This window comes from Lissotriton helveticus, chromosome 4_1 (assembly GCF_964261635.1).
Source record: "Lissotriton helveticus chromosome 4_1, aLisHel1.1, whole genome shotgun sequence".
NCBI classification, from domain to species: domain Eukaryota; kingdom Metazoa; phylum Chordata; class Amphibia; order Caudata; family Salamandridae; genus Lissotriton; species Lissotriton helveticus.
Genome location: NC_136063.1, coordinates 2,012,480,827 through 2,012,552,915, shown reverse-complemented (window position 1 = coordinate 2,012,552,915; position 72,089 = coordinate 2,012,480,827). Strand labels below are relative to the sequence as shown.

At 46.6% G+C, this 72,089-nt stretch overlaps 1 protein-coding gene across 2 annotated transcripts; it reads left to right on the top strand.

Annotated features, from left to right (window-relative positions):
• Positions 1-25,029: 25,029 nt before the first annotated feature.
• On the top strand, positions 25,030-61,502 carry LOC144829464 (protein EOLA1-like). 2 transcript variants are annotated; one of them, XM_078688637.1, is made up of 3 exons: positions 25,030-25,440; positions 48,116-48,399; positions 60,905-61,502. In XM_078688637.1, exons 2-3 carry the CDS (start codon positions 48,147-48,149, stop codon positions 61,120-61,122), a joined length of 471 nt encoding a protein of 156 aa, XP_078544763.1. In that variant the 5' UTR covers positions 25,030-25,440; positions 48,116-48,146; the 3' UTR covers positions 61,123-61,502. The 2 variants fall into 2 exon arrangements, with proteins under 2 accessions (XP_078544763.1, XP_078544762.1); XM_078688636.1 differs by having other exon boundaries at positions 48,113-48,399.
• The last annotated feature ends 10,587 nt before the right edge of the window (positions 61,503-72,089 follow it).

Here is a 72,089-nt window from a genome sequence, read left to right as displayed (position 1 = left end):
GCATCAGTGTAGAAGCCACACACATGTGAAGAAGATAAACAGCTGTTGCTATGGTGACTGTTCACAGGCGAAACTGCGATGTATGTCACCATTGCTATGGTGACTGTTCAGAGGCGAAACAGGGATAAATTCGCAGATGCGTGTACCGGTATACCGTTGCTATAGTAACTGTATACAAGCCTCCCAAAATGGCTACACGCAACTTGATGACGCTTCCTAGACGCGGCTGTGCGCATCAGCATGTTGAGCAACTCACCTGTTGCTATGGTGACCTTTCACAGGCCTCTAGCCTCCCAAGATGGCTGGACGTAACGTGATGACATGATAGGAGTGGCATCAGGCATCCGAGCTGGTGAAACGCAGCAGCACTCGTGGATGAGTGCGTCAGTGTAAGCTCGAGAGGGTGCGTCTGCACACATCATGGAGCTTGGAAAATAAATTGGGACTCTTTAGCTGTCCAGGGATCTCCCAAAATTTGCCACAAGAGAGAACCACCACCCCCACCGCCATTGTTCTTATGGGCGCGAGGCAGAGTCTACAGTAAATGGTGTTTTCTTCTTACTAGTCGCTGTTCATGCTGATGAGTGAAGTTCGAGGTGGCAGACCAAACGAGGAAAACTTTGAAGGCGGGAAAGGTGCAGCAGATGGTTGCTGAGAGCTTGCTTTTGAAGATACTGGTCATAAGTTGTTATGTAGGCTCCAGTTATTTTTCTGTAGTATGTTCAAGACTTTTGGAGTCTCTTGTAGTCTAGTGCGCAGTGTATGTAAATCGTCGTCAAAATGTAGAAGTAGTTCCCTCAAGAAACAGCGTAGAGAAGTAGTTCAGGAAGAAAAAGGGATTTATTCAGTACATAGGAATACAGAGACCAATCCAGCTGCAGGCTGAGGCTAACTGACAAAACTACTAGTTCTAAACCCAGTGCCTGGCAACCTTCCCCACATTCCAAAACATGGAGGTTGTGGATGACATGAAGGTTCAGAACGACACACCAACACCCTCAATTTTTTAGGGTGTAAATAGCACCTCGAAATACTTCATACAAGTTGACCCCCTGAATCTCTACCAATGATGTTGAGATACTTCTTGTTAATCTCTCCTGAATTCCCTCCGGAATTGGATTTAGTTAAAGAATAAGCCATAGTACTAGTAGATAGAATTCTATTACAGGACCGGAGGCTCCGTATTATGCTTCTCTTTCTATTTATTGCCACTCACAGCAGCCAACCAAACGTTTTTGTATTCAAAATAAACTACACATCTCATGATGCTTTAGTCACATATCACTTCCTGTAAGACCCTATAAGAGCCACCATAACTTGTCCTTGAGGCTCAATATTTGCTGCTCACGCAGGAAGTTAAGTGCATTCACCAATATTGTTATATTTCTATGTGTTTTTGAATGCACTATTAATCAGGCATGCGCTGCTAAGGTAAACATGTAATAGCTCTGCTTGCACTTTGTATTTATGCTTGCTTTGCCTGTTTTATTCATATGCATTGTTCATGTTAATTTGTGTTACGTCTCCCACGGTGATCGGGAGCTTTGTTGGGGTTGTAGCCACACAGGCTTTCAATACCGGACTCCAGCTTGGAGCCGGAGGGTTGCGCTGCCTTCGGCAGCCTTGTGCAGGTTTTGGCATTTTAAACAAGCCCGCTACGGCGGGAAAAGCACCTCTTTGTTGTGGCCCGCTCGGCTTAGTGTAATTCGCCTCCCGCTTAGAGTCTGGGTACCGCGCTGCCGACGACAGTGAGAGTTCTTGAATTTAAGTGCGAAGAGTCACCCCTCATCAGCCCAAGTGCTCAGAGCCACCCCCCCCCCCCCCTAGTTTCTCTAGTTCTACCTGCATAGCCCAATTGGGCTACTTCCTAGTAGGATTTGGGCAATGCATGTCGTAACGACCCTCATTAGGCTAAAAAGGTTTAATTCTTACCTTGATCTCCCTCGAGCACCTTCTGTTACTCCTGGCTGGCAGCAAAAGTGATTTTTTGGCCCTGGAGTGTGCACAGCTCCAATTACTTCTGCTCTTTTGGCTCTCTTACGCCCTATGGGCTTCAAGAACATTTATACAGCTGATGCTGAGGAGCTAGGTACCTTTTTTCTTAATTGTGCTGTGGGTTGGCTCCCCCTTTACTCCTCTTGACCTCACCTTCATGGTTAAATATACTTACAAGTTCTGCCCCACAGTGGAGGATTGGGTCACTTATGAAGAGGATGATAACCTTTATGAAAAGGAAGTGGCTACCTGTTAGATCTGGGGGTCTCTGGTTGGCTAAGGTTTGCGCCAAAGCCAGGCAGAAACCACCACTCTAGTCAGGGCAAGGGAGTTACACGCCAAAGATAACCCCTGCTCACCCCCTTGTTTGCTTGGCATGAGCAGTCAGGCTTATCCCGGAGGCAATGTGTAAAGCATTGGCGTATGCACACAGCAACAACATCCCAGGCACACTACAAAAGGAACTCCACACAAGGTTATATAAAAAATAGCCTTTGTATTCTCATAACACATTAGAATGGTAAACAAATAACATACACTGTGCCAATTGGCACTGGGCAATATTTACAAGGGATTATGTACACCAGACAGGGCCACATGGACCACTGTCAGAACCTTCACAAAGCAAACTTAGTAAAAGTTAATCAGATCATAAACGTACAACCAGTAACCACTGGAATTCACTGTACTCAACATCAGCCTGTAACATAAACTACATTATGCACAGCCCCACATCAGGGGGGAATTACATTCTGCGCTAACCTCACAAGCATAAACACACTATGCAATCTCTTACAAGTCTAAACACATTAACCCCTACCTCCTAAGTATAACTCACATTAGGGGCATACCTCACACAGTGAAACATAATCTCACTAGCATAAACACATGATATGCAAAAACAACCTCATAATCATAAACCATATTTAGAGGTATCAAACAGGTTGCGTAAAACATACTAAATGCATTACATTTCCTAGCACCACATCGCATGAGCACATCAATCACATTAGGGCCTTGCGCCCTATAAATCTACCAGTCCCCTTGGCTAACTGGCCATCTCCAAAGGGGCTCAAATTCCCTGTGTCCAGAATGTCAGGGCGAGCTGCCTAGGCAGCGACAGTCAGGGGTGCCCCATCTGCGCAAACCTAAACGTTGCAACTGCCCACTACTTGCTGGGCAGCTGGGAATCTTCAATGAAGGGCCTAAACATAGCAGCTGGCAATAAGTGCTACGCAGCTGTGCAGGCAGAGGTAGGGCGAAGGAGTGCGTCTCACTCCTGAGTTAAAAAAACATGTCCCCTAACAATGCAAAGACCTAAACGGTGCAGCTGCCTACTACTTGCTGGGCAGCTTGGAATAGTCAAAATGCGGCATGGGCTCTCAGTAGCCCTTAGGACAAAATGGGCCACACGTTGGAGCCCTTTAGGCTCTGAACTAAACAGGGTGGAGCCAGCACGGGCTCTAAATTACATATGTCCCAAGCCCCTCATGGGGACTTTAAAAATAAGGGGAGAAGCGTGGGAGCCACTCAGGCTCTGTAAATAAGTAATGTACTCCTGGGAGCCATCTAGGCTCTGAAAATAATGGGACAAAACTGGGGAAGAGGACATGGGCCCCTCTGGACCCTTTAAACAGTGTAATCCACTTTGGAGCGGCCCGCTGCAAGACGGGCCGCTCTGACTGCAAGCATACCACTGTGCCTTGATCAGGCACCATCCATCGTCTGCACGGAGCCCCCCCTCTTACCGGGACTCCGTAGCGGGACTTGGCCTCCGGGGTTCCCCTTGCTCATGGGAGCCCCGCCACAAAACACTGGGTGCCAGGTAGTGCGCATCTTCACCCGGTCCCCCGTTTCAGGACTGGGACTTGGGACATAGAGCCTGCGAGGCTCCGGCTTGCGTCATCGGCCCCGCCCACAATCAGGCGGCGGGCCAGACTTCGGCTCCCAGTGCTCCTCCTGGGCTGCGGTGGTGCGACGCGGGACTCAATGAGGGGTAGGCTCCCTCTGTTATCAAAAGTCATCAAAAGTAGGCAGCGGGTTGCGCACCCGCAATAATTTAAATAAAAATGCGGGCAAAGTCGTGGGGTGGGCACCCACGCATTAAAACATAAAAACAAGGCCAAAGTCGCTGGGGGGGGCACCCGCGCACCACCCAACAACTACAGTAAGCGGCAATCTGGCGGGATGGGCACCCGCTCCACTGAAAGGCAAATAAGCAGGTTGGCACCCACAAGGCTGCCATCACGGGGGAGCCCCTATGCTGGGGATTCCCCCTCCAGCAGCGCGGTGCAGCCCCGGGGCAGCGAAGCTCCAGTGCCCCAGGGAAATTCAGACAGCGCACTCCTGGTGGTTAGAAAGAGCCAGGTGCTCTTAAAGCAAAGCCAGCCCTCCTAGGGCTAAAAGGAATCAAGGTCAAGGCTCTAGGGCAAAGAAATGGAGCAGACAGCTCCCTACAAAGGAAAGTCCTCCAGGGCCAGGGCAGAAGGGTCCCAGGAAGAAGTCTTCCAAGCATCCAGGGGCAGGGCAGGGCTCAGGGAGGCAAGCCTTCCCCTCAGCCCCAGCAGCAGCATGCCCCTGGTAGATTCAAGTAGCAAACAAGAACATTTTCATGGGGTCACAGCCCCTCTTTTTATACAGCTAAATCCTTTGTCTCAAAGGTGCAGGCAAGGGGAAAACCAGATACAACTGGTTCTGGAGCACTTTGTTTTGCTCAGCTCTCTATTCACAGTCAGGCCAGGGACATCAGACGCCCCACAGGAGGTGGAACCAGCATTGTGGAGGGAAGGCACAGCCCTATTCAGGTCCCAGTTGCAACTCCTCCCTCCCATCTACATGCAGATCTTCCTATTCACCACCGGGCAGACTCATCCTGGCTCCTGGAGCCAAGCACACCAGCCAGCCCCTGTCACTCACAAGCCAGACAGGCAATTCACATCTCACAGCACGCAGAAATGCCAACTTCTAAAAGTGGCACTTCTCCACTAGACACAATAAATCTGCGCACACCACTGTGCAGCATTTATTCTCACGGGTTCGCACATACCAAACTCGCCCCTGCACTCCCCATATATCAGGAACTTCCATGGACACACATATGCCCCATGCATTCCTATGGGAGGGCAGGCCACTCTCAGCACACACACACTCAGAGTGCGCACGCACTTTGCACTGGGCCAAAGTGCTAAAGTGAGCAGAGGCCTAAAATCACTACTACTATGCCAGAGGATGAAGGCAAAAAGTTTAGGGGTGAACCTGCCAACAGGGCCAAGTCCAACACTGCCCCTTCCCTGGAAGATAACATTGTTGAGGGCCTAGATGCCTCCGTCCAGGAATCAGTATACAAGGCCCTCGAAAAAGCAGTCCCAGGGACTGTGCAGCAGGCACTAGCTACTGCAGTGAAACTAATCACGAAACAATTGGAACAATTTGCCAAACATCATGGTTTTCCTTCTCCCACTGAGCCAGCTAAAGACATCTCGGCTCCTAAACCCCGAGCTAAGCCTTGGCCTCATTCTACTGCTCTGTCTTCCCTACGTAACCAGGACGGTAAGTCCAAGCGTCCAGACACAGACACGGACACTGATACCACGGGAACCTCCCCAGACGAGGCCCCTCCCAAAAAACGGTCCAAGAAGTCCAAAAACATAGAGCAGGACCTCTCTCAAACCATTTCTACCCCCTTCACCTTCAACCCGAGCGATATAGTTAATCCCAGATTGTCTGACTGGGCGCCTGCCCCCGAAGTTGCGGCTTACCTGCATGACAACATTCGCAGGAGTTTTGATAAAGAGGTACGGAATAGTCTCTGCTCAGAGTGTCCTAGGCCCGATATCCCTGACAAAGTGGCGGACACCCGGGACATAGATTCCAGTTTACTAACCTCCCTGAAGAAATTCGCGAAGGACCCTAAAAAGGGTATTGACCGTGCCTGACGAGGTTGTCAAGACAAACTTTTGGATGTCGCAGGACCCCTCACAAAGATCTTAGAGATGGTTTTGGAGGCACAAGAGTCCAGTACTGCAGTTGACCCCCATGTCCTGGCGGGGTGGAACGGAAGAGCTATTTCCCTGTAAGGGAACGCGAACAGCGCCATTTCCACAGAACAACGCAAATCGCTTCTTATGCTCATGGATTCCAATCTCACAGAATTGGCTGCAGCAGAACCAGGGCCCTTAGAAGATGGTAATGTCTTCGGGGAACGCTTCGTTATGGATATGGCTAAATATGTGGGCACGCTCACAACCCTCGATAAGGCACAGTCTGGCATAAAGAGTAAGTATGGGTGAATTTTGTGAATCAGCGGTTTGCAAATTCGCGCGAAATCGCAATAAATTCCGTGAATTTGCGGATTTTCCCGCAAAATCGCGAATTTTTTTGCGATTTGCACCATACTTAACTGGAGTACTTTCTACTGGCTAATCAGTAAGTGCCACCTCTTGGGTAAATCTGTATCGTGCTTTTCCTACACTACAGCTGCGTAAAGGCCCAGAGGAGTTGTCTCCAGTGACCCCGTGTGTCTGTAACTTTGCCACCGCGCCCATAGGCGCCGAGGTCCCTCGAGTGAGCTGTCCATCACAGTGGGGGAAAGGGCGGGAAGAGGTGCATAGCCTAGTGTGTGTGGGCTGGGGCCGGGATTCTGTGCGAGTTCACATGCCTCAAGTTTATAAAGGGTCACAGGCCGATCAGCACAGCAAATGAGGAGAAAGCAGTAAGTGGTACCTGTTTAGGTAAATGTATTGTGCTTTTCCTGCACTACAGCAGCGTAAAGGCCCGGAAGAGTTGTCTTCAGTGACCCCGTGTGTCTGTAACTTTGCCACTGAGCCCATAGGCGCCGAGGTCCCTTGAGTGAGCTGTCCATCATAGTGGGGGAAAGGGCGGGAAGAGGTTGCATAGCCTAGTGTGTGTGGGCTGGGGCTGGGCTTCTGTGCAAGTTCACATGCCTCAAGTTTATAAAGGGTCAGAGGCCGATCAGCGCAGCAAATGAGGAGAAAGCAATAAGTGCTACCTCGTTGGGTAACCATTGTGCTTTTCCTACACTACAGCAGCGTAAAGGCCCGGAAGAGTTGTCTTCAGTGACCCCGTGTGTCTGTAACTTTGCCACCGCGCCCATAGGTGCCGAGGTCCCTAGAGTGAGCTGTCCATCACAGTGGGAGAAAGGGCGGGAAGAGGTTGCATAGCCTAGTTTGTATGGGCTGGGGCCGGGCTTCTGTGCGAGTTCACATGGCTCAAGTTTATAAAGGGTCAGAGGCCGATCAGCGCAGCAAATGAGGATAAAGCAGTAAGTGCTACCTCGTTGTGTACATGTATTGTGCTTTTCCTTCACTACAGCAGCGTAAAGGCCCGGAAGAGTTGTCTTCAGTGACCCCATGTGTCTGTAACTTTGCCACCGTGCCCATAGGCGCCGTGGTCCCTCGAGTGAGCTGTCCATCACAGCGGTAAACAACCGTTACAACGCAATTTTTACAACGGACTACTTTTACAACGCAACTTTTACAACGCATGATCCATTACAACGAAGTACCATTACAAAGCATTTTTTTACATCGCATATACCTTTACAACGCATGCCATTACAACGTAAGTATTGGTAAGTATATAATTATAGTAAAAATGTTATAGGTTTGGGTTTTTGGGTAAAGGGGTATTTTTAGGGTTCAGGGCAAGGTTTGGGGTTTTGGGTAAAAGGGTATTTTTAGGGTTTAGGGCTAGGTTTGGGTTTTTGGGTAAAGGGGTATTTTTAGGGTTCAGGGCTAGGTTTGGGTTTTTGGGTAAAGGGGTATTTTTAGGTTTCAGGGCTAGGTTTGGGTTTTTGGGTAAAGGGGTATTTTTAGGGTTCAGGGCTAGGTTTGGGTTTTTGGGTAAAGGGGTATTTTTAGGGTTCAGGGCTAGGTTTGGGTTTTTGGGTAAAGGGGTATTTTTAGGGTTCAGTGGTAGGTTTGGGTTTAAAAAAAATTAAATTAAATTAAATTAAAATGAAATGAAATTAAATTATATTAAATTTAATAACTTACATTTTTAAAAATATTATATACTTACCAATACTTACGTTGTAATGGTATGCGTTGTAAAGGTATGCGTGCTAAAAGTATGCGTGGTAACGTCATACATCCATCACAGTGGGGGAAAGGGTGGGAAGAGGTTGCATAGCCTAGTGTGTGTGGGCTGGGGCCGGGCTTCTGTGCGAGTTCACATGCCTCAAGTTTATAAAGGGTCAGAGGCCGATCAGCGCAGCAGATGAGGAGAAAGCAGCCTCCTGGTCACTGGAAATACAGGGGGATAGCGCTCGAGAAACTCGTGCATGCCTAGACCTCCATCATGGATTAAAGCTAATTGTAGACGGTAGATCTGGGGAGAAAGCACACCTGCCTAGCATCAACTGTGCTCACTAGATTCTTGGGCTGATTATAATGCGTGACTGAATTTGAGCTTCAACTCGGGTACCTGCTTTTTTTTATCTGTAAGTGCTTCCTGCTGAGGTTTAATTGTTGGGACAGGCGCCTTGTTGCCTAATTGTAACTATTCTCTGACCCTGCTTCGAGGGTCAGAGCAGGGTCAGAGAATAGTTGCAAGTAGGCAATGAGGCACCGCTCAGGAAGCACTTACAGGGTTACAGAAGGTGCCCAAGTTAAAGTTAATTTCTTTGTAACCATTTTACAAAGAAATTAGCTTCAATTTGGGCACCTGCTTTAACCCTGTAAGTTCTTCCTGAGCAAAATTCGTCCCGCTCGCGGATTCACGGATTTTGCCGCGATTTCCCACGATTCGTGAAATCGTGGAAAATCCGCAAATTCCGCGAGTGGAACGAATTTTCCGCCCATACTTAATAAAAAGGGTATTTCAGGCAGGCCTTTTTAACAGGGCCGGACGAGGCAGAGGACGCTCGTTTGGCCGTCAGTTCTCTCAAGGTCCTCAACGATGGAGATTTCGGCCATGACCGCAGTGAGTGGGACTCCACTTGTGGGGGTACCTTCTACTACACCAGAAAGAGCTTCAACCGGAGGCGTTTCCACAGAGGGAACTACTGTGGAGGTTTCCAAGCCCCTGAGTCAACAGGTAAGAGCCCCAAACATTTTCCTGTTACCCTTAGGGGGTTGTACTCAATTTTTCTATCACAGTTGGGTTCAACTCTCGCAGGATGCTTGGATATTGCAAACAATTCAGGGTTTTCAGTTAGATTTCTATCAGACCCCTTATCAGAACAGACTGCCCAGACAGCTTTCTTTTTCCCAACTCGAGTGCGATTTTATAGATTCCGAACTCAAAGAATTGCTGCAGAAATGCGCAATAGCATATTGCAATGAGGGCCCTCGTGGTTTCTGCAGCAATATTTTCTTGGTACAGAAGAAAGGCGGAGGTTACAGGTTGGTAATGAATTTAAAGGAATTCAATCAATTCATGATCTACAAACACTTCAAGAAGGAGCTATGCTCTCTGTTATCCAAACGTATGGTCTCTCTGAGAGTGATTGCCAGAATAGTGGGTCTTCTGGCATCTTCCATACAGGCGATATTTTCAGGGCCTCTTCACTATCAAGACATTCAAAGGTTAAAGATTTATTATCTTCAGAAGGGTCTCTCTTACACAGACTTAGTCCCTCTTTCCAAAGAGATACGGGAGGAGATTTAGTGGTGGCTTAGCCACGTGGATGTGTGGAACGGCAGAGCTATTTTTGGCTCCCAGCCGGGGGCCGTCATAGAGTTAAACGCTAGCCGCTGGGGCTTGGGAGTTCGTTGCGGAAATATTTCTACAGGAGGTTGTTGGTCCCTACGTGAACTAGACCTCCATATCAATTGTCTAGAACTTCTGTTGGGGTCATTTGCAATCCAGACTCTGTCACCCAAACAGCTCTCGTGTTGCGTCTTGCGGATGGACAACATCTCAGCAGTTCGTTACATCAACAAGCTGGGAGGCACGAGGTCCTCAATCCTAGTAGAGATAGCAAAGGACTTCTGGCATTACTGCCTGAGTCAGCAAATCTCGGTCATAGCCGAGTATGTTCCGGGACAATCAAACATAGTGGTGGACTGGAATTCACGACATCTCAAAGTTTACAGTGACTGGCAACTCTAGCCCTGGTTAGTCAAGTGGCTACAGGCAATATGGGGGAGTTGCGAGATCGACCTGTTTGCGTCCCGATTGAATCGTCAAATGACCACATTTTTCAGCTGGAGACCGGATCCATTGGCTCTGGTGATGGATGCCTTTTCCCAGGATTGGTCCCTGAACCACGCTTCCCCCCCCTTCATTCTGATTCCCAGAGTATTCACACAGATAATTCGCCAGAAGGCGGAGGTGATCCTAGTGACTCCTCTGTGGAAGTCGCAGCCTTGGTTCCCAATATTATTGGAGGCGAGCTGCGACTCCCCCAGAATGATTCCGTGATCCTCAACAATGCTCCAGGACCATCATGGAGAGATGCACCCAATGGTACTATCGGGGCAGTTGTCCCTGATGGCCTGGAGACTTTCCGGCAATGTTGGCAAATGCCAGGATTTTCGGAGGAAGCTTCAGCTTTCATCAACCAGACCTGGGCCCCCTCAACCAAGAAAAGATATTTTTCAGCCTGGAAGAGTTGGGTTTGTTGGGGCGTGGAACAGCACGTGGAACCTGTGGGGGCGGACTTACCCTATGTTATAAATTTCTGGTCTAAAAAGACTTCTGAGGGTCTAGCATACCATTCTATAAACAATTTTCATTCGGCCATTTCAGCTGGTCATTCCCAGACTGAGGGCAAACCAGTAGGAACGCATCCAGTAGTATGCAAATATTGAAGGGTATTAGGGTAGCAAATCCTCCCAAGCCGAAGTATTCCTCTTTGTGGGATGTCTCTCTAGTTCTTTCAAAATTCAATAAATGGCCGCATAACAATATGTTAACAAGGAAACAACTCTCAACCAAATTAGCCATGCTGTTATGTCTCTCTGCATACAGGCGTTCTTCTGATATGAAAGCTTTAGACCTTACAGGTAGAGTATTTACTCCTGAAGGTGTTTCCTTTAATATTACTGCCAGGATTAAAACAATGTCACATAGTGTGAAATATCATGCTTTTCTTGGTAACAATAACATCTGTGTAGTTCAATGTCTGAAAGGTTACGAAGAATGTACCAGGCCAATTCGGCCTGATGGTGCTGTGCAGTTACTAATTGCTTTGCAAAAACCTTATAAACCTGTTACTGCGGCTACTATAGCTAGATGGTTAAAATCTGTTATGCAAGAGGCAGGTATTGATACCCAAGTGTTTGGGGCGTACTCTGTTCGGGGCGCCATGGCCTCTAAAACATTTATGTTAGGTTCTACTATTCAGGATATTATGCATTCTGCTGATTGTTCTTCTGAGTCAACCTTGAAACAGTTTTATTATACACCGGTGGGTGATATTACCTCTGTTGTGTTTGATCAGCGTTAAACTAGCATAATACGAAGCCTCCAGTCCTGTAATAGAATAAAAAATTAGCTAGCATTCGCGCCAAGAATTTTCTCTATTAAGGACACAGAGGCGAGGATTATCCCACCCGGTTGGATTTCAGTATTGTAATGCTTACCCACCTGTATGTATTGGATTTTCTGTTTAAGCAGAAGTTTCATGTTTTGTTGTATTTCTTTCTTTCCAGGCTCCGAGAAGAAGATGGAGTAGGAGTACTTCTGGCTAAAGAAGACATTCCCGTTTGGTTCTTGTTTCTTCCATGTTGGAGGATGTTGGACTTTGGCCCTTAGGGCAGGTTCACCCCTAGACTTTTTGCTTGAAATGGTGACCTGGTAATGGTGATTTTTGGGTTTCTGCGCACTTTCACTGTGTCCCAGTGGAAAGTGCGTGCGCACTCTGAGTGCATGAGCTGAGCTAGACCTGCCCGCCCATAGGAATGCATGGGGAATGTATGTGTCCCTGGTAGTTCCTGATGCGTGGGGTGTACAGGCTTGAGTCTGGTATGTGTGAACTTGTGAGAGTGAATGCTGCGAGATGGTGTATGCAGCATGTATGTGTCTAGTAGGGAAGCGTCATTTCTAGACATGGCTGTACGTGTGCTGTGAGGGTGCTGGCGTGTGATTGGCTGGAGCTGGCTGGCATGCCAGGCTCCAGGAAGTCTGGATGGGTCTGCCCGGTGGTGAGTGGGAGATTAGCATGAGTCATGTGTGGGAGGAGTGTACCTGTGTCCTGGATGGGCTGGGTTTTCCCCACACAATGCTGGCTCCGCCCCCCTGTGGTGTGTCTAATGACCCAAGCCCTGCCAGTGAATAGACAGGGTGGTTGAGGTAAACAGAGTACTCAAGAACCAGCTGCGACTGGTTCCGCCCCCACTCTGCACCCTTGAACAAAGGAATGCACTGTATAAAAAATGGGGCTGTGTCCCCACAGAGGTTGTTCTCTTCCAGGATCCTGAGGGGGCTGTTGCTGCTGCTGCTGGGCCAGAGGACCGCCACTTGGGCTGTCTCCCTGCCTGGAGACCCAGTGAGCTGGCTCTGGGCCCAGCCTTGCCCCCCTGCCTGCCTACAAGGACTTTGGGGCCTGGACTTTGCCTCTAGCGCTTGGAAGCGCTTCCTTGTGGCCCTTAGCGCTTGAGAGTGCTTTCTCTTACCCCTGAAGCGTTGGAAGTGCTTCATTTGCGGCCCTAGCGCTTAGAAGTGCTTTATTTATCGGCTAAGCGCTGGGAGCGCTGTCATTGCCCTTCCGCGGCTGCCCACGCCGCTTTTGCTGATTTTAGAGTCCCCTGGCAGGTGCCCACCCTGCCCGGGACATTGCCGCTGTTTCGGATTTATAATTTACCTCGAGGGAGGCCACCCCTCGGTAAATTCATCCCCCGCCTGCAGTGCCTGAGCCGGGCCGCCGCGCTGCCCGCGACGACCCGGAAGTGGTTGTCCGGCCGGCCAATCCGTGCGCGGCCGACCGGAAGTCCCGCCCCCCCTCAGCCGAGAGGACAGAGGAAGCCGGGAGCCGACCCCGGGATCCAGTGCAGGAAGAGAGAGAAGCCGGCGTCTTCTCTTGTCCCCCCCGGGCTCCCAAAGCGAGGGAGAGCCCAGGAGAGAGAGGGCAGAAGCCTGGCAGAGAGGAGCTGACGCCTCGAGGAGCCGCCGCCTCCCCTGACAGCCGGTGAGTGCAGGCGCCCCCGGGGTCACTTCTCCACCCCAGCGAGGCTCGAGGGCCAGTTTGATTTCCGAGTCCCCGGAGGGGGGACTCCAGCATCTGGGGCCACATTCGTGTAGAGCCTTCGAGGGTACCCTCGTGTAGAGCCTGCAAGGCTCCTGGCGGCATCTTTGTTTATGCAAGTCCACGAGGGACTTACACAAGCCGCCCCTTTTGTTTGTCCAGAGCCACGGAGGCTCTGGGGCATTTCTTTGGTCATGAGCCCTGAGAGGCTCGGGGGCATTTGCAAAGTTGAGTCCCCCGTGAGGGGCTCCACCAAGGCAGCATTTCGTGTTTAGAGCCCAGTGAGGCTCTGGAGGGCCACATTTATTTCTTAGGGCCCGGAGAGAGGCTCCAGGTGCCAAAGTGGTTGTGAAGGGCCCAGAGAGGCTCTTGAGCCCCCACTGTTGTTCTTGAGCCCTGGCAGGCTCAAACATTGTTGCACCAGTTGCCCAGCACTTTGTGGGCAACTGCTACGTTTAGGCCCCCTCTGACTTTGGACACAGGGCGTCCTAGCCCCAGAGAGGCCAGTTGGCCTAGGGACAGTCACAGGTGGTGACTTACGTGAGTTTGGCGCAACTGTACTTTTTCTGCACCTCTGAATGTGTTTTTATGCGTCATGTGCCTTACACCTCTGAATGTATTGTGATGCATCATGTGTTTTCCTCCCTTACACCTCTGAATGAATGTAATGCATTGCATCATGTGTTATGTGCTTCCACCCCCACAGGTATTGTGATGTGTAGGTGGTTGTTTTCTCCCTAGTACAGGTGGTGCTAGTGAGGTCCTGTTACCAGTAGTTACTGGTTGTGTGCTATTTTGCGCTAAAGTAAATTTATATTCTATGTACTAAGTGCTGTTTCTGAAAGTGTTACTTCTGATTCCTGACAGTGGTCCAGGTGGCCCTGTCTTGTAAATATCCCCTGTAAATTCTGCCCGTGCCTCTGGCACATTGTAAAGTGTGTGTTTTATCTAATGTGTTTTGGTGTAATACAAAGGCTATTTTTATATAACCTTGTGTGGAGTTTCCTTTGTGGTGGGCCTGGATGTTGTTGCTGGGGTGCATGCGCAAATACTTAACTTACATCGCCTCCAAGTTTAGCCTTGCTGCTCGCGCCACGTTACCTAGAGGGTGAGTAGGGGTTATCTTGGCGTGTAACTCCCTTGCCCTGACTTGGGTGTGGTGGTCTCTGACTGACTTTGGCGAAAGCCCTGGCCAGCCAGGGATCCCATTTCCAACATTGGCGGCAAGCGGTGAGGATAAGGATTTGTGTTTGCCTTGTACCTTAGTAGCGGCTGGCTGCACCACAAAACTCTGCATTTTAGATGACCACATTTTAGGGGATTGTTTTTTTGAAGTTTCATATTTTCTTCTCCTAAAGGTATCATTGTGCAATTGTGTCAGTGCATTTGTCCCCCACCCTGCGCCCAGAGTCAGGTACCTGTGTCACTTGTGGTCAGGTTGAGGAATCAGGGGTGGTAGAAACTGCCTTACCAGTCCGAGGGGAGGGTTGTGTGTGGATGAATGGTGTGTGGCACTAGGCAAGTGAGTGTGAGTTCTCTGGGGTAGAGAGCTTGCTGAATACCTTTGTGAATTGTGTACTCCTGTGTTAGCTCAGACCCCTAGGTTCCCTGTGTGATCTCTTCTGTAGAACGTCCGCCAGAATGGAGCCTGCTTTTGATTTCTGTGATCTGTTTAGGTACAGTATGGGAGAGTTGGTAAGGTTCTGTGAAGAGAGAGACATAGGGGTGGATGAGTCAGATACTCAGTCCGAACTTAGGAGCAGCCTGATCCTGTGGCAAAAGGGTCAGTGGGATCTTGAGCGCAAGGGCCCGGGCTTCACCCCAGGAGGGTGGTGGGTCTGTGGGGAGCCCTGAAGATTCAGAAGAGGAGGAAGAAAATGATAGCACAGGGACGCCAGCTGATAGTGAGGACCCCATAGATAGGGAGTCCCTTGCTGGGTCCAGCGTAGGAGGCAGCGCCTCATCCCTTTACCTGTCCCCAGAGGAGCTGGAAGATAGGAGGAGAGAAAGGGAGCACCAGCTGGCTTTAGAAAAGCTCAAGTTGGAGCATGCCCAGGCTATGGCACAGCTGGGCATTAGAAAGCAACAGCTGTAGACCGAGAGGGTCTTAGCGCAGGACAGGATAGAGGAGGCTGAGAGGGCCGCCACCAGAGGCAAAGTAGCTCTGATGGGTAGACTATCCCCTGCGTGCAGTGTTGAGTGTCTGGATTCCCCAGGGAGGGTTGAGTCCAGTGGTGGCAGCTATCCAGATTTCAGTGTAGGAAATCCCAGTCCCAGTTCCCCCAGTCTGGTACCTGTTTCCCCAGAGGAGGAGTTAAGGGTGAAGTTCAGGGACAGTAGGAAACTGTCTCACCAGTCTTGGGAGGAATTTGAGGATGAATGTTGTGATACACTGTGGGCTTGGGTGCAAGTTCACACGAAAGATGATTTTGACGTCTTGTTTGATCTGATTGTCAAAGAGCATCTGCTCAGTTGTTGTTCACCGGGGTTGCGCACGCACCTGTTGGGGTGTGGATTGTCTAGCGCATGTGAGCTTGCAGATGAAGCAGACTGCTGGGAAAGGGCCAGAGGTTTTCTAGAGTCATTGGTGAGTGACTCCAAAAGTAGTGGTTCAGGGATCTTCCAGTCCAGCGTGGTGGAAGAGGCTCAGTGTGGCCCAGCTAGGTCCCAGGATAGCGAGGAGGGTGTAGGGGCTCACTGCCTGGCTCAGTGGAGCAGGAGTGAGGGGGAGACCGAGGTTTTCCAGACGCCCGAAGCCCTGCCTCAGGACTTGGATGGTTTCTTGAGGGAACACCAGGTTGGGGACCTAGGCTGTCCTGTTAGTCCATTTGAGGAGGATCTCCTAGTGAGTAGAGGACCTGGAGCGTCTGTAACCAGCGCTCCTGTGGTTCTAGAGGCTGGCAGTACCGCTCCGGTAGGGAGGGTACAGGAGTCCAGCGTGAGGAGTGATTGGGGGATGAGTTTCCCAGTGGATGCACCGGTGGACCAGGGACTAGCCAGTTGGGCTAGATCTTCTTGGGGGGACCCAGGTGGCGCCACTTCTGGTCTGGGGGATCGTCACGCACTGTCAGGTGGACAGAGGGCGGGAGATCTGCGCCAGACAGACAGTCACACGACAGATGTGTCATTTGTTAGCCTCAGGGGGATGGAGTGTAAGTCCCCAAAAGTCCTGGAGTGCCAGGCAATTGTTCCACCAAAGGTTTTAGACCAGAGGTTGGAAGGCCAGGTTCAGGGTCAGCCTGACCTGAAGGGTAGGACGACTGTAACCAGTGTCCTGACCGGTTCTTCTTCCAGAGGAACTTCTCCAGGTGGGAGAGGGCAGACCTCTGGAAGGGGGTGCAGAGGGTGGGAGAGCCCACCTCTGACCCCGGTGCAACCTGAGTGGATAAGCCCTGGGTTGGAATGGCGTTCTAGGTGTACCCCTCGCCGGAGGAGGAGGAACCCTAGGAGAAGAGGTAAGGGAAGGAGAGCCTTCCCCGAGACTCCTGGTCCGCCTGAGGTTGTAGGCCCTAGGCTGGAGTACCAGTGGCAGTCTAGTCCTGTCTGGCAGACAGGAAGAGTGGAGAATGGCTCCTATGGGCCAGGGGTTACTACCCCCCGCTCTGCGAATAGGCATGGACCAGTGGCACCTGGGTGGCCCAGGGCCTGGTCCTGGCCGTGGACAGCTTGGGAGTACCAGTGGGGTAGCCCAGTTGGTCCAGACAGTGTGTTTAGAAGGAATCCCATGGGTTCACCATGGCGTAGAACAGGAGGGTGTCCCTGCAGTTGCGGGCCCGCGTCCGTGTTCTATCGCCCCAAGCAGGGAAGTCGATCACGGTGGTGATTGTTCTACCCTGCGTTTTGGCTGGAAGGGGGTTGTGTTGGACTTTGGCCCTTAGGGCAGGTTCACCCCTAGACTTTTTGCTTGAAATGGTGACCTGGTAATGGTGATTTTTGGGTTTCTGCGCACTTTCACTGTGTCCCAGTGGAAAGTGCGTGCGCACTCTGAGTGCATGTGCTGAGCTAGACCTGCCCGCCCATAGGAATGCATGGGGAATGTATGTGTCCCTGGTAGTTCCTGATGCGTGGGGTGTACAGGCTTGAGTCTGGTATGTGTGAACTCGTGAGAGTGAATGCTGCGAGATGGTGTATGCAGCATGTATGTGTCTAGTAGGGAAGCGTCATTTCTAGACATGGCTGTACGTGTGCTGTGAGGGTGCTGGCGTGTGATTGGCTGGAGCTGGCTGGCATGCCAGGCTCCAGGAAGTCTGGATGGGTCTGCCCGGTGGTGAGTGGGAGATTAGCATGAGTCATGTGTGGGAGGAGTGTACCTGTGTCCTGGATGGGCTGGGTTTTCCCCACACAATGCTGGCTCCGCCCCCCTGTGGTGTGTCTAATGACCCAAGCCCTGCCAGTGAATAGACAGGGTGGTTGAGGTAAACAGAGTACTCAAGAACCAGCTGCGACTGGTTCCGCCCCCACTCTGCACCCTTGAACAAAGGAATGCACTGTATAAAAAATGGGGCTGTGTCCCCACAGAGGTTGTTCTCTTCCAGGATCCTGAGGGGGCTGTTGCTGCTGCTGCTGGGCCAGAGGACCGCCACTTGGGCTGTCTCCCTGCCTGGAGACCCAGTGAGCTGGCTCTGGGCCCAGCCTTGCCCCCCTGCCTGCCTACAAGGACTTTGGGGCCTGGACTTTGCCTCTAGCGCTTGGAAGCACTTCCTTGTGGCCCTTAGCGCTTGAGAGTGCTTTCTCTTACCCCTGAAGCGTTGGAAGCGCTTCATTTGCGGCCCTAGCGCTTAGAAGTGCTTTATTTATCGGCTAAGCGCTGGGAGCGCTGTCATTGCCCTTCCGCGGCTGCCCACGCCGCTTTTGCTGATTTTAGAGTCCCCTGGCAGGTGCCCACCCTGCCCGGGACATTGCCGCTGTTTCGGATTTATAATTTACCTCGAGGGAGGCCACCCCTCGGTAAATTCATCCCCCGCCTGCAGTGCCTGAGCCGGGCCGCCGCGCTGCCCGCGACGACCCGGAAGTGGTTGTCCGGCCGGCCAATCCGCGCGCGGCCGACCGGAAGTCCCGCCCCCCCTCAGCCGAGAGGACAGAGGAAGCCGGGAGCCGACCCCGGGATCCAGTGCAGGAAGAGAGTGAAGCCGGCGTCTTCTCTTGTCCCCCCCGGGCTCCCAAAGCGAGGGAGAGCCCAGGAGAGAGAGGGCAGAAGCCTGGCAGAGAGGAGCTGACGCCTCGAGGAGCCGCCGCCTCCCCTGACAGCCGGTGAGTGCAGGCGCCCCCGGGGTCACTTCTCCACCCCAGCGAGGCTCGAGGGCCAGTTTGATTTCCGAGTCCCCGGAGGGGGGACTCCAGCATCTGGGGCCACATTCGTGTAGAGCCTTCGAGGGTACCCTCGTGTAGAGCCTGCAAGGCTCCTGGCGGCATCTTTGTTTATGCAAGTCCACGAGGGACTTACACAAGCCGCCCCTTTTGTTTGTCCAGAGCCACGGAGGCTCAGGGGCATTTCTTTGGTCATGAGCCCTGAGAGGCTCGGGGGCATTTGCAAAGTTGAGTCCCCCGTGAGGGGCTCCACCAAGGCAGCATTTCGTGTTTAGAGCCCAGTGAGGCTCTGGAGGGCCACATTTATTTCTTAGGGCCCGGAGAGAGGCTCCAGGTGCCAAAGTGGTTGTGAAGGGCCCAGAGAGGCTCGTGAGCCCCCACTGTTGTTCTTGAGCCCTGGCAGGCTCAAACATTGTTGCACCAGTTGCCCAGCACTTTGTGGGCAACTGCTACGTTTAGGCCCCCTCTGACTTTGGACACAGGGCGTCCTAGCCCCAGAGAGGCCAGTTGGCCTAGGGACAGTCACAGGTGGTGACTTACGTGAGTTTGGCGCAACTGTACTTTTTCTGCACCTCTGAATGTGTTTTTATGCGTCATGTGCCTTACACCTCTGAATGTATTGTGATGCATCATGTGTTTTCCTCCCTTACACCTCTGAATGAATGTAATGCATTGCATCATGTGTTATGTGCTTCCACCCCCACAGGTATTGTGATGTGTAGGTGGTTGTTTTCTCCCTAGTACAGGTGGTGCTAGTGAGGTCCTGTTACCAGTAGTTACTGGTTGTGTGCTATTTTGCGCTAAAGTAAATTTATATTCTATGTACTAAGTGCTGTTTCTGAAAGTGTTACTTCTGATTCCTGACAGTGGTCCAGGTGGCCCTGTCTTGTAAATATCCCCTGTAAATTCTGCCCGTGCCTCTGGCACATTGTAAAGTGTGTGTTTTATCTAATGTGTTTTGGTGTAATACAAAGGCTATTTTTATATAACCTTGTGTGGAGTTTCCTTTGTGGTGGGCCTGGATGTTGTTGCTGGGGTGCATGCGCAAATACTTAACTTACATCGCCTCCAAGTTTAGCCTTGCTGCTCGCGCCACGTTACCTAGAGGGTGAGTAGGGGTTATCTTGGCGTGTAACTCCCTTGCCCTGACTTGGGTGTGGTGGTCTCTGACTGACTTTGGCGAAAGCCCTGGCCAGCCAGGGATCCCATTTCCAACAGAGGATGTTTGTTTGGACTTATACATTATTGTTGGATTTATCGTTCGAGCAAAGGAAGAGGCTCAAGGACCACTTATGGTGTCTCTTATAGGGTCATACAGGAAGTGACATGTGACTAAAGCATCATGGGATATGTAATTCACTTTGAATACAAAAACGTTTTGATTGGCTGCTGTGAGTGGCAATAAATAGAAAGAAAAGCATAATCCTCACCTCCGTGTCCTTAATAGAATTGAAAATTCTAGTGAATGCGAGCTAATTTTTTTATTCTCCTGCTAATAGAAACGAGGGATGCCTGATTTCCTTCCAATTGTAACATTTAATATATATATATATATAGGAGCTGATTGATTTAGCGACCGGACGTGACCGGTAGCGGTGATAGGACCTGTGGGCGGTCACCGCAGTGGAACACGATCTGTCGACACGTGGTTTTCCCTGATGATGGTTGCAGGTATGCAGTATAGACGCAACCTAATGGTTTGATGTGAACCTCCCATGAAGTATTGATTTGGAACCCCAGTAACCCTGACGAAGTTTCCCCAATTGCCTTGTGGCAACGAAACATGTTGGCTCTTAACAATTGATCATGGTTTGATGGGAACCATTTTTAATTTGGGAAGCTAGCAGCACTGAATAAAGTTATCCGAAGCTAGTTAGAGTTAGAATTGGGGGTCTATCGTTGGCGCAGTGCAGCACTGGCGACAAGCAGGGACCCTCTCCTCTAAGTCAGGGCAAAGGATTACTCACAGAAATAACCCCTGCTCACCCTCTAGGTAGTGTGGCGCAAGCAGTCTAGGCTAAACTCTGGAGTGCATAAGGTTAAACATTTGCAGTATCACACACAATAATCATCAACCCACCACACAATGACACTAGACTGTATTTTTGAATAAAAATATCTCTTTATATATCTTTAAAGCAGGCTTGTAAATACAGTCTTGCGTAGTTCAAAATGGTTCCAGTTACTCTTTAAATATGCCACAGTTCATGATCAGCTTTTTACAGTCTCTGAAAGGTATTCTTTGGGGCCTTCTGCCCAATTTCCAGAAAGTACAGTGCTCCCTAGCGCTTCTGTGCGCTTCCCAGCGCCTCCGTATGCTGTTGGCGAGTGAATCGGGCCCGGCCTGCCAAAGCTCACGCTTCTCGCGTGAGAAGCGTAAGGCGCGGTCGGGTCTAACTTCAAGGGTGAGTCGCACTGCTGTGTGCGACTCGATGCGGAGGGGGCGCCGGCCACGGGGAGTGCCAGGGTGGGCCTCGGGGGGCCAAGAGCGGTGCGAGCCTCACTGAAGGGGGACGGCTCGTACCGCGGCTCCGATCACATCTGAGAGGCTCCTGGGACAGCAGAGGGTCACAGAGCGGTGCGAGCTGCAGAGACAGGACGGCTCGCACCGCGGCTTGGATTTCAACACTGCGGGGCTCCCGGGGGCTGCACAGGTCAGAGGGCGGTGCGAGCTGAACAGGGCAGGACGCTCGCACCGCGGGGGCAACACAGTACCTTCAAAGAATTGGAGAGGGTCGAGGCGACAATGTCGGAGGTCGGCTCGGTGTCACGGGCCGCGGTGTCTTCCTTCCTGGGCCGGTCAGAGCGGCAGCTCGGCTCGGGCTCGAAGGTTGGCGTTGCGGCGCGGGCCGGGTCAGGGGGACACAGCGCCTCGGGTCCTAGAAAGAGGGAGCGGCACCCCGGGCAGCAGAGTGAGGCACAACAAGCCTTGGCAAGCACAGGGGGTGCTCCTTCTCTCCCCACACCGCTGCTGCACACGAACGGCGGCGGCTGGGGCTCGGGGCAATCTTTCCTTTAGAGCAGGCGGCAAAAGGCAGAGTCCGGTCTTACAGTGCAGTCCGCAGTTAGGCAGGTGACAGGCACGGTGCTTGGGCCAGCGAGGCTGGTCTTTGCGATGTTATCTGGGGCCTGCCAGGAAGCAGATGCGTGGCTCGACGGGACGGGGGTGCCAAGGACCTCTCAGAGGGCGCAGTGACTCTTTCACAGCGCACTCAGCTTTTCCTCAGGAGGGTTACCAGGCAGGATGCCGATCTCACAGCAGCTTCTCTTTCCAGGGGGGGGGTAGCGCCCACTGTTCCTGGGGTGCAGTTCAGGGGGCAAGTTCCACAGCAAGCCCTTGGAGATCTTGGTAAAAGTTTGGCACAAGTTAAAATAAAGCAAAGTCTTTTCAGTCTTTCTCTCCTGCTCTCCTTCGGCAGCAGGGCACCCACCACAGGCCAGTCTCTTGGGGTCAGAGTCAGTACTTCTCCATGCAGCTTCCAGGGTCCTCCTCTTCAGGCAGAGCTTCTTCTTTGCGCAAACAGGATCTAATTTACAAGGAGCAGGGATCCTACTTTTATACACCTGTTTCTTTGTCTTTTCAGGCCAGGGGGGCCTCTGCATAATTCCTTTCAGCCTCTGAGCACTTGTTGGGTGTACTCTGGCTGTTGCTTTCAGTGTGAGGGCAGGCACATCAGACGCTCCACAGGGAGGTGGAGCCAGCATTGTGGAGACAGGGGCAGCCAGGAGTACCTTGATGACAGTGCTTCGCCCTTCCTGGGCCAGGTGCAGGCTGAGTCATCAGTCGCCCCCCAGGGGGGCGGAGCCAGCATTGTGGTGGCAGAGCACAGCCTGATTAAGAGTCCAGGGGCACTCCTACCTCCCACTAAGGTGTAATCCTTGCATTCACCACCTGTCATCCCCCAGCCCTGTCACTCACACATCCCAGACAGTCAGATACACATCCAAGCAGAGGCGGGCTGAAATGGTTAGGCAAGCAAATGCTAACTTTCTAAAAGTAGCATTTGCAAACACAGGATATTAAAATAAACTTTACTAAAAGAAGTATTTTATTATTCTGAGTTCAGGCATACTGAACATTATTTCCTACCATGTTCCCTGAGCCTGCTGGGATTATAGAGTGTAATAATTCCAGCAGCCCATCTGGCCTAAAGAGAACAGGTAGCCTTACAATAGTGAAAAACGAATTTGGCTGTAATTCACTATTAGGACATGCCACACACATCAGCGCATGTCCTACCTTACACTTACAATGCACCCTGCCCTTGGGCCTACCATAGGGGTGACTAATATGAAGTTAAGGGAAGGTTTAGGGGCTGGCAAGTATGTGCACTTTCCCAGCCAGCATGACAGTACCAGACTGCACCCAGGTTCTGCAATGGCAGACCCTAGACACATTTTAAGGCTGCTTCTGTGGGTGGCGCAAGCAGCGCTGCAGGCCCACTAGCAGTATTGGCATTCACAAGCCCTGGCACTCCTGGTGCACTTTACTGGGGACTGACAGTAAATCCAATGAACCAATCAGGTATACCAATCACAGTTATACTTTTCATAGGGAGCACTGCACTGCGACACGGGTTGGCCGTGGCGCAGTGCCCTGAGCGGCGGACACCAGCAAAAACATCTGAGGCACATCAGCAAAAAGTGGAAGGGAAACTCACGCCAAGGTGCCAGGTCTAACAGTTAGCTTTACCAATTTTTAGAGGTGAGGATTATTGGCCAGATGTAGGTAGCCAAATACCGGTCGGTAACGGCCGAATTCGGCCGTTACCGACCGGTATTTGGCTTTTGACATGTAGGGGGAAGGAAACAGGCCAATTCGGTAATTTTACCGAATCGGTAAATATACCGGTCGGTAAATTTACCGACCGGTATTTTTACAGAATCGGTAAAATTGAGATGTAGGTGGGACTCTTCTGAGTCCCACAAGCCCTACAAATTCGGTATTTTACCATCAAATTCAATTTGATGGTAAAATACCGATTCAGGTGTGCATGCACATGTGTGCATGCACACCTGTGCCATATGACAGGCAGACCTGCCCTTAGGGCAGGTATGCCTGCCACATGGCCCCCGAACCTTTTTTGGGGGTGCTAGAGGGTGTCAAAGTGACACCCCCTGCACCCTTGTCAAAATCGGTATTTACCGATTCGGTAAATACCGACTGGTAATGCCCCATTCATTCCTATGGGCTTCAAAGCCCATAGGAATGAATGGAGCATTACCGGTCGGTATTTACCGAATCGGTAAATACAGATATTTACCGATTCGGTAAATGGAACATCTGGATGTTCCTACATACCCCCCCTTCTTATTTACCGATTCTTAATTACCGAATCGGTAAAATTCGGTAATTAAGAATCGGTAAATAAGTTCTACCTACATCTGGCCCTATCTGTCTACATTCTCACGGGTCCAAAGGGTATGCACTGCAATAGCATGTATAAGTAGTGCACTCACATTTAGGCTTCTATATTGGTTTTGATTTCCTGGGTTTGAGATTTTGTTTATAACACACACACACACATTTCTTTTTTCCTCTAAAGTAACCGATGATGATAAGTGAACCTGTTGACGAGTACCAGCCAACGGTCCCCTTGGTGTTGCTACCGTGAGGTGCTTTCTCTCTGTTCCACACTTTTTCATTTGTATTTAGGTGGGTCTATGATGGTATAGTATTTTAATTAAGATACACCACAACACACCGACTTAGATAAGTCTGTGAGGGAGTTATAAGAATTTTAGGTAACCCCTCGAGTGTTGGATATGCAGATTTTGGTGTAACCTTTGATGATCAGGCCTATTGTTGGTTTGTTATTCCTTTCAATTGTAACATTTAAAAAAATATATATATGATATATATATATATATATATATATATATATATATATATATATATATATATATATATATATATATATATATATATATATTCCAGTCTACAAGTTCGCAATCAAGCCCCTGCCACTAATAGCGGCGGGCCTGGGCGGGTTTGCGGGTCCCAAAATATCCACTCGATTGTTTTTGAATTCCAAAGAAAAATAATGTCCAGGCCGCTCTTTGCATTCAAGCGTGTTTTATTTCCAAATACGCTTCCACTCTATATATATCTATATATGTATATATGTATTCGATCGACGACGTCTCTATGACCAACGTGCTTGATGCAAATAAAGGTTATTTAAAAATGTGTTCTGGAGCTGTCTCGATGTTTCCTGACTGATAATTAAATCAAACAGGCAGAAATGTATTTTAAAAAATATTTACAGACTATTTTATATAAAGTCCTTTTTAAGTAAAACGTCCGGGTCTTTACATAATCTTAAAATGTGACAAAATAGCCGGCATTTTCCCTGTGAAATGTGACAACTGTAAAGAAGATTACAAAGAAAAATTCTGACATGGGTGACAAACTCGCGCGAAGTCATGGAAAACTTGAAAGATCTGTAGACGCTTTTAAGAAAAATAAAAAAAATCAACGTATTCTTGCAAAACTCTGGTACTTGTGTTCCATATTACAGAGTCCCCCGTTCAAAACACCGATTGAGAACGCATAGTTTCCTTCCGGGTGTTGGATGCCAACCACAACATGGCCGAAATTCACTTCCTGTTTGCACTACTGCACGTTTTATATACAATTGTTGTGGATCCTCAGAGTTACCTTACTCTGTAACGCCCAACATTCTTCTTCTCTTTAGTCCATTCCCCGAATACGATCTTCACGAATGTCGTGCAGACTAACAGCCATCGCTTGGTTGCTGTAAAAAGATTAATGTATTTACTTCCCAGCGCTTCGTGTATTTACCCAAACACGTTTGTATAGAACAGATACCTGTTGAATATCCGTACACGAAGAGAAGGTGCAATGCTGGTAAAAATTCGTACCCGCTGTCCGTTTAAACTTTCTGCCAGCGGTCTTCAACTTTTCTGACTTTCCTTCCACTGGAAAGAACGAAGGTTTAAAGCAGAGCGGAGGACAGACAAAACAGGTAATGGGTATCATCACATCGTGACCAAGATGGTGAAAATAACAAATCCAGACCTTTATTTTGTTTTGTGGTACTTGTACTCGGGAATTTATCGAAGGAGTGAAGGCGAGGCAAAACTGTAAATACCATAATTTAGAGGATACATAAGAGGCACTTAGTGTAGGGGACCCAGAGCTCTGACGTTTTCCAGGTCTTTGCGCGAAACCTGCGTAGATTTTTTTTGTCTTTGAATCATGGGATTTGTGATGTTGATTTTATGAGGAGATAAAGCAGATCTACAAGCCCCACAATGCATAGTAAAATCTTGGACAGAATGAACTACTCAGCATGGATTTAGGGGTGGGCAAGCAAGGTATTAGGTTTAGCTCTAAGACCATTGCACGAGCCGAGCTCTTAACGTATTTGGGATATATGAGTGCCACAAACGTCATGTAATAATATAGGGATGACTCTACAAAGTTAAAAAAAACGGTATCGTGTATAATGGTTTTACTTAAACAAGAGACTTTTCTGCATAGCGCCATGCAGAGCGTAATTATTTGATGCGGTGCTCTAAAATGTGATTATCAGGAAAAAGAAGCACAGTGAAGTAACTTGTCTAGGATGATACAATTTGGTTAAGGGAGTAGCTGGGACTGAGCTCAGGTTTCTGATTACATAGTGTGCAGTTCTGGAACTGGATGGATATTTCTTCTTTTCACCGTTAAATACCCAAACAACAGTGCTTTAAAATATTGTTTGAATAGTTAAATCAGTTCATTTTGTTTCATAAAAACACATCGCAGTTTAAATCAAGCTTGCACAAGAAGTCTTTCTTTTTTTATTTCAGTAAAATTTTATTGAAAATTATATTTACATGGTACAGAGGATATACAGGATATACATGGGAGATAACTGAGACAAGGAAGAGGGAAGAGGGGCCCCGGGGGGGGGCCGTTAGTGATTTGCCGCCATTTGTCCACTTTGTTCTCACTGCTTCTTCAGTTCTTCAGTTCCTCTTGGCAAACCCCCTTCCTCCTTGCTGAATTGTCCAATTGTCTTTTGTTCCCCCGGTGGCGTGGAGAGAGAGGTATAGAGAAGAAGAGTAGAGAGCATAGATTAGAGAGGCCCGGCTAGTTGGCAGAGTAGGCGATCATAGTGGTCTATTCAGTGGTGTCTTATCTTGTTTGGGGCTTGTTTCCCTGTTGTCTGTCTGGCGTTCAGGGTGGCTTGTGTGAGGACAGGTAGTTGTCCAACGAGAGCCACATTTCGCTTTTCTTCCCTGCGCTCGGTAGATTGTTGGATGTCATGTTGTCGGCCCCCCGCAGGAAAATGACCCAGTTAAACCAGGCTTTGAAGGTGGCTTTCGCTGTGTCTTTCCAGTTTGTTAAAACCGTCTTGACCGCGGCTGTGAGCAGGAGGTCAATCAGGTCTCTGTCCGTTTCGGATCTTATGGAGGGGTCAGTGTATCCCAGTGCTAGATGGTGGAAGTCAAGTGCTAGGGCGGTCCCTGTGACATCGTTTACCAGTATGTTGACCGATTCCCAAAATTTCCTGACCTTGGTGCAGTGGAAAAGGAGGTGTGCTAGGTCCCCTTTCTGATTGTTGCAGTTCCAGCAGGAGTCGTTCTCCCTAATACCCATGGCCGCTAGTCTGGCTGGGGTCCAGTAGGCCTTGTGCAGCAGCCAGAATTTTGTCTGGTCTAGTGTTGTTGTCAATAAAACACACAAAAGAGCAGATCAAGTCTGGAAGAAGTGTGTGCCTACAAAGGTGACAGTGTGCTGCTGCTGGTGAAAAAGTGAAACACGTGGTACCAGACATATAAACTATAGGTGGCAGGGGGCTGAAAAAATTCCCATCAGACCACCCATGTGGTGGAGATTGCGTCATGTGGGAATTAGACAATCATGCCATCCCAAAACCGACCAAATAGTGCCGGTACAGAAATAAATATCTAAGTAATTTCTGGGATCGTTAAGTGCATCCTAAAGTGATGTAAACTAAAAAAGTGCAGTGCTCAATAATTTAAAATTGGCTAACCAGACTCTAAAAATTTATTCAAAATCTGGGTGTCAAAAGTTAAAAACACGCTGGGTAGTTAAGCTACCTTATGGCGCTAGGCAGTGTGGTCGACATGTTTCAGCCTTAAAGGGCATCTAGCCCGGCTTTCTTCAGGACCTATAATAGCAAGTTTGACTACTGCAACTACACATGGAACAACATGGTGAAATTTTTTTTCACACAACAGCATGTACTCAAAAAAGTCACATGTATATCAAAGAGTTTGAATACTTAAATGTCCACTGAAGGGGAAGTAATAAATCTTCTTCCCAGCGTTGTGTGGGTGACGGCCTCACCTCACCCGGCAACCGCTCGGGAGTATGAGGCCCCGCTCTATCCGTCGGTGCCTCGATGTTGTAGGCGAGCGGAAGTGGTAGTGTTGTTGTCACCTTCCTTCTTGATGTGGATGCCCAGAGGTCGGCGTTCTCCTTGTCAGTTAGTTCCCTCCCTGCCACTGTTCCCCAATGAGCGGTCGTTCTGTTATTGAGTTTAGAGGTAGTGGGGCTCAGGGCTTTGTACATGTGTGCTACTTGGTGTCCTGTTATGTTTAGGCTCGTGGCATATTGCAGTATTGAGGGTGTGTGATCAGTTAAGTTTGCCTTGGTAATTGCTACTCTTATCTTCAGGAAGTTATAAAGCTCTGCACTTTCCAACTTGTGTTGTTCCTTGAGTGTGTCGAAGGTAGCTTGGGTCCCCTTATGCTGCAGCTGGCTTACTGTGGTTATGCCGTGTCTGTACCAAGTGGGCATGTCTAGTGTGTTGTTCCTGTATTTTATTTTAGGGTTGTGCCAGAGGGATTCTAGTTGCGTCTGCCTGATGCTGGTGTCTAGTAGCTTATCTATTCTTAGCAGGGCTCGCCTTGTGTTCCTTAGTACTGGGTTTTGTTCTATTGCGGGGTGTTTTGTTGCTGTGAGTAGGGCCATAGGTTCCATCCCTCCTAGAATCCTCTTTTCCAGAGAGAGCCAGGTGTAGTCCTTCTTTGGCGTTAGCCAGTCCAGGCCCTGTTTTGCTATGCACGCTGTTTGGAAGAGCTGAAAGTTAGTTAGGTTAAGGCCTCCTAGTGTCTTGGGCAGTCTGAGCTTTTGAAGGCTGATTCTGGGTTTCTTCCCTCTCCAGAGGAATGTGTTGATTAGCTTGTCTAGTTTTTTGAGGAAGTCTGTTGTATTAGTTAGTGGTAGCATGCTGAGCAGGTAGTTGACCATTGGGGTGACCATCATTTTGATAGTTTCTATCCTCCCCCACCATGTAGTAAATTTTGGAGACCACCCCTCTAGTTTCTCCTTTATTTTGTTTAGTATGGCTTGTTCGTTCTGGTTCAATGTGGTGTGCAGGTCCCTCTCGAAGAGCAGGCCTAAGTATTTGATGGCTTTCCGTTGCCAGGTCAGTCCAGAGGACCCCAGCATCGTCTTGTTTGTGTGGATATTTAGTGGTTTGCACTCCGATTTTTCCCTGTTCAATTTGTATCCTGATGCCTGGGCGTATTGATCTATAGTATCCATTATGGTCGCGATGGATCTTTCTGGGTCCTCTGTTACGATGAGGACGTCGTCAGCATATGCTGCTAATTTGAAGGTCTCTCCCTCTATAGGTATACCTTTTATGTCTGGGTTCGCTCGTATCATGCTCAGAAGGGGCTCTATGGCCAGTAGGAAGAGGGCTGGTGAGAGCGGGCATCCCTGCCTTGTTCCTCGTTCGAGGTTTAAGCGTTCTGACGTGCCTCCGTTCACTACTACGCGCGCTTTGGGTTCATTATATAGGGCCATTACCGTCTTCCTAAAGTTGTGGCCTAAGCCGAATTTTTTCATGCATTCGTCTAGGTACCGCCATGATACCCTGTCGAAAGCCTTTTCGGCGTCTAGGGCGATCATGACCGCCGCGTTGCTGCCTTTTGCTGCGTGGTTGATTATGTGGCAGAGTAGCCTTGTGTTATCGTGTGACATCCTGTTCTTCAGATACCCCACTTGCGCGCAATGTATGAGGGACGGTAGGTATGCGTTGAGTCTGGTTGCTAGTATCTTCGCGTATATCTTACAATCTACATTTATGAGTGAGATTGGCCTGTAATTTTTGGGGTGTTGTGTGTCCTTGCCTTCTTTAGGGATTACTATGATGTTGGCCTCTGCCATCGACTGAGTCATCCGCCCCTTGAGTACACAGCTTGTGAATACCGATGTCATTGTTGGCCCTAATGTGGCGATAAAGTGTTTGTAGAACTTGGCTGTGAAGCCGTCTGGGCCTGGGGCCTTGTTATCCTTTAAGCTTTTGGCTGCCGCTTCTATCTCCTCGCTTGTTATTTCAGTGTCTAGCCTCTCTCTTTGCGTTACCGTCAGCTCTGGTGTCGTGATGCGATCTAGCAGGTCCTTCCCTCCATCTGCACTTAGTGTTTCGTCCTCCTTGTTTAGCTGCGCATAGAAGTCTTTGAAGGTGTCAAGTATCCCTTTATTCGTCGTATGTGATTTGTTTGCCCTGTCTTTTACCGCTGCTATAGTGTGTTGTCTCTGCTTACCTTTGAGGTATGACGCCAGAGCCTTCCCTGCCCTATTGGCTGAGCATAGGTTTATTGCTTTGTATTTGTTGACCCAGGTCCCTGCCCTCTCACTCAGGATCTTGTTCAGTTCGTATTTTTTCTTTGTTAGGGTCGTGAGGGTGTTCCTGTCCTCTAAGTTAGCTATGTGTCCTGATTCTAGTGTCTTGATTTCTTTCTCCAGGTCTGTTATCTTCCTGCCTCTTTCCCTGTTCTGTCTACCTTTGATGCTCATTATCGTTCCTCTCACCGTGGCTCTGAGCGCGTCCCATAGGGTCTCCTTATCTATGTCTGTTTTGTCATTGTTTGAGAGGTAATCCTTTATGGCTAGTTCTATTTCAGTGCTGCTGTTTGTGTTTCCCAGTAGGCCATCATCAAATCTCCATCTCCTCGTTGGCCGTTCGTTGTGTTTCCCTGTCAGTGTTAGGCAGATGTGTGAGTGGTCTGAGATGGCTCTTGGGCCTATTTCCGTATGGTCTATGAGATGCGTGTGCGTGTCTGATATGAGGATGTAGTCAATTCTACTGTAGGAGTTGTGTGGGGTTGAGTAAAAGGTGTACTCTCTCTGGTCTGGGTTTTGCAGTCTCCATGGGTCTCCGAGCCTTAGTTTTGTACATAGGTTCCGCAGTGTGTTGCCCTTCTGTGTGCCCTGGCTGCGTCTCTGTGGGTGCCTGTCTATGGCTGGGTCTAGGACCTGGTTCATGTCTCCGGCCACTATTAGCAGCTCTCCTAATGGCAGTGTCTCCAGTTCCTTGCTAGTCTGCTCCCAGAATGTCTTATCCTCCGTGTTGGGGCCATAGATGTTTGCCACATGTATGGATTCCTCTCCTCTGAGCAGGCTGGTGACTAGTAATCTCCCCTCTGTGTCCCCTTTTGACTTAGCTAGTGTAAGTTTCGACTTTTTGCTTAGTATTGTTATCACCCCATTTTTCTTGTTCTTTGCAGGTGACCCTATTACTTGACCTATCCATCTGGCCTTCAGTCGGTCTATGTCTCCCTCCTCTAGTCTTGTCTCCTGCAGGACATAGATGTCGCTCTTAAGCTTGGCCAGGTGGTCCAGGACCTTCCTTCTCTTTACTGGGTGGTTGAGCCCCTTCACGTTCATAGACACTATCTTGATGTCGGTCGTGAGGTTGTGGTCTGAGTTGTGTGTCATCTTTCGTTTTGCCTGGATTGGCCGTTTGTCTGGTTAGCTTCTGATCGTGTGCCTACCATGGTATCGTGTTTAGTCTTTCTCTGTGCGCTCTCTAGGGATAGGTGATAGATGTGATAAGATAGAAAAAGAGAAAAGAGTAGTATCAGCCCATGTGTGTTATCCTCGCACCCCCCTCCCCCCTCCATGCCCTCCTCCCTGCCCTCCCCCCACCCCCCTTACTTGCATAGTGGGTGTGCGACAACAAAGTTCCTTTGCTCCGCATCTTCCCTGAGGTAGCTTGCTGGTTTCTTATTTCCTTCCGTGCCTCCTAGATCAGTGTTCGTCTGCTCGTCTGTTCTTTGGCCTTTAGCTTCCAGCCTTTAAGTCTCTTTGTCCCTTAAAAGTCAGTGTAACATATTGAGGTAGGCATTGGTTGTTAACATACTGAGGTAGTTGGTGATGTTTAACTTCATTAGCCAGGGATGGTTAGGCCACGTTCTATGGTTGTGTGCCTCTCTCCGGGCTTGCTCTGCATAGTTCTCCTGCAAGAGCTGTGAGGTTTCCTCAGTCTGTTTTACCCTCATTGCTTGGTGACGCACTTCTTTTCGGGGCGCTCTGGCCCTGGCTTTGGTCTCTCGCCTCCATCTCCTCCGTCGGCGGTCCTCTTATGTATCTTCTCAATTCCTCTGGGTCCTCGAAAACAATTGATCTAAAGTTGTCCGTGACTTTAAAGTGAGTCGGGCCAGTGAAGGAGTAGTTTAGGTTCCTTTTTCGCAGAGCTTCTCTCATGGCTAGGAAGCCTTTCCTTGCCTCTACTGTAGTTTTCGAGTAGTCCTGTGTGAGTACAATCTTGCTGCTTGCCCATGTGAGGTTCTGATTCTTCCTGGCGAAGGCGAAGATCGCGTCGGTTTGGACGACAAAGAAGATGGTCGTCTAGGTCCGTAGCTCCGCAAAACCTGAGGGAACAAAGGCGATTAAACCAACCAAAACTCGAGGTATAAACCTGGAAAAAGGAACCAACGAACTATGAAGATGAGGGCTGCAAGATAGTAGAAGCCAGAGACTCCAAACAGGCTTCAACAACTAAGCCCAGCTCCGAAGGAGACTACAAGGCGAGAGGAAGGCAAGATGGCGACTGGTCAGAGATAGAACCAGCCAAGCGGAGGGGTCACTATCAACGAAGCGGCAAGCCAGGAGTCGCGCTTGCAACCTGTGCTTAAGTTCGCAGAGAGCGAGGAAGAAAGGGGAGAGGAGAGAAGAAGTTAAAGAGCGTGGCGACGGGGGAAGAACGGGGGGCGGAAAAGAGAAGACAACGATCGAAAAGAGAACGTAACCAGACGCACCTAACGAGTACGTCCCAGCATTGTGTGGCGGCAGCCCGGTAAGCCCGGTGAGACCGGAAGTACCGGGGGCGGTAACGAGTGCAGGGACGGAAGCGGAGGAGCGGAAGCCCCAAGCACAGAAAGAGGAAGCGGAAACGGGCTGCGAGGTCAAGCGGAAGAAGGAAGACGGCCCCTCCCCCGAGACAACACTGCAGCGCGCGAGCGCCTACACGAGAGGGCTGAGGAGGCAGCGAGACCCCGGAGGAAGCGTTGAAGCGCACAGAAGGCAAGCGCTGCATGAGGGCGGAGAAGGGAGGAGGAGCCCAAGAGCCCCAAGAGACTGCTGAAAAAACGCGCAAACTGCAACAAACTGCACAAACTGCAACCCTCCACACGAGGGGGGGGAGGAGCCTGCGCGAACCCCGAGGCAGCGGATTAGTGCGCTAACTGCGGTAAACACACGGAGACCACGCGAGCGCCCCCCCCGCAGCCAGCGCCAGAGCTGGAGCCGGAGCTCATAAGGAACAGCGCCGGAGCCCTAGAGAAAGGCATAAACACATGAGGCAACGCCTACCAACCTACGGAGGCTCTCCCAATGCCCAAATGCTGCAGCTCACATCAGCACATCACGCAACAAGGGGATAAATAGGCAATAGGTAAGGCCTACACAAGGAAGCACGATCAGACGCTCCCAACCAACTCAGGCTAAGGGCGGCAACACTAAAGGCCCCAATCAAGAAACAGCAAGAGGCGCCAGGAGAGTCAGAGCAAAGGCTAATAGCCGAAAACAACAACCAATAGAGGGCAAGGCGCAAGGCAAGACAAGAGCTGGAGGGGCAAGCACAAAAGCAAGTCCAGGCACATCAAAACAACGAAACCTATAAATAAAGGAAGGCAAGGCATTGTGTGCACCGTGTGCGGCACAACAATTAACAACAACGCGCCAAAAAGGAGAGCTGGTGGGAGAATTGGCAACTAACCCGGCACACCAGGCGAACGAGACAAAGCAAACGCTGGAGGGAGCCAGGGCAAAAACAAAGACCCGGTGTATCAAAATACCAAGTCGCTTCCGCTACAACTGCGCAGTGCAAGCCGCAGAACTGACAAAAACGAGGCTGCTAGCTACCGCCAGGAAGGCAGGGGAATCACGCAGCCCGAGAAAACCACAGCCGCAGAAGATGGCAGACATGAAAAACGCAAACGACCTGAAGAAACTAAGGAAAGACAATCTGGAGTCCCCGGCTAAACTAAAGACAGAGACAGCGACACTAGAAATTGTACTGAAAAGAGTCAATGAAGTCAAGGATGTTGCAAGAGAGACTAAAAAGACAATAGACAATATGCAGCTGGAACTAACAGCAATCCGTGCTGACCAGCACAGCACAAACACCAGACTAGAAACGGCAGAATAAGTGAAGTTGAAGAGGTAACAAGCAAAAATATCAAGATCACGGAAGAACACACAAGGATAACCAAATCACTACAAAAGCAGCTAGCGGAGCAAGACGACAGAGCCAGAAGAGGCAACATCAGAATCCTGGGAGTCCCAGAAGGTCTGGAGGACAAAGACAAGTCCTGCGCAGCAATGCTAGAAGACATGATTCCTAAACTCACTAGCCTAAACTTTGAGAGGCAGTTTGAGGTCAACAAGGCATACAGGATGCCGGCAGGGAAACCAGCCACCGGGAAACCGCCAAGAGCGATAATCTGCACCCCACTAAGAGCGGATCGCACAAGAAGTCTTTCTAGAAAATAAAATAAAAGTGAACTTAATGCATTACGCTGCATTTTTATGTTGATCACAATTCTTCTTCATATTAACTCGCATAAAACGTGTAACTTATAGTGCGGTCACAACGTGCAAGTTGCTGTACCCCTCTCCAACTGCAACCTTCCCCAGCCACCACCACTCACACTCCCAGGGAGAGAGAGATAAAACATAGGTGGTTCTAACAAGACATGGCTGTGAAATACACAAAGTTCCAGGAAGGGAAGAACACTAAGGGGCATATGTACAAGGAGTTAACGCCGCAGTAGCATAATATTTTTTATCGCAGTATTTACAAGTTGCCGCTAACCGCAGTTAGTGGCCGTTTTCCAGTGTAACCGTGAATTTTAGGATCACCACTTCTGTTAGCAGGGCTAAACGAGAATGTGATGCAAGGCAGGCGTTCCCATGTAAAAACTGCTGCTAACCCCTCTTTACGATATTTACAAGGAATTCCTTGTGTGGGGCAACGCTGCAAGGAATGTTGCTGCTCTGCCCTGCAACAAAACTACAGGGGGCAGGAATGCGCACCATCAATAAGAAAGGGCGCATTCCTGGGCCTCCTCATTCATGAAAAGTCTTGCATCACTGCGACAAAACAGCATCGCAGCACTTTTCACTACGTCCTTCTTGTGACACCATGGATGCCCTGTATTCACTGTATGGTGCTCCATGTCGGAATTAATGACAGATACGTCTGGAAACCTGATGTATCTGTCAGCACTAAAGTCATGCATTGCTGCAGTTGTGTCACAAGCATGACGCAACATCAGCAATGCAGCAACATCAGAAAGGCCAGCCTATCCCTGTGGCACTGCGTCACCCTTACGCCTGCCAAGAGGCAGCCATGAGGTACTGACGCAGTGGTGTCCTACAATAATTGCAGTGAAATCTGATGGATTTCACCGCACCACTCCGTTGAGGCTTTGTTGCGTGGGAACGCCCACCCTGTATACATCATAACTATATGTTGGTATAATGTGGCACAGGGCATCACAAGGTCACCCATATGCCTAGATGCGTCACTTTGCAAATACGGCACAACGTGGTGCAAGAATCACGCTGCAAGTACGTCAAGAAAATGACGTACCGGTCATGAATAAGCCGCCCTGTCTTTTTCCCCTACATTGGCACACAATTGCCGCCATGCTCCAAAGCAGGCACCCTTGTGCCATGGTGCAAGAGTGACTATGTTGCAGAGTTGATTGATGTTGTGGTTCCATCTCTACTCGAGACTTCTTCAGATGGAGCTGGACTAGTGGAGGGCGGGAGTGAACCAGTTGGCCTTCTTGGAGTGTTGTTTGCCCGGTCTTTTCTTGAGGGGTGAAGATGGTCCTGTGCACACGTTTCAGAGTGGTAGGTTCTTATGTCAGAACCAAACAGTTAGGTACAGTTCATTGGAAGGGTGATTTATAGTTCAGTCTTGATCATTAGATGTGAAAATAAAACTTTGCTTGTTTTATTTTCACATGTACTGATCAAGACTGAACTATAACAGTCCTGCACAGGACCTATATTCATATTGTTGGGGTATGGGACTTGTTCCCTTGCGTATACAGGGGCTGTTTTGTCTGGGTTTGTTCCCCTGACCTGTTTGCACCGCGATTACTGTGTAAATACGAACCTAACCTACAATCGCACATGCTAGAGCGCCATTTCTTCCTGTCCTTTACTCAAACCCAATCTCTTCTCACTGCTTTACTTGAGGGGTGCCAGGGTGTCGGCGCAGTTAGAGATCCATCGGTGGAGGTTGTGCACTGCAGTATTAACATCTGTAAGGGTTGGGAGAGTGGTGGGGCTGAGTGAGTTGACGGGTAGTTCTTCAGTGGCCTTCATCCAGCTGTGACGGGGGGAGGGCAATGATTGTGTACAGTGGGCTTGATGAAGGCGTGATGTAAACAATGATGGTCGGTACAGGAGTGTGTTACAATTCATGTAATCTTTATATATATTTCCCTTTTAATTACCTATTTCCCTTTTAATTGTTCTGTGTACTTTAAACAATGGCACCTTCTATACAGTTGTCATTACATCAAATGGAATTGTTTTCTGTGGCATTCTAGTTTGATCTCCTGCAGTTGCAGTACTGTGCTCATCTTATTAAACTGAATTTACATTTTACCTGGATTTATTGTCTACTTTGCTTGGAACTTTACATTGGCGATGAGGGTGGTAATCTAGCAGATGAGATGATTAGAGACCAAATTATTGTAATTGTAAGAAGTAAGAAACCCCAAGAACAGTTATGGATTTTAGGAAACCCTAATCTACATGACACAATTGCTACTGCAAAAGCTTTTGAACAATCCAAGAGATGGATGAAAACCATTGAAGATGTAAATGCTAACAGTGATAGTAGGACCAAATGCATTGATGAGGTTTGTGTTGTTAAAATAAGATCTTTCACTAAGACTTCTCACCAGGGTAATAGAGATGTCAAAACTATTGTGTGTTTTAGATGTGGAAGTACCAACCATGTAGCATCGTTCAAATTGTGTCCTGCCATAGGGAAAGAATGTATCAAATGTGGAAGGGGAGGGCATTTTGCTAAAGCCTGCAAAGTTGAACCTAGAAGAACTATCAACATTAATAAAAATGTTGGTTCTCGAACCAATGATGTTTCTTGTGTGAGAGGTATGAACCATTCTGATCAGGTTAGTAAAAGAGGTTTAGTTGTTTCTTTTATTGATGTGTGTTCTCTCGAGGAGAGTTTAAGTTCACCTAAGTGTGAAGTTAAGTTCTTAAATGAAATTTTGGAACTAATGGCTGATTCAGGATCACCATGGACCATTATCACTGAAGTTTATGTCAATAAAATGTTTGGTAAACTCATTTCTTTGAAAGATTTTTGCCCTCCTGACATCACAGCTCAGAGGTTTGATGGATCTACGGTTGATCTTGAGGGATATGTCGCTTCAGATGTTGAATTCAGAGGGAGGACAGCATTTATAAACGTATATGTGGCAAGGAAAGGTGTTAATGTTTTAGGTTGGTGAGATCAATGGAGATTAGGGATTATTCTCAATCCCCGTAACAAATAACCTGTCATGGTCATTGGAGAAGGTGATAGCATGAGGGTTACTGGGTAAGGTGATGGTTTGGATGTCATTTGAAATTAATTTCCTGAAGTTTTTTCAGATTCCTTAGGGAAGCTCAAAGGTTTCGCTCATGAGATTAAGCTTAAAAAAGAGCATCTCCTGTAAAATAAAAACTTAGGAATGTGCCCATCAACGTGAGGGATGAACTTGGGAAGCTTTTGCAAGGAATGTTAGATGAGGGGGTTATTGAGGAAGAAGAATCTTCGGAGTGGGTTTCTCCGATTGTTTTGGCAGGAAATCAGATAAAACTTTGAGGTTGTGCATAGATCTTCGTGCACTTAATGCTAATATTTTGATTGATTGCCACCCCCTGCCCAATATTAACGAGGTAGTGAGCATGTTAGGGGGTGCCACAGTGTTTTCCACTTAGGACCTTAGGGATTGAGTTAGCCAAAGAGTCTCGCCACATGACTGCTTTTATTACACCACAGGGACTTTTTCAATTCAAGAGGATGCCTTTCGGCTTAGCATTCACAGCATCTGTGTTTCAGAGATCTATGTGCCATCTTTTTAAACAAATGGAATCGTGTGTAAAATGTTTTCACAACAACATTTTAATCTATTCACCAGATGAAGCAACCCATTTGCAACATCTTAAAAAAGTATGTAGTGTTCTCAAGGATCATGGACTTACTCTGAAGAGAAGCAAATGCAAATTGTTCCAAGAATCTGTTGAATATCTAGGACACACGTTCTCCAAAGAAGGGGTTGTTCCAAATAAATCACTTGTTGATGCTATTCTCAGAGCGCCTTCTCCTGACTCTAAAGAAAAACTTCTTTCTTTTTCAGGACTCTGCGCATATTATAGTAAATTTATAAAAACATTTACTTCTAAAATAGAACCTTTAAGAGAACTAGAAGGAAAAATACTGAATTTGTTTGGAGTGAGGAACAACAGGACGCTTTTGAAAACATTAAGGCGGAAATGATTGCTGCTCCTTCTCTCAAGCCATTTTGTGTTGGAAAAACTTGTGTACTTACCGTTGATGCCAGCCTGTATGGACTTAGTTGTGTTTTGTCACAGTGTGCTGGTAAGGATGAGTGAAAGTGGCTTTTGCCTCTCGCAAATTGAATGCTACAGAAAGACGTTATGCAGTGATTGAAAGACAATTACGAGCATGCGTGTGGGGTGTGGAACATTTCAGGAACTACATTTGGGGTGCACAGTTTGTCTTATTAAAAACTGATCATAAACCTTTGATTCCTATTTTATCTCCCGGCGGTGGTCTCAATGCCACTGCCATAATAGCTTGGTCAATGTCGCGACTACAAGAATATACTTTTTCTGTTGAATATGTTCCAGGAAAAGTGAATGTTACTGCTGACTGTTTATCACGACTTCCTTGTAATGTGAATGATTCTACTGATGATGAAGACGTTGTTGCAAGTATTTCTGAAGTTTCATCTGAAAGATTTAGTTCTATTTCTGAAGAATTGTGGAAAAAGGCCATGGATGAAGATAATCTTTTGCAGGAAGTTGTAAATTATACCAGAATAGGTTGGTCTTCTAAGAAGGCGATTTCGGATGAGTTATTTCCTTATTGGAAAATCTCTAATGAGTTGATAATAGAAGGAGGGTTTATTTTCAGACAAGGAAAATGTATTCCACCTTTATCTCTACGTGATTCCATTTTGTCTTTAAGTCATGAAAGTCCTTTGGGAATGTCTTCTATGAAAAGACTTATCAGGTCGGTATTTTGGTAGCCTGGCTTAGACAGATATGTTGATAGAATGGTCAGGGAATGTCCTGAATGTGTATGCAGTAAGAAAACACTCGGGTGTGATCCTGCTCCTCTCAATCCTGTCAAGTGGCCTGATTATCCATGGCAAATGTTGGTTTAGACTTTGCAGGTCCTTTTAATTTTTTACCTCAGGATTGTAGATTTGCAATAGTAATGGTGGATTACCACTCTAAGTGGCCTGAAGTAAAGTTGGTTTTGCGTGTTACTACCAGTAGTGTTGTCTCGTTCTTAAAATAAGTTTTTGCCAGAAAAGGTAGCCCTGAAGTGCTTATATCAGATATTGGTGTACAATTGAAATCTCTTGAAATGACAGAATTTTATAATAATCGTCGTATTGCCACAGCTCTTTATGAACCTCAAGGGAATGGTCAAGTAGAAAGGTTCAATAGGGTTCTCAAGCAGGATATTCTTAGGGCACGTAACTTTGGTATGGAATGGAAAGATAACTTGAAAGAAAAGTTATGGTTGTACCGCATAACTCCTCATTCAACAACTGAAGTTTCACCTTTCCATTTACTTTAGGGAAAGGATCCCGTATCCAAATTATGTCCTTGGTGGTTTAAGAAGGTTGTTAAAGTTCAAACTTTAGAATTGGATAAAAAGGATATAGCCCATAGAGTTTAAGAAAAACAACAGAGAAGTGAATATCTTCATGATCTTCGCATGAAAGTTAAAATACCTAAATTTGTAGTTGGAGATTTTGTAAGAATATGCAAACGTGGTATTCTCCTCAAAGGTGGTGCTAAGTTCAGTAGACCTGTGAAAATTGTCAAAGTTTATTGCAATAGTGTGGTTACTCAAGATGGACAAGATTGGAATGTGAGACGTGTTTCTAAATGTACTATGGTACCGTTACTAATCTTTATATATATTTCCCTTTTAATGACCTATTTTCCTTTTAATTGTTCTGTGTACTTTTAACTATGGCACCTTCTATACAGTTGTCATTACATCATATGGAATTGTTTTCTGTGGCATTCTAGTTTGATCTCCTGCAGTTGCAGTACTGTGCTCATCTTATTAAACTGGACTTACATTTTACCTGGATTAATTGTCTACTTTGCTTGGTACTTTACAGAGAGTCCTGTTGTGTGGCTGTAGTTGAAGTTCCTGTTGGTGGAGAAGACGGGGTCGAGCGCGTGTCCGGCTATGTGGGTTGGTGCGGTGACCAGCTGCTTGAGTCTGATGTTGGCGAGGTTCCCCAGGAGGGGGGGTGGTCTGATCACTGGGGTTGTCCAGGTGGAACTTGAGGTCTCCGAGTAGGATGTAGTTGGTAGAATGGACAGCCTGGGGTGCGATGAGGTCTACAATGGCATCAGTGAATGGAGTTCTTGGCCCCCCCTGTAGATGAGGGTGCCACATAGGGTGGTGTTGTGGTTGGTCCGGATCTGGAAGTGGAGGTTTTCCATGGTCACTGTCTGTTCATGAGACTGTGTGGTCAGTCGGAGTGTGGTTTTTCAGCTGCAGGAAATACACTGTTTGGGGCTCTGGCTCTTCACTTGTTCCTACTGGGATAATTGTTCACCATCAGGGCTAGAGAAACTGCACTTTGTCTGGACTTTGTGGAAACTCTGTATATGAGTAAACCGAGACTGTTTTAGCATGAACTGAGACCCTGCTGGTGGCAGTCTTTTAGCCGTCTCTCCTAAGGACTGCCAACAAGCTCAGGTCTTTCTTGCTGTGACCTCATCAACCCTCAAGGAATTGCCTCGTCACCTCGTCACCTCTTGTCTTGGCATAGTGTCCCATTGTCTGTGGCCTCTCATTCTCTCATCCTAAAGGGGTTGAAAAACTTACTGTTCTGGTGTTATACACTTTGAAGTTCTAGTTGGAACCTAGTTATAAACTACAGTTCCAAATGGGAAATGGTCGAGCCAGTGGTTGGCCCTAGTGTTTTGGGTTCCTCAGCCATCTGAGAATATAACCCGCTGCTGCCTTGTTTTCATAATTTTGCTTTTGAAGCTCAGTACCCCAGAGATCAAAAGTAGTTAGAATGACAATGTTTTGGGAAGTAAGAGAACATTGCAAACTTTAATGTGTAAGAGTAGATACAAGACAAGAGAGTGAATGTGTTTAGATGAAAGCGAGAGAGTGGTATGAAACACCTGGGGGTAGCGAATGACAGTGGATGTGATTGCTAGAGAGGATGTTAAGTGAGTTTATTGGTGGAAAGATGTGATGAAGGAGTTGTTAAGAGAAAAGAGAATAGGCCATTGAGTAGCAGATTATGGAATGCAGCTGATCAGATGGCAATTAAAATGCTGAGCATTAGGTTGTTCTAAAGTATTTTGATACGTGTGATTTTGCTTCAGTTGTGCACTTATTAATGTAATTTATATAGGTTCATTATTCGAAGCTCCTGGAAGTATGGATGGGTGTCTAGAATATGTGTCCTGGGAGCGAAAAACAATCTTTTAACAATAAATTAATCCGAAGCAGGGATCCAGCCTTTCCGATAGTGAGAGCTACTTCTAATCCTTGAAAACTGTTTCCTGAGCGATTGCCTCATATAGTGATTTCATAAGGGTACACAAATTCTAAAGAATGTACATTTACCCATGGAGTATCTCAGTACTGTTTAATTGAGCATACAGCATTAATGTCACAATAGCTATACATTTGGGGCGTGGCCACACCGGGCATGAAGTTGGACACACATCGCTAGAGCTGCGCTCCGACTCGGCCATATCTCCTATACAAAGCACCCTATCCTCGATCTATGTCCTGCGCTTCCCACTGGCCCCTGACCGCAACAACAGTCTCGCAGGAGCGTAATCGATGCCCCAGAGCACTCATGAAGCCTCCCTGGACCAGGGGGGCTAATCTCCGCGAGAGTGCTGCAGCCATCATGTTTACAACGGCCTCTAACAATCCGTAACTGTGCGGGGGCTGATGCAATCTGCTCGGCTACTTGTACTCTGCCTCCCCGGCTTCCTTCAGAAACCGTCAACCTCAAGATTCACATTCGGAAAAGGCCAAAGTGGATATAATCTTGAATCTCATAAAGCTGAAACAGGAGCATGATCTGCCGCTCCCAGAGAGGTCAACGGTGCCATCCCCGTAGATCACACAGAGTCCAGATTGTGAGACCTCCTGAGGATGGGGATACAGCATTGGTACATTGGGTGAGGAGATGGCCGGGAGGTACAGCATAGCATCTCCTCCCTCTTGAACACTCCACCCATGGTCCAGGTTGATGAGCATGCCAGTTTGTAAAGGAATTATGGACCACAAAGCCATAACTCAGAGGGTGATTCCTCAAGTGAACTCTCTCAGAAAAGTCCACAGACCAGTTGGACTGACCCCACTTGGGCTCACCCTGCTGGCCTTTCTGGCCATACAACTAACTGTACACTACTTATGCTTTCCACATCTCCTCCCCTAGCTTTACCTCCCTTGGTCTGCATCTATCACTCAGGTATGGGTCCCCACCAGACACAATATCTTTAGGACAACCCGTCGCGGCGATGATAGATACTTCACACACGCAGGTGGCCTCACACCCAGCCCCCCCCCCCCACACACACACTGAAACTCCTGACTTTCAATGTGAAGGGGCTGAAGTCGCTCACCAAGCGTAATCAGATGTTGCGCTATATCCTGCAGCAGAGTGCAGTCATTCTGATGCAGGAAACTCATCTCCTTAAATCAGATCAGAAGCGCATGCGATGTGCTACATACCCTCACTAATATTGGGCCTCTTCCTCCACAAAGACTGCTTGTGTCGCTATTTTATGTAAACCATATATAGGGAAAACTCCCTCCGCAGTTATTCGAGATCCTGAAGGTCGCTTTCTCAAAATCACGCTTCCTGAGGGAAGGACCACTATTACGCTCCTTAACATTTATGCGCCGAACTCGGCACAGGACACTTATATCCGCAGCCTGCTGCCCCTACAGATGAAGGCGGTTACAGAGCATATAATAGTGAAATGAAATGAATGTGCCTTCAATTAATTATGGGATCCTTAGCGGGTAGACAAACTCACATTTACCAGGAAACAGGAGAAATGTCCGCACTCCTCAAGAAAGAGATCACAGAACTTGGACTGACTGATATCTGGTGCTATATGCACCCTGATGAGCGGGATTGCGCCTTTTATTTAAACGCGCACACATCTTACTCCAGTATAGATCATATTCCGGGCACGCAGGTGCTCTTAGCTGCTATAGAGTCAGCCTCTATGTCTGACAAATCGATATCTGACCATGTCCATGTAGCTATGGTCTGGAAAGACACCGTGACTGCCAAAAAAAGGTCCTCCGCACTGGCATTCAGACTCACAACTACTACAGGACCCTATCCATAGATAAATGCTTCGCACTGTGATCACTGACTACTTTGAACATAGGACGTGTTGTTGCATACACTCTGGGATGCCTTCAAGGCCACTGTAAGGGTGGGTCTTGATCTTCTTAGCCAAGGACTGGGCACAGGAATCTCGCCTTGCTGGTGTTTTCGAATGTGTGGAAGGCTCAACAGAGTGCACATTCTTTAAGCCTTGTTGAGTACAAACTCACCGCTGAGATTAGGGACGCGAAAGGGATTAAGATAAAAGGATCTGTATGCGAACCCTCAAACGCAAACTTGCAATCCTCTTTGGACAGCTGAAAACGCACAGGACTACTAGGGCAGAAAGGGCCTTATTAACACTGGGACAGAGGTTTTATGGTAAGGGGGACAAAGTGGGCTCTTTACTAGTATGCACGATTAGGTTGCATAGAGCCAAGTGACTTATACCGCAGATCAAAAGGGCAGATGGTTCCCACACTACAGGAGAGGCTGAAAAGCGAGAGGCATTCTTCACATACTACAAAGATCTATATGCATATCCCGCAGACTGCCCTGAACAGGCGAAGGAGTGCCTAGAGGACCGCCACTGGCCACTTCAAGACTGCCACCACTGGGACCCTGTGGAGACCCTGATCTCAGATGATGAGTTTTAACAGGCACATAAGTTACTTCCTGTGGGTAAATCCCCAGGCCCTGATGGCCCAACACCAGTCTTTTACAACAACAAAAAATTTGTTGGTGCTACTAACACCACTAAAGAACCTGTTTAACTCCTTTACCCGACAAACTAGTCTCACACTGACCATGTGTGAAGCAGAAATCACTCTAATTCCCAAACCCAGGAAAAACCCGGCTCTCTGTGGGTCCTACCGCCCCACAGTGTTGTTGAATACAGCCCGCACCTCAATACTAAAATTCGAGAACGCCACCTTGCCCAACTCTTGCCGAGGCTGATCGAGCCAGACCAGGTGGACTTCATACATGGTCAACAAGGTGCGGAGAACCCCAGGAGGCTCCCCCACATCATATAGAAAGCCAACAACAGGGATATCCCTTCATTCCTGATCTCACTTGAAGCTGAAAAAGCATTTGATTATGTCAGTTGGATCTTCCTAGAGACTGTTCCTACTAAAATACAGATGGGGCCCTAAATGGAAGACAAAATCCTAGCAGCCTTCAACTCTCCAATTGCAGTCATTAGGGTCAACGGTAATTGCACAACCCCAATCTATCTCACTAGAGGGACGAAACAGGGGTGACCCCTCTCCCCCTCCTCTTAACCCTAGTGGTAGAACCCCTAGCCCTGACATTAAGACAGCCCTGCAATATCACAGGTATTTCCTTCGGGGTTCGACTGCCACATCCTTGTGAAACTCAGGCCTTCAGATTAGCCCCGCCTCGAAGACTGGTCATCCAACAATTGGAAGCTTGTCCGTAAAGACATTCTTGAGGAAAGGTGGAGATGGCAGCTGTTCTATCTCTCTTAACTTGGTAGAATAAACGTGGACATCCCAGAAGCAGATATCACCAACTTCAGAAGAGATTCCGCAACTTTATTTGGAATGGGATATAGCCACACGTATCAAACAATATCCAGATGCTGCCCAGGGAAATGGGAGATCTCGTCTGCACCAATCTCCTCAAATACTACAGTGCCGCTCACCTCGGGTTTATTTCCAAGTAAAAAGCTTGGGAGAGCAAGAAACCCCTCTGGAAGCTTGCATGGCTGCCCCAGCTACTCGCCCCAAGAGCTCTTATGCAGCCGCACCAGCGAGAACAGTCCTGAATGTCTGGGATCGGTTAGCCATCAAGAAGGGCATCACTCCCAGCCCTTCAACCCTGACCCTTCTCTTACTGGACAAATGGTGACTGCCGCACCCTAAAAGACTTGTTCCACAATGGCAACATCAAGTCGTTCGATCAATGCTTCCAAGAATTCCATATCCCTCAAACAGCATGACTCCAATATGATCAACTATGCCACTGAGCACTTCACTCAGCTAATGCAAGGGAGGCGACGCCATTTGAGACCCTCACAAGGTCTTTCTCTTGTACCAAAGGGCTTATATCTCAGACATACCAGACTATCCAGACCTCAAAACTGATCTCCCCCCACCCCTAACAGTCCTGTTCGGACATAGTCCTGGGTGAACAGATTGGTACTAAGGCTTGCGATTCACTGTAATGAGACATTCCCAAGAAACTGTGCAGCATCCTCAAGACGAATCCACCTACAGACCCATGGTGCAGTGGTATCTTTTCCCAGTTGCCTCCATAAAATGTACCCAAACTCCTCAGCACTCTGCTGGGGATGTGGTTGGGCCAAGGGAACTTTCTTACACATTTTGTGGGACTACAGTCTCATTCAGACATACTGGAAGAAGATTCTTGGACACAGAAGCACTTTGGGGTATCCCATACCAGCCCTCTCCTTACCACCCTCCTTGGCATCTTGCCCTCTCGCATGGAAGGCTTCACACAAGACACTCTTCCACTTGCTAGGGGTCGCTAGGCAACTCATAGCACTTAGCTGGAAAAAGAGGAAACCGCCATCTGAGATTCATTGGTTTCTTAAAATGTGGCAAATGATTGCCATGGAAAAGATTACCCATGCACTGACCCACACAGACGAGCACTTTTCAAAAGTGTGGCAACACATAGATTATATGGAGCGTTTGGCGTTCAGCTTATCCAATTCCAGAGGTTCCGTGCTCTCTTACGTTGAGCATCACAAGGGCTCTAAGTAGCTGTCCCGAGCTTCTCATTATACCCTCCTTCTCACCGCAGAGCCATTGAAGAGGGCCCTGGACACTCCCCTGTTTGTCACCTCCGCAAACCTATGGTTACAAACTTGGTACAGATATAGAGCTCAACCAGCTGTGGCCTTCCCCTCTATTTCCGATAGCCACCCCCCAAACCCTCCTCTCACTGAATCACCAAGACAGATATATGTCACTAGTATCCTGGAAGTCGGGCCTCACTGGCCACATAGAGGTACTCTTCCCTTCCTCCCTCTTTCCCGCCTCTCTTCCCTTACAGCTGCTCTTCTTTCTTTTCATTTTTCTATAATTATCTACAAATGTTGTTGTGATTGTTTATACTGGTTTAAAGTGCCAGACGTCCCAGTTTGGCACAGCCACACATCCCCAGCGGCGGTTCCTCCGCCCCCTGCCGCACTGTGCTGGAAGTTTGGAAGCTTTCTACGCTTGTTTACTGTATGCATGTTCTCTGAAAACCTAATAAAAAGATTTCAGAGAAAAAAAGGGTTTTGTCCCTTTTGTTTTTGACACAGAGAAAGGGAGAGAGAGAGAGAGAGACTAACCGAGACAGGGAAAAGGGAGTGGAAAAGAGAAAGAATGACAGATAAAAGACACGAGAAAGAAAGGATGGGAAAAATTAAAGAAATATGGATAAAAGAGTAAAAGGAAACTGAAAGGAACAAAATACAGAAATGAAATAAGAAAAAAGTATGAAGAAAATATAAATAATAGTGAAAGCAATGAGCGAACAGAGAGGAGGAAGGCAAAATGGAAAAGCAAGAAGTAGAAAAACAAAGAAGAAGGAAAGAAGGAAGAACAAGACAGAACAAAAAAGAAAGAAAGCAAGAGAAGGAAAGGGTGAAAAAGAAGAGAGAAAATAGAGTGAAAGTGGAAGAAAATAAACCGGAGGGGAAACATGGAGAAAATGGAAGAAGTGGAGAGCAAAGGAAGAAACAAAGGAAAAAGTACAATAAGTAAATACAAGGAAGAGAGAAAGACAGGAAGAAAAGAGACTAAGACTGAAAAAGGATAAGACAAAGGAAAGAAGTAGAGAGCAAGAGAAAGGAAAAGAAATGGAGAAATACAAAAGGGGTTGATAGAATGAAACAATAATAGATAGCAATACAGAGAGAAGGAAGGTGAGAAAGAAAGTAGAAACATTGAAGAGAAAAATGGAACGTAGAGAAACAAGTAGAATGAATGCATTGAAGAAAATGAAAAAAACTGAAAGGAGAAACCATTGGAGAAAAAAGAAGATTAAAGAAAGAAAGGTGAAAAAGTAGAGAAAAGCAGAGATAGCAAGAAAAAGAATACAAGACAAAGGAGGGAAAGAATTAAAGTGGAGAAAGAAAGAATGATAGAAAAATAGGAAGGATAGAAAGCAGAAGGGAGAGGAAAGAAACCGAGAACGAGAGAATGACAAGAAACTAAGGAAAAAGACTGAAGAAAGGAGAGATAAAAAGGAGTAAAGAAAGAAACAATTCTTTGGAAGAGGGTAGGTAGTTGGAGACACCTGGTATATATGATCTGCATACGTAAAGCACAAGGTGCTATACTCAGAACGGCTGTGTGGGGGAATGCCACCTAATACAAGATTGTAACGGAGACATTATGACATTGAGGCTTGGAAGCTTGTAATTGGGACAGTACTAGATTGCGGAGGTTTTTTTTTTTTTTTTTAACAAATACGCATTTACTTTCACAATCTACAACTTCAGAATTTGGCTGATAAATTAAGTTGCCAAGACTCGAACAGTTTTTGGTAATGTTTCGAACAAGAGGTTAAAAACAAGCTCCCCAGGTTCCACGGACAGGAACTTGATTGACCACATCTCTAAAAGTCGTCGTAGAAGACACAGCTATGTCATTGCATTTTTCAAACATCTGCTTTGTGTTTTTAACTGCTAAAGAAACAATTTTTCACCTAATTACAATTAAACGTGAATTGTATTCGACCGTGTAATGTTTAACATGCTTATATCGTTCAAAGCAGGAGACGGAGAGAACTGAGTGACATCAGAGGCATGAAATTTGGCTGCCTCTCCTTCCGGCAACCGTATGCTGGATTGGTTTTGAATGGAGTCAAAACATTGGAGACTCGCTGGCGACCGGTCCTGGCCGAGTACTCGACCTGCACTATTGCTATTCACATCGCCTACAAAGACTGGGAGGCTTGTGCTTGGAAAGATATTCTTCTAACTAACCTTGGCATGTCACCGGCTGAAATTGACAATTTGTTATACTCGGGAGAGCGATTTGGCAGAGGAGTTATCGCTGGTAAGTGGTGGTAATTTTATGACTATCATTTTTGTCATTCAGACCATAATGGTCTGTCACCTACTCCTAGTAATGGGGGTCTCAAATTGCAATTGCATGCATTGTGAAAGGTTGAATATGTATTCATAGAATTTCCTGAAACAGATTCGAAATTTATGACTGTTCTCTGTTCAGGTTCCAGATTTTTTTCCATTTTCATTCACCTCTTCTTTTTTCCAGAACACCCCATCTGTTTTAGGGTGAAAATAAGTCTTCACCTTATCGATGGGAAACATACTGCTGTCCATTCATGTTGAAAAGATTCCCGAGAGTAGCAAGTGACCGAATGTGTGGAAGGCTCAACAGAGTGTACATTCTGTAAATGTACTGTCATGCGCCAATAAGGCAATAAAAACATAATTGCAAACACAAGGAAATAATGAACCGAGCGCTGAAACTTTTCAGACAATCGCCCCAGTCACAGATCTAGGTTGAATCCATCTTTGCTCTTTAGCTCACTTGTTTCCGGTCCAAGGAAGACCTGGCTTGGCAGTTCGGACTGGAATGTTCCCATGAGGAGCAGGGTCTAGACTGATTTGCATATGGCTTGGTCTGAACTGGGGCGGTGAAGTGAGTTAAAGAACGATGATGGATTCAACCCAGATCTGTGGCTGGGGATGAGTGTCTGAAAAGTTTCAGCGCTCCGTCCATCATGTCCTTGTGTTTGCTATGTCCGCTCTAAGTTGACAGGGTATGCCCAGACATGGGTCCCTTGCTCATTTTGCCACTAGATTCAAACTAGCCTGGCTGATGAGGGTTGTTACCCAGAAATCGGTACCAGGATGCTTGGTTCTGGTCCACGGAAGACCTGGGGTGACAGTTCAAGCTCTACTGTTCCCCTGAGGAACATGGTCAAGACTGATTTGCATGTAGCTGGGTCTGAACTGGGGTGGCAAAGTGAGCTAAAGAATGATGATGTAATCTACCCAGATCTGTGACTGGAGATGAGTGTCTGTAAAGTTTCAGCACTCCGTCAATCATTTTCTTGTGTTTGTAATAAACATTATTGATCAGAATATGAGAAATTAATAAGAGGCCATGAGAACCAGTACATTATATTGTACATTGTTAGGTGGTAGAGTTACACACTGGTCATACATCTTTCCCAGTCCTTTCCAATGCATTTTGGTAAATGCAGTCCTAGGTAGTCAATAGCTCAGTTTGTTGTGTGGTTGTTTTAGTGTTGAACCTAGCCAGTGCCTGTATATGCCTTTATTCTGGTGTTTTAGTCTTTTGAACCTTTCAGAAGAGTAAAAGTCTGCTTGGGGGGTTGGAGGGGGGAGATTTGGGGGGGCGGGGAAGCGGGGAGGAGGAGTTGAATGGCCTGCTGCTTTGTGTTTGTGGAGGAGTGCAAAACAGTTCCCATGCACGTTTTATTTTGCTGTGAAAACCAACCACCAAGTTCTCAGGGGTGCAGGAACTTGGACGTGCATTGTTGGTGTTGGCTGGGGGGGGGGATAGGGGGGTGGATTACACACTGCCCAAGTCCTTACAGGTATATGAAGTTCAAGATAGCACACAATTCACAGTTTCTGTTGTGGTCACTTGAGTGTTGAAGCACAGCAATGTATGTGTATCTTTTGACACCAGTGCTTCATTATTTTGTTGGGGGTGGGGAGTGGGGACATGTATTGCTGCTTTGTGTCTGTGGATGAGTGGCAAACAGCTCTCGCATGCAAAGGTTTGCCTCCAAATAACAATCATCAGCTCCCTAAGAGGAAGGAGCTTATCTGTGCATTTTTAAGGGGTGAAGGCACACTGGTCACACGCCTGTCCAGCCTCCCCCTCTAGATAACTAAGATACTTCACTTCTAATGTAAACATGACCCTTTTATCATATTTTCAGACCTCGGGCCCAGTGATGTTTTAAAAATGTTACAGACACTGCAACTCTTGTTCTAATCCAATTAATGAATTACTTACATTTATACAATGTTGTGATGGAATTAAAATAAATGTAGCACAATAATTCTTATAATGTAGAGCAACTGTGCTAATAATCATACTTAAACATATTAATTTATATGATCAGAAGGTCAAATTCCAATACCACAGTAAAGTGGAACTAACGCCAGAAAAACACTGTTTACTGCTTCACAGATTACATGGTACAATTACCTTACACAGAGGTACAGCTCTTAATAGTTATAGTGAGATCTCTTTAATGAGTTGTTGCCTTACTGAACAAATTTAACTGTTTGTGTCCTGGTTTTAGTCAAGTACCTGTTACCTATATAGTACGTATGAAGATGCTATTTATTTCCATTGTTTAGTGTGAGGTGAGGCTGTGACTCACATGAGGCAGAGCTTTGATTGGGTTGTGACCCCACCCATTCTGTCAGTCAACAACGGTAATAAGCACCATATTACAGTCTCTGCACCTACATATATGTTATGACATGGCGTTTTACATGTGTGTTTGTTAAAAAAATACGATTTTAAGTACATACAGGATACTAGGGATTCAATTTGTGAGATGAGGTAAAATCACATTGAAGAAACCTCCTGTCTTTGAACAAAGGCATTTCCCCGTGCAAAGTCATTGTAATATGCAATCAGTGAGGCAGTAAACAGTGTTTGGCATGGTATCAAAATGTGTGTGTGTATATGAATATATATATATATATATATATATATATATTTTTTTTTTTCAGTTTCACCAAGCATAAACACGTTACGCAAATGCACTCCGCTCCAAATATATTTAGCACTTCCAAGTTCAGTTGCAAATAAAGAATTTATTTATTCCAGCATGTTTGAATTGAGTGATGGAAAAACCCAACGCGTTTCAGCGATCAACTCGCCTTGCTCACGGGTGATTCAAACACGGAGCTCGATACAATAAATAAAGTTTGTTCTAAAAGAAGTTTTGTGACATCACATTAAGTGTCGACATAAACAATGGACTTAAAACAAACAAACCACCATGGCGGCCATTTTTAAACGTACTTTGTATGCAATCAATGGCTTTGAATTCTGTTCATCCTCTTAGCAAATGACTTATTAATACAATATTAAAGCACAAAAGAAATCATTCGAGGTGCATTTCATACTTAAACCAATTAATCCATTATAGGAAACTTAATTGAAGTACATTAAATGTGGTTCATGATTGAAGTGCAATAGATGTGGTTCTTAAATTCGACACATGAGCTGACCCAGCCAATCATAGCTCTGAATTGCATCTATTCAAGTGAGAAAACAATCAGAAAATTAGAAAATTATGAGGCACAAATTAAATCGTCCCAAAGGGTACATCCAATCTCATATTCCCAAGTGGGAAAGCACAAATATCTACATCACAAAGTCAGCAGGTCTAGAACCATCTTGTGTCTTCATCCCAAGTGGGTACACACAATTTGAAATCTCCACATATGTTTTGACTTCATTGCTTGCATCACTTGAACAAGAGAAGAGAACATATTGCCCGTCAAAGCAAGCCAGGATGTTCGAAAATTTCAGACAAGGTTTGTGAAAAGTGACACAAAACAAAGTGAAATTACCAACATTAAGTGAATTAAAAACACATCAGAGCTCCAAGAGCATGAGGCTCAGAGACATATACCTCCATACTTCGGTAACTGATACAGGCTAAAAAATGCTCCACATTAGCTATAGGCAAAACAGTCAAAAGAAAGAAACAGAAACAGAAAAACGAAGTCAATCGCCCAGATGCCAGGCCAATTCCTCTTCTGAATTTAACCCTCCTGGGATTCTCGTATCAAGATCTAAAATATATCTACTCTCCATTTGTCGTAACTTCCGTATTCTATCACCACCTCTATTAATGGGGGGGATCCTATCAATAACAAATAACTTCAATAAGTTAAGATTGCTATTGTGCAGTTCTTCGAAATGTCTGGCAACTGGCGAATGTTGGTCTTTGTTCTGGATTGCCCGCATGTGTTCAAGAACACGTTTCTTCGCTGGAAACATTGTGCTCCCCACGTACTTCTTCGCACACGGGCGAACCAGAATGTATATACAGTAGTCAGACAAGCAGGAAAGATGTTTACTGATGACTTTTTCCGTTTCTTCTACAGGGTAATAGACTTTTTTGACATTAGAACTGAACTTACAGGCTTTGCATGCCATGCACGTGAAGAAACCTTGTATATCAGGTTTCTTGTTCACCACCGTGCAAATTTCATTTTTACTCAGTATGTTCTTCAGTGAGTCTGCCTTGCGATATGTGACATTAGGGCTACAACCTAATACATCTTCGAGAGTAGGCTCAGTTTTTAGTACTTTCCAATGTTTCCTCAAACATCTCTGTACTTGCCATGAATTAGAGTGGTAAGTAGAGACAAATCTGACTACACTCGCGTCCGCTGTTGATATTTTTGCTTTAGGTGTTAAGAGGTCAGCGTGAGTGCTCTTACTAGCTTTTAGAAATGCTTCCTTCACTATATTAGGTTGATAACCTCTTTCCAAGAAGCGTTCTGTCAAACACTCGCCTTCTTTGACAAAATCCTGCTCTGAGCTGCAATTCCTTCGGGCCCGAAGGAATTCGCCAAAAGGTATACTGCGGATGAGAGACTTGGGATGCCCACTGTCTGCATGAAGCAGTGTGTTACCAGCGGTGGACTTTCTGAAAAGTTTAGTCACAAGTTTATTATCGGACACCTTGATAGTCAGATCCAGGAATTCTATAGTACAGTCACTGATTTTACCTTCTAGCTTCAGATTTAAATCATTTTGATTAAGAACCTGGATAAATTGTTTTGCTAATTCCTGCGGTCCATCCCAAATGATGAAAAGATCATCAATATATCATATTTGCACATGGCTGCGGTATAGAAATTGTGTCCGTTCCACCTGTTGCTCCCAGCTCGCCATGAACAGATTAGCAAAGCTGGGAGCAAAACAAGTTCCCATCGCCGTACCTGGTCGTTGTCTATAATAGACATCATTGAAGATTTGGACATTGACATTGAAAATAATGTCTGTACCCTTGTGTTCCACTGCTGTTTTGGTGGGGTTAGCAGTATGGGGAATTGCTTATAAGCAGATCGAGTTTAAGACCCCTGACTGGCAGCACTAAAGACCTGATGTACCGTTGCAAAGCAGCCAGTGCTTTTTGCGCACCAACTTCTTTGCGAACCCATCTTCATGTTGTGCTGTGACTGATCAACTAATTAGTACTGGCACAAAATGACAATTCTTGAATAGCCACAAAAACTCCTTACTCATTCGTTACTGCTGTGTGGGAGTCGTTTTGCAATCCCTTGTGAATTGCTACAATGCAAGGAAAGACACCTGCAAAGTACTATGGACCTCCATCCCTGTATCCGCTTTGACTGAATACCAACCTTTTGTTTTAAGCGGCCCCTGCCGTTTTAAAGGAACAAGGGTGGTTTGCACAAATAAATGTTTCCATTCAGAGAATGGCATTGGAGGGGATGCTACGGTCCCCTAGACTGCTCTATGCTCCCTCCATGCGCGCAGCCACCATTCAGAAAGCCAAAGCTGTCCCTCCTCGACATATATCACTTCGCAAATGCCTTACAATCTCTTTTTGGGAATCTGTAACAGATCAGTGGTTTGTGACTGCAGTTGATGCTTAACAAGTTGCAAAGGAGCGGGACACAAATTACATTCTCCCTTTTCTATGCTATTCGTTGTATCCGCAGTCTGCAGATCAGAAGTTTCCCGAATCGCAATGACCATATAGTACATTACAAATGCATTTTTAGGTCTCAGCCTGAGCCAGCGCATGCGCTGGTCTCGGCCGAGACCTTCAGTGGGGCTCTGAGAAATGCTTTTGCTGGCGATCAGCTTGCTAGAACGCGCACAAGAGCGAGCGCGCGCGCATGCGCGTTATAGCATGCTGATTGCCGGCAAGGTAGCACTTGCGGTGACGCGCGTGCACACCACGCGCGTCACCACTCGCATTTCTTTTTTTTAAATTTCTTTTCGCGGCCACCAATGCTTGTTCTTGGTCTTTGGTTTAACCTGCTGTTAAAATGCAGCACTTTTTATGGCTTAGAGATGACTTGTGATAGTTTTGCTCATCATGCATTGCATTGATGCAGCGTGCAACTATTTGATTGAATAATTAAACAACACAGTAACCTTCCTGTTATCAACCTCTGCAGGATGACCGACTAAACAGGCTTTGAGCAGATCCATACCTCTGACCTTCTGAATGCCCACAAACTTCTGCAGCATGCCCTCCAACACCTGTGCATCTTTTCTTCGTAATTTTCCTATTCTCTCTTTTTTTTTTAGGGCTCGGGCCTACGTCCTTTAGTTAGCGTCTCCGAAAAGCTACCTAACAAATTCCTGGCTGCTCGTGATTTTTCGTCCTTTTTTTTTGCCAGCTGCATTCCGATTGGCCTTCTCGTGCGTGTGTTTTCGGAAGAGAGCACGCAATAGGCCATAGGCGGTAGAGTAGCTCCGCCTGTTGTATATTCCGTGCGGACACGCGCAGCAGAAGGGCATATTTCTTCAATTATCGTGGCTGTCAGGGCCCGCGGTAATTGAAGACAGATGCTGGGCGCGCGTGCACCAGTCTCAAGTTTTTTTAGGGCTACGAGCGCGCACCACTGCTCGTTTCAGAAGGACTGGTTTCTGCTTCCTTTCATGTGTCAGTGTGACGGCCGCGGTTTCGTCTATGTTCTGCCTGTGTAAACAACAATCCGACCCTGAAAGTTTTCCAAATATGTGTCTCGGGTCATTATTTCATTCCTCCTAGACCCATCCATGCTGTATATATGTTACTAATCGTTGTGAGGCACATCGACAGTGCACTCAGCACTACGGCGTCCAAAGAGCATCTTTTTATCGGGCACGTTTCTATCAGACTGCAGCTCAAAGCACATTTCCTGACGAGGAATCCATTCTACTGCAATTCTATGACCATTTCCTTTGCGTCCTTTAAAAACGCCTTCCCAGTCCTCCCCTTTGAAAACAAATACAGCCGAGAGAGAGGAAATGGCCGCATAGATATGGAAAGCGCACGCACAGTGCATTTTCTCATCTAAATGCTTAAAAACATCTTGTGCTGTTCTTCGCAACAATTGAGCTGAAGATTGATGCCCTGGCGGATAATGCAGCGAGGAACTGCGTTTGAAAAATACCAGTTCCTCCTCAGTCGCCTCTCTGCATGTGCCAGGACACGGGCGAGAAATGTGCCAACCCAGTGAGTTAATGTTCAACCCGCTACAGTCATAGGTGTATGGGACGGGGAAAGAGATGGATCGCGCCGACACTCGATGCACTCCAGACTATTTAGCCATGCATGTAGTTCCTTGTAAGTTTCCTTGTCTAATTAGCTGCAGAGCTGCTCCGTCTTCATCCCGTGATGCCTCGCCGTCATAGGGAAGAGGAGGGCCGGCCTGTCGCCGACCATGATGGAACAGCGCTTGATTGTGCTACAAGATGTCCTGTGGACTAATTCCAGACTGTTTTGAGTAATCGTCAACTTTGGGCCGCATACACATCTCATGCTGCCTGTCGCTCTACACTCTAGGAGGGACCGCAGGCAATTTGAGTGCTGACCTGAAGGGCCTACGCGTCTGTTACAGTAGGAAGCTGCCAGATGACTTTGTGAGTGCAGTGTGTGTGAGTGCAGAGTGTGTGTGAGTGCAGAGTGTGTGTGAGTGCAGAGTGTGTGTGAGTGCAGAGTGTGTGTGAGTGCAGAGTGTGTGTGAGTGCAGAGTGTGTGTGAGTGCAGAGTGTGTGTGAGTGCAGCGTGTGAGTGCAGCGTGTGAGTGCAGCGTGTGAGTGCAGCATGTGATTGCAGCGTGTGAGTGCGTGCAGAGTGTGAGTGCGTGCAGAGTGTGAGTGCATGCAGAGTGTGAGTGCGTGCAGAGTGTGAGTGCGTGCAGAGTGTGAGTGCGTGCAGAGTGTGAGTGCGTGTGCAGAGTGTGAGTGCGTGTGCAGTGTGAGTGCGTGTGCAGAGTGTGAGTGCGTGTGCAGAGTGTGAGTGCGTGTGCAGAGTGTGTGTGAGTGCAGAGTGTGTGTGAGTGCAGCGTGTGTGTGAGTGCAGCGTGTGTGTGAGTGCAGCGTGTGAGTGCAGCGTGTGAGTGCAGCATGTGATTGCAGCGTGTGAGTGCGTGCAGAGTGTGAGTGCGTGCAGAGTGTGAGTGCGTGCAGAGTGTGAGTGCGTGTGCAGAGTGTGAGTGCGTGTGCAGAGTGTGAGTGCGTGTGCAGAGTGTGAGTGCGTGTGCAGAGTGTGAGTGCGTGTGCAGAGTGTGAGTGCGTGTGCAGAGTGTGAGTGCGTGTGCAGAGTGTGAGTGAGTGTGCAGAGTGTGAGTGAGTGTGCAGAGTGTGAGTGAGTGTGCAGATTCAGAGTGCAGATTCAGAGTGCAGATTCAGAGTGCAGATTCAGAGTGCAGAGTGCAGATTCAGAGTGAGTGCAGAATGAGTGCAGAGTGAGAGTGAGTGCAGAGTGAGAGTGAGTGCAGAGTGAGAGTGAGTGCAGAGTGAGAGTGAGTGCAGAGGGAATGCAGAGTGAGAGTGAGTGCAGAGGGAATGCAGAGTGAGAGTGAGTGCAGAGGGAATGCAGAGTGTGAGGGAGTGCGGAATGAGTGCAGAGTGTGAGTGAGTGCAGAATGAGTGCAGAATAAGTGCAGAGTGTGAGTGAGTGCAGAATGAGTGCAGAATAAGTGCAGAGTGTGAGTGCAGAGTGTGAGTGAGTGCAGAGTGTGAGTGAGTGCAGAGTGTGAGAGAGTGCAGAATAAGTGCAGAGTGTGAGTGAGTGCAGAATGAGTGCAGAATAAGTGCAGAGTGAGAGTGAGTGCGCAGGTTAAGACCACACACATAAGACCACACACATAAGACCACACACATAAGACCACACACATAAGACCACACACATAAGACCACACACATAAGACCACACACATAAGACCACACACACACCACTCTCACCACTACACACACCACCACACACTCACCACCACACACGCAACCACACACACACAACCACACACGCAACCACACACACACAACCACACACACACAACCACACACACACAACCACACACACACAAACACACACACACAAACACACACACACACACGCACACACACAACCAGCCGTCACTGCACGCTTTCACCGGGCACAAACACCACCAGCCGTCACTGCACGCTTTCACCGGGCACAAACACCACCAGCCATCAGTGCACGCTTTCACCGGGCACAAACACCATCAGCTGTCAGTGCAGGCTTCCACCAGGAACACAACACCAGACATCAGTGCACGCTTTCACTAGGCACACACACCTCCAGCCGTCTGTGCACGCTTTTACCAGGCACACAGACCACCAGCCATCAGTGCACGCATCCACCAAGCACAAACACCTCCAGCCGGCAGTGCAAGCTTCCACCAAGCACACACACCACCAGCCATCAGTGCACAATTTCTACAGGCACGAACACCACCAGCCATCAGTGCACACATCAATTGTTAACGCATCCGCAATTAACTATTGTAGCAATCGCAGTATGGTGCACTTTACTTTTAAACATATTCATCTAAAGCGCAGCATGCCACCATTGCTATAATTCCAATCCAACCTACATAGTTCCACTACACACCACATGCATACACTCCATAACACATGGCTAAAAGACATTGCCATTTACATTGCTATTAGCTCTAACTCAAATAAATCCGAGACCTATTGCATTTCTAATGCTTGTTGTTCTTTTGCTCCTCTCAGGTCTCCCGCTGCACCTGCCCTCCCTTTCCTATTTTTCTTCCTTTTGATTCTCTTCTTTGCTGCCTCCCCTTACCCAACCTGTTCCCTACTCTGTCTTTCTTGTTTTCTCATATCTGTGCATTTTCCCCCATGACACGAAAAAAGCAAGGTGTCACTATTTAGTAGTTTCACTCACGTAATCAGTTTCAAAATTTGCATGGAAGGAAATATGTGTGCAGTCTGCGAGCCCTACCAGAAAAGATGTGCACCATTTTAAAGTAACTAATGCTTGAATTGTCAAGTTTGATATGTAGGTGTAATCACCACAACTTAAGAAACTCTTGGGGCCTGTGGCAAACAAACGTCTCGGGTCTGGTAGCTTTTCGCGCTCATTTCTTCGATTCTGCCATGGACCTGAGTTTGTTTACGTTCATGAGCTGTAAAACCACCAGCATATGTGTGGTTCTTATATTGTTTACAATAAGGGTGCGTTATTAATTGATAGGTTGACGGTTCCTAGAGTTTAGCGGGCGTGGCCAGGGATCTTGTCAACATGTTTAGTTGGATGTTGCCAGGGCAATTTACTTGTTTATTTAGCCAGAGGTATGTGTGCTCAGTGCCTCCACACACTGAGCATACAAAGGGAACACGGCCTTCAAGTATCCTTTTAAACTGTGAGCATACCTGTGTACCCCCTCTGTATCTATGAATCCTGTGTACCCATATATGTACCTCAGTGTGTGTACCCCATGTCTTCGTGTGCCTCCCCTGCATTGTCTCGCTACATGCTGAATACAAATGGATTACGACCTTCAGATTTCCTCCCGACTTGTGTATATGCTTGTGTACTCATCCCGTATGCTCTTCCCGGGAATCACTATTCGTGTTCTGTCACCTGTATGTCTCTCTACTAACAATGCATGACTCCCATCTATGCATACTGCCACAGTATTACCGCATATGTAACCCTATGAGTTGTTGCCCACGGTAGTGTGTACACACTACTCACATTTACCTTATATGTATGGATTATTTGTCTGTCCTTCTTGTTTGCACATCTTTGCTGGCTCCGTGTGAGTGTGCCCTTTTTTGTGTATTCTCACCCTGGCTGTCAGTCCTAGGGACTGTGGGCAACATTTAGTAGTAGCCACATGTTGTATGGGTGGGGAAGGGGCTTGGTTCTTGTTTATAGTAGCTGTGTGTGATGGAAATGCAGGGACGTGGTTCACTCAGACATGCACACGCTTTTGGGCATTAACAGCAAGGTACAAAGCTCAGGGTACTCCTCTCCAGTAAACATACCTGAGCAACTATGGCCATAATCAGAAGTCTGCATACAACACTGCTAGGTACACACTGTCACTCAACGCTTTTCTGGGTACACTTTAATTATGAACCACACACATAGGCAACTACACACACAACCACACACAACACCACACACAACACCACACACACACACAACCACAGACACACACACTACCACACACACACACAACCACACACACACACACACAACCACACACAACCACACACACACACACAACCACACACACACTACCACACACACAACCACACACACCACACACAACTTCAACCACAACCACACACACAACCACACCCATGCAACTACACACACAACCACACCCATACAACCACACCCATACAACCCCACACACACCCAACCACACCGTCAGTGCACACTTTCACCAGGCACAAACACCATCAGTCATCAGTGCACGCTTTCACCGGGCACAGACACCACCAGCCATCAGTACACGCTTTCACCGGGCACAAACACCACCAGCCGTCAGTGCGCGCTTTCACCGGGCACAAACACCACCAGCCATCAGTGCACACTTTCACCAGGCACACACCACCAGCCATCAGTGCACGCTTTCACCAGGCACACACCACCAGCCGTCAGTGAACGCTTTCACCAGGCACACACCACCAGCCGTCAGTGCACGCTTTCACCAGGCACACACACACACCACCAGCCGCCAGTGCACGCTTTAACCCGGCACACACACCACCAGCCGTCAGTGCACGCTTCCACCAGGCGCACACACCACCAGCCGTCAGTGCACGGTTTCACCAGGCACACACCACCAGCCGTCAGTGCACGCTTTAATCCGGCACACACACACCACCAGCCGTCGGTGCACGCTTTAACCAAGCACACACACACCACCAGCCGTCAGTACAAGCTTCCACAAGGCACACACACCACAAGCCGACAGTGCACGCTTCCACCAGGCACACACGCCACCAGCCGGCAGTGCACACTTCCACCAGGCACACACACCACCTGCCATCAATGCACAATTTCTACAGGCACACACACCACCAGCCATTAGTGCACACATCAATTGTTAACGCATCCACAATCAACTATTATATCAATTGCAGTATGGCGCACTTTACTTTTAAACATATTCATCTAAAGCGCAGCATGCCACCATTGCTACAAAAACAAATACACATTTTTTGGCCTACAATTTATAGACTTTTGTTTCAATTGGTGTTGCAATATTTATCAATGCCAATAGCTCAAACTTAATTAATGCAAGACCTATTGTATTGCAAGTGCTATGCCGCTGGAAGGCCATTGATTTCAAATCGCAGGCTTTGCGACTATATAATTGTTTTTCCATACGGCTAGGAAGTTTGAGAAAAAGGGCATAATTACAAAATGATATGTTAGTTTTGGTTGAATGAGCTGGGGAAGTTATAATCTGCGTTGCATCAAATGCATAAGCACATCCTAGAACATTGTGCCTGACGTTTCGGTTATTTACATCCTTTTCAACAGGGCTGATTGACGTGGGAGACACATGGCAGTGTCCTGATATTTTAAGTCCAGAAGAGTCTTTTGAACTTGGATGCAAAGCCCTTCTGACCGGCCTAGAGCAAAAGTACTTGACTGAAGTATTAAATCCAAGATGGCTGCTGGAACCAATTCCAGCCAAGGGGTCAAAAGATGTATGGCAGGTGAACATTCCAGATGAATTCATCCCATCGTCGCGGTAGAATTGTTCATGCTGTTGATTTCAGACTAATGTAACCTTTTTAAACACGTACATGTATTTGTAATTTAATTCAACATCAATTGGCAGCCTAATGCTTTAAAATTCAAGTATCACGTTTCTGTGCTTACAGTTTTGCAATCAAATAGGTTTACATTTAAGTTAGAAAAGTGTACATTGTCAAATATATAAAAATAGCTGCAGGTAGAATAGGAATTTAATAGGCTCATTCATAATTGTTATCATCACTTAGTTTCTCAGTGTTTTAATTGGTAATATGTAGTGGCAGCTTCTATTAGGATTGCCTTTTTGCGCATTTGATAACTATTAATTAGTTGTATGTGAATAAATGAATCTTTTCTGAATATAAGTAATAAACTTGTCACAACCAAATAATTTATTTCATTTTGTGGGTTTTCTTAATCACGTTCCCAGCTTGCTTTAGGATTTTCCACATTATAAAATAAGAATATTAGTATACAAAGATGCCTGTGATGCTGCTATACCTTCCTGAGATCTTCCTTCCCCCGCATGCACACCGTATACATGCCTCCACGTCAGAGAGTGATCATGCAGAACCCATTGGTAGGAATTGGTTCCAGGGCCATGGTAAAAACAAGACCTTGTGTGATCATGAAAGCAAGTCTTAGGCTTATCACACCGATCCTTCCCTACATTCTCCCTATTTCTTATGTTCAGCATATTGAAAGGATTACTAGACAGAGTTGAAGTTGAGAATTTGTGATAGTGCATGAGCTTTCGAGGCATTGGTCTCAAAGGTGCAAGTACAGAGGGAAAAAAAGACTCGTAAGTCTAGCATCCATTCCCTCGTACTGTGCGTGATACTGAAAATGTGCTCCCATTGCATCTTCATACTCTTTCATTCCCTTGTCTTCTGCTAAACGGCATAAAATGGTATTGTTACTCTTGTCCTTTTTAGCACTTTCGCCTATTCAATGCATTTGTTAAGGGTTATAGGTAGGCCGAGTTTGTTTTTTCAGTGACTTAGCTCCTTAGCCAGTTCATACAACTGAAGATGATGGTTCAGCAAATGTGGGGCCTGTAGGAGTGACATCTAAGTATCCCGCCCTCCACGAGACCTGTGTCCATTCCCTCAAACATTTGCATCGTTTTTCATTGTGTCATCTAGGTTCACAAATTTTAGGACCATCTCTCTGGGATCCAGTGCATGAGGGAGATGTCTAAACTGTATTTTACGTGCAATTTATTTTCCTTCTCTTTACAGATGTTAGACACCTGTTTCTGGTTGTGGTACCTACTTCAGCCATGACATTTGGTAGCCACCCAAACAACACTTTAATAATTTCTCCTGCCAGCACATTGCAAATACCCCTGTGAGAGTACACAGTATTCCCCATTCTGGGGTATTCAAAACGTGGTACTGAGGAAAGTCAGCCTATGGGTGCAGGCTCAAGATTGTTACAGCGGGAAGATGTGATCTCACTGCTCGCATCTCTCCGAAGACTGACTCTATAGGAAAGTGATGTAATAATTTAATGTGCTTCTCGAGCCTGGTAGTTCTATCTCCATGGCAGTGTCCAACGTGAGACATTTAAAACCAAGAGAGCTGACAGGCCGACACCAGGAGTTGGTAGCACTACGTTTGCAGGCAATAAACTTCACTGAAACTTACCAGTGTGTGACCTCTTAATACTGCCTACAAGCGACGCTAGCTGGGGACAAGCTTTTCACCAACTCTCCCCATCTTGAACCCACAGACTTGGTTTTCCTCACCACGGCAACTGGAGTTGAGTGACCAGTGAGGGAGCACCTTCCCGCGTCTTTCCAGAGGATTTCTGCACATCTGTTGTTCCTTTTCCCACTTTCGGGAAAGCTCTGAGTCCGATTTGACCAATTCTTCTCCCTTTTGCTCTGTTTTGGCTAGCTAGCTCGAAGGGAAGCACCTCTAGACTCCATTGACAAAGTTTCCAAGGCAGTACGTGGGACTAGAATCAAGCCTCACATGGACTTTTCAAGGATGAAGTGTTATAGATGTGGGAGTCCTAACCACTCCTCTAACTACCCCTCTAACTACCCTAACTGCTATGTTAGGAACACAACCTGCCCAAAGTGTGGAATCAAGGGTCACTACGCAGTATGCACGTCTGGTGGCAGGGTACGCACAGTGGAAAGCATTGAGACCACTAATGACACTTCAAGAACCATTGTGTTGAGCGTGAGAGATGATGGCATGGTGGGTGCGGATCTTAACAGCATATGTGAATTGAGGATTGGAAACAAGTTATTTGTGGTTCTGGTAGATTCTGGCTCTCCTTTTACCATGGTAGGCAACAAACTTTGGGACAAACTTTTCCTGAATTACGTTTTTTTGCCCCTGACGTTATTCTGGTCAGCTATGGTGGCTCACAAATTGATGTAATTGGCTATATCATGAAAATTCACTTCAAGGGAAGGGAAAACATTGGAAAGATTTACATTGCTAAACAAAGTGATAAACTCCTTGGGTGGAGGCATCAAAGAGACTTGGGGATAATCCTCAACCAGAATGCTCATTATCCCTCTCAGCAAGTCATGTTAGTTGATCACTCTGCGAGTTCCAATAGGGTCTTTGAGGATTTTCCCCAAGTCTTTTCTGACAACCTTGGCTTGCTTAAAGACTTCGAACATCATATAGTCCTTAAGCAGAATGCAAGACCTGTTGTACATAAAGTTAGAAAGGTTCCCAACTTAATGCTAGAACCCCGGAGGAATTAACTCAAGAGACTGGTGAGCTTGAATATCATTGAGGAAATTGAATCCTCTGAATGGTTTGCCCCAGTGGTTTTAGCCCCCAAGGATGGAGGGAAAAATATCAGGATGTGTGTCGACTTGAGTAGTCTGAACAAATGGATATGGGTTGACCGCCAACCCCTTCCTAATATTGCTGAGTCAATTAACATGCTTGATGGTGCGAAAGTTTGCAGTGTATTAGATTTGTCCTCGGCGTATCACCAAGTACCCCTCCATCCAGATTCCAAGCACTTAACATCCTTTGTAACACCACTGGGGACATTCCCTTTCATCAGAATACTGTTTGGTTTAGCCTCAGCAGCTGCCTGCTTTCAATGCATCACTAAGATGGTCCTGGGAGACATGTCTAACATTTTGTTCTTCCAGGACGACATCTTGGTTTATGGAAAGAATGACTTTGATCATGATAGCGTTTTGAAAGCTGTTCTGCAAAGACTAGCTGACAAAGGTTTAACCACAAATAAGCTTAAGTGTAAGATTGGTGTGTCCTCCGTCTCATATTTTAGACAAGTTATCTCTGGGAAGGGCATCCAACCGATGCTGGATCTTGCAAAGAGTACTGTTGATGCCCCTGCCTCAGCTCATATGGAGCAGGTGAGGTCCTTCCTTGGCCTTGCCGAATTTTATTCAAAGTTTGTTCAAAGCTTTGCCACCTGTTGATCTGATCAGAGCTCTTCTGAGGAAAGGTATACCTGGTTGTAAGAGTGCGATGCAGCCTTTAATTCTATCAAGCAAGCAATAGGTAAGATGCGCACTCTTGGCCACTTTTGATACCAAGAAGAAGACTATTCTGACAACTGACTCCAGCTTGTGTGGCCTTGGAGCAGTGCTTTCCCAAATTGATGGTAATGAGGAGAAGGTTGTTGTATTCGCCTCTAGAGCACTAATGAAACCTGAACAACAGTACTCATGCATCAAGAGGGAGGCTTTGGCCATTGCGTGGGCAATAAAGCATTTACAATTTTACTTATGGGGCATATCTTTCTTGGTGAAGTCTGATCATCGCCCCTTGGTTCAAGTGTTCTTGTGTGTAGAGAGTGAAAGACTAACACCCAGACATAAGCGCTAGAGCGAAGGGTTGTAAAAATTCAATTTTCAAGTACAATACCTTCCTGGCTCTGCCAGCAAAGCAGCGGATTGCTTGTCAAGACTGCCCATTGAAAGTTGCAGAGACGCTCTAGACAGTGAAACTGTTGGGATTTGTTAGGTCAAAGAACCTGCTATCCAAGAACTTGAATGGGAACAGGCCATATCAGAAGATGTGTTGCTTGCTATTGTGGTGGATTTTGTTGTCAAAGGGTGGCCTGACTGCAAGAAACTTGACCCAGATGTATTGCCTTTCTGGTCCATCAGGAACGAACTTACCAATTGTCAGGGTTACCTCATGCATGGTGAGAGAGTTGTACCCCCTGTTATTTTGAGATCCAAGCTTGTAAATCTTGCCCACGAGGGGTACTTGGGAAGAAATCTCTCCAAGTCCTGACTCAGGGAGAGGTATTGGTGGCCCAGGATGGATAGCCAAGTTGAGAACATAGTTAAAGAGTGCTGTCATTGTTCCTCCGAGGACAAATCCCAGATCACCAGTACCGCTCCTTTGTCACCTGTTGAGGTCCCACAAGAGCCTTGGGTCACGCTTGGTGTGGATCTCATGGGTCCCTTTGAGTTATTAGGGCCTTCTGAAAAATATGTAATTCTTCTGGTGGATTACTCTTCCAACTGGGTTTCCACTAAATGTGTGATTTCTGTCAGCACCAGGTTGGTTATTGACTTTCTTAGAGATGAATTTGCCAGTGAGGGTGTTCCCCGTTTCCTCATCACGGAGAATGCGGTGCAATTCATCTCACAGGAAATGCATGACTTTTTAAAGGATGGTGGCATTACCCTTCAGAAATCTGCACTTTATGCGCCACAGGCAAATCGGCTTGCAGAGCCTTAACAGGGTAGTAAAAGCATGTGTGCAGAGGGCAATTGAAATGAAGGTTCCTCTCAAAGGTGTCCTGGCGGATACTTGGTGGGCACATCGGACTGCCCTCCATACTATTTTGCAAAAATCTCCGTTTCATATATTGAGAGGCAGGGTTGCCCTGTCCAAACTTAATCCTGATTGGTTACCTCTCAATGAAGGTCCTGTTTTGGATAGGGAGGAGGTGGGTGCTAAAATCAAGTCTTACCAAAAAAGGTACAAGGAGAGGTTTGATTTTAAGAAATAAACCAGAACAACGACATGGAAGGTTGGTGAGTGGGTACTCCTAAAGAAACCACTGTGGCTTAGGAAGGGTGTCACTGAATTTATGGGACCTTTTGTGATAACTTCTGTCTACAAGAATGTTGTCATTGTTCACAATGGTGGTAAGTGGAGCATGTCCCGCCTAGTGAAATTCTTAGGTGACAAATCCTTGTTTCCTTCATGTCTAGATGGTCCACCAGGTCCTGATTTGCCCATGTGTGGTCTTTTTCCAAATTCCCATCCACGAGGCCCTTCTTCTTGGTCTTGTTGTCCTCCTAAGCGTTATAATGACTGTCCTGTATTGAACTAATGTGTGATGTATTTGAAGTAATGTGGTGCCATGTCATGACCTGTGCACTTCTCATTTCCTTCCCTTCCTTTTTCTTCTTTCCTCTTAGTTTCTTGTTCTTTTCTTTCCTTTGTATTTTCAGTAAAGGGAATGTGTTGTAATTATTTAATGTGCTGCTCGAGCCTGGTAGTTCTATCTCCATGGCAGTGTCTCGTGTGAGACAGTTAGAACCAGGAGAGCTGGCAGACCGGTAGCAGGAGTTGGTGGTACTATGTTTGAAGGAAATGAACTTCACTGAAACTTACCAGTGTGCGGCCTCTTAACACAAAGCTCTACTAGCTTTGCAAATCCTGGTCATCTATCTATAGTGAATCCAACCACAAAGATGCCTGCTACCCGTTGCTCCCCCTCGCTGTATCTTATTGGTGCTCATTGTGGTTATGATCCGCCTCGACAACTGTTGATTTTAGAACAATGGAAATTAATCATTCTTACCTTTCACCTTATTTAGAAACTTCTATTTATTAATAATTGTATAATTATGGCTCTAGTGCATCTAACGTAGCTTACTCTTCTCTGTGCTCGGCCTAGGCACACCTTTATTTGTTTTTCACCAAAGAGCAAGTTGATAATGACCTTACAAGTACGTCAACAGTGCTCAGTTCGTTTACCATCCCAGGGGCCACGAGATTAGTCAAGTCACAAGGTAGATCCATGACAAGTTATATTCATGACCCGCAGCTTGTAGGCGATTCACAAAATATTTGTAAATCTGTAGCCACAGGTTTTTCACCCTTGCATGAGTGCAAAAATACAAATATGGAGAACTCGCAAACCTTTCCAAGGGTACTTCTGGAATTCTGCAGCTATCACAGGTTTTCAGACTTACTCCTGGAAACTGTTTTTATATTTCTAATGATGCCTACATAAACGACTTTCAGCATGTGTAATTAAATACAGTAGCACATGTGAAAATCATATATTTGAGAGAGTAGTTGTACTTTAACTTATGTTTTTGTCCTCAGAAAAAATGTTTGACCTCTTAAGACACCACTTCATTACACCACCACCAATTTTATTGGAGCGTCTATGGCACCTTAAACATAGATTTTCTCTTGCCGTTGACAGAAGCAAATCTGCAAATTAATAATGTCGGAATGGGCCGTGGATGAGTTTGTGAATACCCACAAACTTTCAAATTTGTGGGTGTTTTCCCAATTTTCGAGGGGATCCCCACTCTGAAATGCCCTTTTCCCTTCCCTGCTTGATGATTTACACATGCGTAATACCACTCATACTGATGTAATATAAGTGGAACTACACTTGGAAATAGCTCGCTTTCCTAAATTAGGCAATTTTCATGTTGGTTGAACTTGTACGTGTAAATGTTGAATTGCAAGTGCACGGTCACCCGCAAATAACTCGCTTTCATAAATGGAGCCATTTTAACGTTAGTTGAACTAGCATGTGTAACTCTCGGTGCGAATTCTACCCTTTTTTATTAGTATACCTGCCACTTGTCATCGCCGGATTACTCAAAGTTGCCTTCACTGTACTCTGAGTATTTGCACTCTGTCAGCTCAAACACCTTGCCAGAAATATCAGCAGTCAGTTCTTCCCACCGTGCCCATTATTTCTGTGGTTGAAACACTTTCTATCAATCCATTTTTGATTCCCTTAGCTTTTGCCATAGGAAATCAGAGCACTAGGAATTCATCTGTCCTTTATTTAATAAAAACATATTAAATATATCCTATTATATATAAAAAAAAAATAAAGCACATCAGCGATCTTAACCATAAAAAGACTGCATTTGGGGTAAAAAAATCCCAAGCATTAAAAATATAGGGTGAGTTTTACCAAACGGCAATGTGATGTATAGACCAAATACATTGCACTTCAGTGATGCTAAATAAGTCTGTGATAACAAATTACACATTTGAATCAGCATTATTTTCCAGCTGCCTTTCCTTAGTTTCCTGTAGGTTAATTCCATATATGCAACCCTGATATAAGATGCCACAGTCTTGTGTTCAACTTGGGGGTTTACTCTGATAGCACAATATGAGCCTTTATTTATATCTAGTTACTCCTATCTTCTTGACCATTATTGTGGGAAGGCAAAATTAGGAATGTGCGAAAGACTAGAGATTATTTTTTCTACAATCACACACAACTTCTGATTGAAAATGTCTTATCTAGATGTAAATCATGTGTTCTCCGCTTCCATCTAGGTTTTTCTTCACCATAGTATGGGCTGTCTTTCTTCTCGGTCTACATTTTACCATCATTCCTGTGACGTAAGTCTCATGAGCATGTCTCCTAAAAATCAACACTACAAAGAAACACAAACTCTACCTTAGTTTCATGTTCCACTATTGAGTTTGGACATCTTTGTCAGTGTTTCACTTAGTGGACACAGATATGCCCCAGAGATCGCAAAGAGGCTGAACATAGGCATCGAAGGGAGATTTGCCACACGGATGATACTGGGGAGCATTTTGATGCAAACAATACAAACACATAGGTAGAGGGTCTAAGGGAAAGTTTAGAGACCAGCGCGGATTAATTCCGTACAAACATATGGCCTCTACTCAAATGCGGGGGAGCCCTTTAAAGAGGACGAAATCCCATCACCCACCGCTGTGGGTGATGGGATTTCCGAAGTGGCATGTTTCATCATCTGGGATCTCCCCTTGGTTGCAAATCCTAGTGCAGCCAAGGGCTACAACCTCCTTACTGTGAGGTGGGAGCTCAGGGATGTTTTGAGTACTGAGTTGGATCTCCTAAAATCCACTAGGTGTGATGCGCTTGAAACATTTTGGATGATGGTTGCAGTGCACGAAAATGGTGAAGTGAAAAGTGATCCAAAATTGACCACCGAGAGGAAAAAATTGTTTATTAGGTAACCCTCTGTGTCAAGATTAAAAAACAGTGCATGTGCAGTTTAGGAATAAATGACTACACTAGTCCGAAATAAAGGTCTACATGTCTGCATATTTCCATCAACAAGGGGACTGGAGAGCGAACTATATAGAAAGCGGCTGGCTAGGAACTCTCTTTTAGGAATTTAACAGTTACCATCCCAAGTCGCTTTGCGAAAATCTACCATATGGGCAATTTCTTCGCATTCAGAGGAATTGTTCCACTAAGGAGAACAATGGACATCAAGCGAAAAAACTATCTCAGCAATTACCGGACAGGAGTTATTCTTAAAAACTAGTATGGCGCTCCTACAAATGGGCATCGAATAACAATCGCGAGGCCCTTCTGGAACCACCAGTACCCAAATCACCTATGACAAGACTCATGTGCGTCAATACCTATAGCACATTGTCCAATGGTATACAGAAGAGTGTGCAGAAACATTGGCAGATTCTTAATGTTGGAAATAAAAAGATACCACAGCCTTTATTTTCATTCAAAAGAAGTTCCAATTTACGTGATAATCTGGTCCATACTAGACCCAGTGTCAAGAATTCCAACAAACAGGATACTCTATGGGAGATACCGGCAGTTCAAGGACTTTACCCGTGGGTTTGTGTGCGACCTGCCCACAATCAGGACATACCTCGACAATGGACATAGGCACTGAGAGACCATGGATACAGACCAAACACACAAACTGTAACAGTGACAAGGTGATATACTTAATAACATGTCCCTGCCAACTTTGATACGTCGGGATGACCACCCAGAAGGTGAAGTTACGGATTCATGAACACAAGAGCACAGTCAGGTGCAATAAACCAGCAACAAGACTCACCAACCACATCCTAACATCTAAACATAAAGCTGAAGAATTGAAGTGGACTGTCTTAGTACAACATTTCATTCCTCCCCATGTCACCGATATCACCAAGTATCTATTCTGGAAGGAACAAAGATGGGTTTTTAAACTGAAAAGCGATACCCAGAGCCTCAATGACGATATTCCGTGGACCCTTCTGTAGGCCTGTAGAAAGGCTTGATTAGGCCTGCGTCTACCTGCTTTGCACTAATAAGGATCTCACTCCACTTGATGCCTACGTGATTACCATAGGCTCGTTTGTCCTATTGTGATGTATTCCTATAGGTTCTGTATCGATCCCCCTATTCCTGACCCTATTCTGGTTAACAAACTAACAAGTTAACTAGCAGCCATCCCATGAGGCAGAAAACCCCCATGATGCAGGAACCGTTATCTGATAAAGCCACACTACGGCACAGGAGCGTGTTATCTGATTAGGTCATAACGCTTGCCATCTAATTAGACAAGCGATATTCCTCCAGCCCCTGATAAGGCATACGGAGTTCTCAAAACAAATCAAACCTATGACACCTTGGGAAAAACCCTGCGGCCATTGTTTTGATTTCACCGAGAACTTCAGCAAAAGAATGTGCTAACGACCTGGTCGTATGACATCCTTATTGACGTATCTATGTCCATCCTTACGTCAATCTCGGCACCTTAAAGGTATAAATATTACCGATATTGCCCTATGCAAACACACGCGGTGGTGACGAGGACGGAGCAGCCAGACTTGCCGAAGCCCAGAGCAGAGCAGACCCCGCTGGCGCAGCCCCGCCTTCCTGACGCGCTGAGAACGAGAAGCCGTTTTTCTCCTGCCGAGAAATCCAGCTCCGGCGCTTCCGGGTAGCCCTCGCAGGCAGCCTGGAATATCGAGACCAGAGACGAGAGATACCATCCCTCATCCATCCTAGATTCCAGGTACAGAACTGAATAACCCCTCGCAGAGAATTCTTTAGTCAGTCACTTGACAAAACAAACTTAACTTAAACTGTAACTTTCTATTCCCGCCCACGCATTAGACTTAGGTCAGGTACACGGGGTAGGCGTAGTTAGAAACACCAGTTGAGTACGATTAGTCAAATGTATATGTGTATGTAATATATCTTATTCATTTTAAACCTTCATATGGCCTAGAAACCATATCAATGTTTTTACAGTATTATTTTATACTTCTGCTTTTAATGTATGCACTTTACTTAACCATAAGTATTGCAATAATATCGATCCATTTCTCTTGTACGAGAAAAGAGACTGATCAATAAATAACATCTTTTATTGAACACGCCCGTCTCTTCCTTTTCTCTACAATCTGATGAGACTAAGAATGCACGTACTGACTGAGTAAAATAAATTGCCTTTTGTTTTCACACGACTCTCGAGATACACTCTTGATTAGGGGAGAGCAAAGTTGTCATGTTCTATGGTTGTCAGAAACTAAATCCCTTCTTGTCTATCCAGGGAGGTTCAACTCCTCCTTGCCTACTCGAGAAAGTTTCTAGTGAACTCTGAGCTAGCTGGCAAACCCAAAACTTTAAGTCTAATATTGACAGTAGTAGACCTAGTTAACGTGTGGTCTAGGCCTATACTATTGAAGGTATTATTCCAATGCGCAGAGCCTATTGGGATAATAGGAACTACACTACATGGCGCCCAACGCGTTTGGAAGGGCGATAAAATTAACGTAAGACATTTAGAGTAACTCAGTCGTGCTTTCTCACTCAGACCCCTTTTCCCATAATACTCCAAAGACGTCTGGAGTGGGTGAAAGGTAATATCCGCCAAACCTCGCAGGAGGAAACTCCTATGTATGGTACTTGGTCTAGTCAACGTTGAAGGATAAACCGTTCCAAAATATTGTGCATCTAATCTTTGTTTCCACAAGAAACCTCA

What these genes read in the sequence shown, in the direction of transcription:
- LOC144829464 (XM_078688637.1), top strand. Translation starts at nt 48,147, where the DNA reads ATGAAATTTGGCTGCCTCTCCTTCCGGCAACCGTATGCTGGATTGGTT. An exon ending in TGGCAGAGGAGTTATCGCTG is followed by an intron (nt 48,400 to 60,904) that starts GTAAGTGGTGGT and finishes CCTTTTCAACAG; the next exon opens with GGCTGATTGACGTGGGAGAC.